We start from the raw sequence: 72,089 nt of genomic DNA, 5'->3' as shown, positions 1-72,089 counted from the left end.
TCTATGGTTGTTAAGGATATTATTACAAGGAACTGGAATATCCTTATGGTAGATGAAGATGTTTTATTAATTTCTGTGAGACTCCAAATTTTGTATATAATATGGGTAGGAATTTTAAAAACATTTTTGTGAGTCAAACTCATACCTTTACTGCTATATTTAATAAAGGTACTCATACGTGTGATGCTTGTAGTCAGTTTATATATGTCTTAGAGAAAGAACATACTACTTTGGCTAATTTCCTCTACAGTAATATCCCCCTTGCTGATTGCAATTGAGCCTCTAAGGGAGTTATTTATATTGCATTGTGTTCTGTTTGTAATTGTTTTTACATCTGTAAAACAGAAAGACAGTCCCGCAAAAGGATATATGAACACAATTATGTGATTGTTAAGGGCAATTTGAACAACTCTTTCTGAACATACACAAAGTTGTACCACTTCTTCCAAGTTCCTGTCCTGTTTGGTATATTAGAAGTGGTACCATATAATATTAGAGCTGGGGTCTTGGGAAATAAAGACTGAGTGCAGGGAACTAATATGGCAGTTGAAGTTAAATGCTTCTTTAATTCCTGGCTTGAATGAACAAATATTTCCTGTTTAAAAACTTAGATTTGCTAAATTATACTAATTTTCTCATATATTCTTTTATATATTTTTTTATATTTAGTTAAGTTAGTGAAATATATATATATATATATATATATATATATATATATAATTTTTAAATGCTGTTTGAAGTCTTATATATATATATATATATATATATATATATATATATATATATATATATTTATATATTGCATATATAGTATATCTTTAATTTTGTTCACATGATTAATTAATGATTCTATTTAAATTCACTTTGTTGTTTTTTTCACTGGTTCTGGAAGCTGCGGTGGTGCAGCGGTAGCATTGTTACATCTAAGCAAGAGGTTCTCCGTTCACTTCTAGTCTGGAGCGCCTTCTGTGTGGATTCTGCATTTCCTCCCCACAGTTGAGTGGTGTTCAAACGACATGCATAGAATGGGCGTGCCTTCGCTGAAGGTTGGGCATCGAGCTGGCACCTTTGCACCCGTAAAAAATCTACTGCCAATCATTAGCGGACCAGAGTTCTGCTGTGGCGACCCCTGACTGGGAAAAGCTGAAAGAAGAAGGAAGGGAATGAAATTGCTTAACCGTTAGTGATCATTCTGATCATTTTCCATTTTTTATTCACATTTATATTTTATATGTTTTGTTGATTAAATATTTCTTCATTGACCTCCTGGAACTTGAGCAGTTTTCTATATGGATACCACGTGAACCCGTTTTTTTATTTTTGCTTGTTTGTTTGATGTTTTTAGATGTCTCAACACAGTTTTAAACTGGGATGTGAGTATACAGCTATTTCAGACAAAAATATATTCTTCTTAGCATACACTGATGATGTCACACTCTATAAAGTGTACTCTAACTGTATTAAACTCAAGCTTCGGTGGAGGTGCTAGGGATAAATGCTTTGTTTGCTAGCTTGTGTAAATTGATTGGTAGGGGTTCTAATCTCACAGCTTTCAACTTATGTGCTTTTGTGCCGCTTCCTTCAACTATCAGTCTGGAGATAATTTTACACCAGGATGTGAGTCAACAGCTATGTCAGACACTCCTCCCAAACATCTACTACTCAGTAAGCACTGATGATGTCATACTCTATAAAGTGCCCTCTGTAGGTATTAAACTCAGACTTTTGTGGTGGCACTGACATTAAGTACTGTGTTCTTGAGCTTCTGTAACTAAGTAGGTTGTTATTCTAATTTCACAGCAGTGAACGTGTGGGTGTGTGTGCCTTCATTCAATGGATATGTGTCCACAGCTATGTCAGACAGTCCTCCGAACATTCAGTTCTCAGCATACAGTGATCATATCATCCCCTATAAAGTGATCTCTGACACTACTGAAGTCAGACATCTGCAGTGGTGCTAGTATTACATTGTATGGAATCCAGTTTGTATACCTACACAGGTATGGTGTTCAAATTTGACCTCAATCAACTGATGTGGATGTGGGCTGGTGGCATGTTGCTGACAATGTCTGATGTTTTGAATTTATTTTCCTTTGACACACTCAGGAGACACTTTTACATACCCTCCTGAATCCAGCATTCTCATTTTCCCTCTGTCCACATAACATCCTTTCTGTAAAACACTGAGTATGTCAACATCTCAAAGATGCATACCCACGCTGTGAAGAACAGCCCCTTAATGACCCTCTACAAGCCATCTCCAGACCACTGGATGTGTGGTTGCTAATTCAGACATGGGGTGATGGCCATGTCTCATATGCACAGAGGCAGTCTATAATAAATCACACACACACACACACACACACACACACACACACACACACACACACACACACACACACACACACACACACACACACATACCACTACAATCTTCCCACACCTAGATATAGTAACTTGGGTTTAATTGGTATAATAATAGCTGAGGTTGTATATGCTTTTGTCCATTAACCTAGTAATGTAGTATGACCCCATGATCATTGTGCATGTCAGTGTTGTCGCTATCCACATGTATTACATTGAGGTGTGTATGAACTTTACCCCTACAACAGTGTACTCCAATCTGTGATTTGAGGTACTGTATTGAAGGCCACTGTTGCTATTTGCTTGCATGTTCTTTCCATAACAGCTGTAGTAATATAACTCCTGAGGACTGGGGACATGGGATGATGCTATGTATATTGTTGCCTTACTAAGGCTTGTGTTCTATTGGTGGAGTGTGGTGGTGCTGCGGTAGCATTGTCGTCTCACAGTAAGATGCTGTCCGGTTTGATTCTCAGCTAGAGCATCTTCTGCGTGGAGACATGCGTGAATGGGCATACCTTCGTTGAAGGTTATGCGTCAGGCCTAGCAAGCCGGTACTCAAAAATCAACTGCCAATCGTTAGTGGACCGGAGTTCCGCTGTGGCAACCCCTAACCAGGAAAAGCCGAAAGACATAAACAAACACACAGTCCTCATTCAACCATCACAGTGACAGTTGCAGTATGGCACAGATGTGCATGTGTATACCTAGCATCTGGAAATGTTACCTGATATATACTGACTACATGGGCACATAGCCCTGGTTTCATCCACATGTTGCAATGTTGCTATATACACACATGTATGACATTTTAATATTCACTTGCAAGCTTGGAGAAGTCATTGTATTCACTATTGCATTGTTGTTCAAAAGGTTAGTATAAGTGTTTCCCAGCAACATTGTGTGACAGTCAGCATTTGTGTCATTAACTGTTCTGCATTAACTGCATCCACCTCAATTATAATGTGCCCATATATGGTGCCATGGCCCTCACCCTGCATGTATTGTTATCCGTATGACATATACCTACATTAGGCAGAGATGCTTTAGTCAAGTATGTCACATTTGTAACAGTGAGCTCCCACACATCTGGTAAGCCATAAAGAAGTATTCTCAGGGATGCATACCCATTATGATTTGACAGTGCAGACTTCTGTAAACTTCCCTTCAATGTGTTCTATTAGATGCTTGTGTGATACATATTTCTGTTTTGCAGCCAGTAAATGCACAGCTCAGGGAAAACTTTGATGGCATGTGTTTGATTCTTGCAGATGGCGATTGTGGCTTATGTGTCATGCAAACTTCTCAACTGGCCAGGATTGCCCTGATTTCAAATTCAGCTATATAGGGCATAAGAACATACATTAATGTAACTGATAGCTGAGAGCATTAGTCACTTACTGAAAGTTGCAATGGGGCTGTTGTGAAGCCTTTAGCTCAATGGTAATGGCTACAATAGCTATAAAAAATGTAAATCCCCTTGTAATTATGTTATGTGTTTAGATGATGTTTGCTTTCCTAGGGCAACAGTGAGCTCTGTGAGTTGTATTTAAGTTGGCTGAAAGGTAATCACTGTATCGAGGATATTGAAGGAACTCAAGGTAGTGGCAAAATTTTATGTTGGGGTAATTTTTAATGTTGCCCTATTAGTTATGCTTGAAGGCATCTGTAGCATCACAGACTAGGCATTGGAGTTATATGTTTATTTTTTTTTTCTAACATTGTTGCTGCATTTTAATTGTTGTAAGTGGGTGAATAGTTCAGGTTGCTTCAATAGCAGAATAGCTGACTGGGCAGGGGCCAAATGTGGTGAACACCAGGTAGGCAGAAACACTCTGTTATGCTGTGGGAGAACCCTTAACGTTTTGCAAATGAAGACACTCACTAGGGTTGTCAAGCTTACCTCTTTGTGGCTATGAGCAAGCATCAAAGTTCTCAACTATCCATCATTAAATGTGGAACACTGCCTTGCACCATAGGACTAACTGGTTAATTTGTAATATTTAACAATTTTTAATAACTCCATCAAGGAGGATAGCAAGATCATAAAACGTGTTACTTTACACTGTGACAGTATTTCAAATGCATTAATATTGATTTTAACATGTATGTGTGATCGATCTTTTCAGTGTGGAACTATGTTGAACACAGGATGTTTAAGATGAAAATGAGAAACATTCCTGTTAATTGGGTACTTTTGAAAGGTCTAGCAAGCATCAGTGGGATGCCAAGATATAGACTAATTGGGAAGTCAGTGGGTTACAGCAAGGACAGCTTTGACCAATCATGATATAATGACAAGTTCCATGAATACTGGGGGCATTAGCATGTCCTCTCAGGATGTAGGCTGTAACTCAGAAGTATCTCATTAATTACTTCAAGGGTTCCATGGAAAAAGAAAAGGAAACACACCAGGTTAGGAGGGACAGACCGCTAGGGATATTTGTTGTATTTCGTGAAGCTCTGCACAGGAGGTGAACATGGTGCTTAAGAGGAGTTGAAGCCAGGCAAGTTGTAAGGGTGGCAGTTTTAACGTATTTTATGCTTTAACTACAGACATGGTAAACAGGGTGAAAGTAGATGAGGACATACTTGGGTTAGTGGAGTGTAGCAGGAAGGCTAACAGTTAGTATTCAACAGAGTGGCAAGTGACGGTGAGGCTAGGTTGGCACTGATATATTAAAAAGGTCTGGGAAACAAAATGAGTCATCGAGTGAAAAGCAGTGGTGCCTCAACTCATTGCAGATAATGGGCCTGTTGTCACTGTTGGGGGTGAAATGAGTATAGTTCAGCAGGCAGATGTATAGTTGAGGGGCTTTAGTTATAGAAGGCAGGTGCAGCTGCAAGAATAGTCAAGAATAGTTGAGGGATGAAATGCTGTGAAAGCGAGCAGTGGCTGTAGTTCAAATAGAAGAGCCTTAGGTTAGCCTTAGTGAGACTGCATCTAGTGCTGCAGACAGTGTGTTATGGTTTCTGATAGGCCAAGCAGGCAGAGAGGTGACTGTTTGCTGAATGCTCAGCATACCTCTCAACTGTACAGTTTTTTCACAGAATGTCCAGATTTCTGCCTCTGATTTTTGGTCTGTTCCTCATAAAATCTGTGATCTTCTGGTAAATCACTGGGATGATTTGAGGACTAAAGTCATTAAATAATGATCTATAATTGTTTTCCAGACCTCATATCCTTCAGAAAAATGCATGCTAATACAAATCCTCTTATTCTAGCAACTTTCTAAGTTTATAAGAGTAATATTTAAAATCTGTCACTATTTTTAGGCCTTTGTCCCTCCATTCTGTTAGGCTTTGTCCAGATTGTTTTGCACTAAGAGGTTGAGAGGTATGATGCCCAGTGTGGCTATGGCAGAGTCTCCAGATTACTTGGCACAGTTGGCCAGAGGGCAAGATGTATTTGCTATACCTCATATTCCTGCATCAGTAAAAGAAAGCTATGGAGGAGGACTATGTAGATTTGTTGGAGCTGTTGGATTAGGATGGTTCCAAAGAATAGTAGTGCCTGAATGTACAGTTAACAGGGCTTGAAAGTGGCATTGACAACCTTAGGGAAGAGGTGTCCTGCTATGCTTAGAGTGGGACATGGGATAATTGGGATCTCATGTTTATATACTCCTTGGAGGTGATTGCCAAAAAGGAGTCAGAACATGCTTCTGCCATTGATATCACATGATTTAACTATTAAAGAGACTCAGATATTGATGGTGGCTGTGTTGGCTTTGCTATGATTGAAGACTTAGAAAACTGAAATTGGTGAAAATATCCTTGAGATAAGAGAGCAGACACACTGACACATAGCTAGGGACTATGACTGATAAGGTAGGAGTCTTGGAAAAAGTAGGTCAAGGATGGAGGGAAGGCCAGAAAGTGTGCAGGGAGTTTAAGGTGGAGAGATGAGTATGACTGGCATGTAGGTTTTCCCACTGCTGCTGCATATAGTAGAGTAAGATGTTGTCATAACAAAAGTGATCATTGTTGTCACAGTCCAATAGTTGTGCAAGAATTTCAGATGTGGTGTGATGATTGCGTTAGCCATGAGAGATAGCGGGAACACCAGGCCCCCAGTGGGAGCATTGCACTTTCTGGGAGGGGTCAGGAAACAGGCCACTTCAATCCTCAATTAATGTAGAAGCCTTAAGATCCTAGCTGCTAAGGTAACCACATCAGGCCATAGTTAAGAAGATGATAGGGGCTTTGGGGGCAGGGCTTTGAAACAACTGAAGGTGAGAGAACTGAACAAGTCATGTATTTATTTGCAGTTAGCGAAAGGTTGGGAAACAATAGTTTAGGTCTTGCTAGACAGGGCAGCTGATGAACCTATTCTCAGTACAACTATTTGAATCCTTTAAGATATCTCCAGTGGACCTGGTACCTAAGAAGAAACTGGGAGACTTCCCCGGGATTCACCATCTTTTATTTCCTAAAGGCAATAAGGTCAAAGACCATATTAACCAGAGGACAGTGGAAGTTCATTGTGCATCACTGGATAATGCTGCAGTGGTTATGAGGACGTTTCAGGATCCATGGCTGTAAAAACTGCTTATTGAGTTACCCTTTCCATTGCTGCTAATATTGGAGCATCATTGGTATAAGTCAGAAATTGCCATACTGGGTAATCTTTACTTTTACATGGCTACACCTATGAGATTTGCAGTAGGCAGTACTACTTTTGAGAAGTCCAGCTAGAGGCTGCAGTGAATTTGTGTGCAAAGCAACCCTAATGGAAGAGTGGTCTACAGTCTGGATTACTATCTCCTTGTAGGTGAGGAGGAACAAAGGGTGTCTACCATATAGCATATTTTTTTGGCAATATATGAGGAATTAGACGTACCTCTGGCTAAGGATAAGCAAGACAGTCTGGCTAGGGTCATTATCTTTTTGAGTTTTATGGTAGATGCTAAGATGGGCTTGTTTTGACTGCAAACCAAGCAATGCTGAAGTTCAGCAATGATATTTAATAAAACAAGCATAACTTTCAGGTTAAAAACTCTTCATCAGTGAATGTTTTTTAACCTGAAAGCTCCACTTGTTTTATTAAACATCATTCCTGAACTCAGCATTGCTTGGTTTGTTTTGTATTGGAATATTTGTCTTTCATGGACTAAAGCTTCACTCTGAATCTATTTTGGTTATCTTGTGACTTATTTTGACTGCCACAGGATAAGCTGGAGCAGATAAAAGGGAAGATCAAGATAAGGTTAACTATATTTAAGGTCGGGGTTAAGGAGGCAATGGAGATCCTGGGTTTGCTGAAGCTAACATGCAGTACTAATGGACCAAGAAGCTTTTTGGTAGATCAGTGACAAACCTACTGACAGGCAGTAGAAAAACGCATCACTGAATTAAAATCAGTATAATGGTCAAAGAGGATCTTAACATTTGGAAGATGATCTTTGAAAACTTTAATGGAGTGACGATGAGGCAAGCTAACTGGATGTCATCTGATGACTATAACTGTACATTGATGTAGCTTGGAATTCTGGGATGGGGTAATAGTTTCAAGGGTTGTAGTCTGCAACCATATGCCTAAAAAGTGGCTTGAGAAAGTGAAAAAGAATGTTTAGTTTCTAGAGTAATTACAAACTGGGTAGCAACAAGTTGGAAGGACTTCTGAAATAAAAAAAAGTTGTCTTTATTTTGACAATGGGACAGTCATTTAGGCTCTGTCTAGGAAGTTAGCAAGGTCAGTAGCTGTTCAGGGTTTGCAAAGGAAAATTGGTCTTGCAGCGTTTGAGTATTAATCTGTCATTTTCAGATAAACATATACTTCACTAGTTTAATATAATACTTGTGCACTGATGACAACTTAGGAAGGCAGTAATGACTATTAGACATCAATTAGCAGCACTGGGTACAACTGCAAAGTTTTCCAGTAAGATTGTCTGGACAAAACATTGGTTGGCTATAAGGATGGGAAAAAGTTGGGAAAGGTTTAGGGGGATAGCAACCAAAGTGCTTGCTAATAGCTAGGCAGTTTTTTTTTTAAAGTTCTTACTGAAAGGATTGAATGAGGTGTCTGCATCAGAAGATGAATATCTCCTATGGGCAATGTTAGTTTTGCTTTATGCTGAGGCATTTATTGTTAACAATTTGGTTGATCTCACGACTTTTGTCTTTTGTGGATATCCGTGGGTCTGTGGTTGGAGGCAGCAGTGGTCTTAGGTCATTCTGCAATGTACCAGTCAGACAAATATAAGAAATTATGTCTGGTTCTGTGTGGTGTAGACTGGCTGGGAGAGAAAGGAAGCTTTTGGTATTATCACCTTTTGAAGAGTGCCAGTGTCATTTTCAGGTGTTGTTGAAGAGAGCATTGAGTTGCCAAGGGATTGCTGATGACAGATATTTATCACATTCTTTTTGGATTGATAGAGCTTAAAATTTTGTATACAAAGTCAAGCTGTTGATAATATAAAGAGAGAAGGTAGTTGGATATCTAATGCCTTTGGAACTTAGATAAGATAATTAAGGGACAGTCAGATGAGTCCTGTATATATGTATATTCTTTGCTTATCAAAGTGAGAAGAACTACTTGCTGAGGGGAATTCAAACAAGAACTGGATGGAAAAGTTAGCTGTGATGAGGTCTGAGGATCATTTTCTAGGACTTGAGCCAAACCAGTGTGATGTTTACTTAAATATCATCAGGGGAATGAAAAGGTCTCAGCTTTTGAATGTGATGAACTGCAGTGGAAGTGTTCTGATTCAAATGTCATCATTTTGCACTTATAAGAGGACTGATATGAGAGTTATTCCTAAGTGCAAGTCTCTGCCATGGATAGTTAGGGATCTGTTATTATTGAGGCAAAGGTTTCTCGATGTACGGATTGTTTGTTTGCATTCATACACCAATGTTACATTCATGGGGGGGCAATGTAGGTGTCAGGTAATGAGGCAGCAAGACATTTTACTGAGCGTATGCAGCTAGAGCTGCAGCTTAAGTAGATATTATAGTACTTTAACATGGAAATTTCAGTGATGAGGATTCATGATGACAGAGAGCACTTGACTGATGTGGAACTTGATCTTTAATGTGCACACGTCTCTTTTGGTTAAGGAAGTTACTGACAGTTTTATTTGAATTAGTTCTCTGGCTTGGGTGAAGGCAGGAAAGGGAATGGTGAACTGGCTGCCATCGAAATACCCGGGTAGGCTTCTGAGGACTTAGTCCTCTGAGAGAAAGACTGCCATTTCCTCATTTCCTTTCCTAGGTCTGATGGAGAAAGTAGGATTGAGTAATATGGTAACAATGAGCAGTAATGCTAAAGGTTCAAGACTGAGCAGCTGAAGATTATGCTGCTACATTTCATAGGTTCATAGATTTATAGGTGTGTACTAGTCTAATGGCCCTGGAGCCTTTACAAGCCTAGCCCATAGGATTACCCTGGCATCGTGCCACCCGACCTTAGTTCTAGTGCCTCTGTCGAGTAGAGCCACAGGAGTAGAGATTGGGTTTTTTTTAGATGTAGCATTTCTAACAGAGCTGGATTAGACATGGCTTTGTAAGTTAAGCAGAGATCGCCTCTAAGTAGGTGGGTTAACTGTTGCATGTGGGTGGTGTAAACATGCATATGGTGTGGAAGGTTGTAGATGAGCAGTCTGTATTGCCTACTGTCTTTTGTTTCCTGGTGTTTTTCTCTGCATACAAGAAGTAAATTTGCTGGTTTAAATGTGAATGATTTGTTAAACACACTTTTAGCGCATTACAATTTTTGTGTGATTTTTTTTTGTGTATGGGGACAGAGGGAGGGGTTCACAGACAAATCATGGTTGCCTCCCAAGATAATGTTTTGATTACGAATGTCTGCCTGGGGTACATAAGAAATATAGGTAACAGTAGTGAGCAGGAAAAGTGGGAGGCTTCCTTCGATTGGTGTTTAGGGAAGGTTGCAGGGTGTAGGAAGGTGCCATGGGGACAGGATATTATATAAGTGGGTTAAGGGGAAGAGATATTTAAGGAAGGGGAGTGGGTGCATCTGGCATCTTCAGTCAAGTTTTGCTGAAGACCTCCAGTCTTTCCCAAATAGAATTTTATAAATATTAGCATGGGAGTATTGGTTATTTTTGTCCACTGAGAGGGAGGCTGCTATTTCCTCATGCCTTCTCCTGATTCTGAAGGAGAATTGTAGATGAGGGCAGTATGGTAACACTAATGGTTCAAGGGTGGGCAGTTATAGCTTACTGTGCTAAATGTGATGAGTTGAGTTTTGTAGGTGAGTAGTGTAAACATACCTACAGCAGATGAGTGGCTTGTATGTGTCTGGTGTGTTATGGTAATTTACTTTGTTCCCTAGTTTTTCTTCTCTGTATTTAAGATACCACTTTGCTGATTTTAATGTGCATGATTTGTTTAATAAATATTAATTGTTTTGGAATTTTGGTGTGTTTTTATGTGTTCTGGCAATGGAGGAGGGGTACATTGAGAAATATATTTTAATTTTTAGTAATGCGTGTATTTGAAGGAAAATACTCTATAATGGAACTATCAACAGAAATCATGGTTGTAAAATATTTCAGAAAAAATCTCTAAGGCAAACACAAACAGGAACCTTATATAACTTTTGGCTCTGCACTTTAAAATATCTCAATATTAATATCAGTAGAATATTCAATAAAAAGCTCAAGTCACTGTGGTTAACAGACTAATTTTACTTTTTTTGCATATCAGTTACTTTGGAATATTAGTAGTAGTGCTACTGACTGGAGAGCACTGAGAATGTTGTACTTTTTCCTGATGCTCATAGTAAAAAATAAAAAAAAAATTAAAAAAATTAGCCTCTCTTTGGTGAAAAAATGTCTTTTTAAACTACACTGTTTATTGCATTGTTGTTCTTTTTCTCTTTTATATATGCTGCTTTACCTGTTCTTTATGAAAAATATAGTTGGAATTTTGGCTGCCAGCAGTGGCATTATTTGACCTCAGCAGCTAAATCAGGTCATTCACAAAGTAATTTTAAAGAAATGTTAAAATCTTCATGTGCAAAGCTGGACTGTAGGTGATCTCTGTGATGATTTATTTCTGATACTTGAGAATGTCCATAATGCTTTATGCATTGAAATGCAAGTGTTTATCATATTTTAAATCATCATGACTCTTCATACAGTGATAATGGAAATTAATTGCAAATATTTAAATTTGCTAGGTGTGTGTGTTGCATGCATGCTAAAATTTCTTTCTCCATATCCGATTGCATCTCAGAGCTGTAACTGTTCAATGAAATTTAAAAGTGCTGTTGAGCACACGCCATGGCTTAAAATGGTTTCAGGACCTGATAATCTATCTGGTCAAAAAATTACATAAATAAATAAACAAGGATCTGCAATTGTTGCTAGAATTAGCAGAAATTAACTGTCATCCTGATACCCTCATTTTGCTTGTCAGTTCATGTAACACCTTCATAACTGCCTCCTATGGATAAAATCCTGACACATGACTTTTAAGAACAAAAGTATTCCCTTATTAAAGTGAAATCATGAATCCACAAACAGGAAATGAAGTAGTGAAGGAAAGGACAGGAAGTGAATAACACAAAGAAAATACCATATAAAATGAAAAGTCAGCCACTCTAACCAGGGAGTCAAGTCTCTCACACAAACACACACACACACACACACACACACACACACACACACACACACACACACACACACACACACACACACACACTCTCTCTAGAAAACTGCTGCAATGTATTGTTGAATCTAAGAGGTAAATTTAAAAATATAGTACACAAAAGTAAAACATTGAAAAATACAAATGAATGTAAAACTAGCAGTAAAATACCAATAAATTACCAAAGAACCCCAATTAAACAAAGGCAAGAAGCATACTATTAGCTAAACTAACAAAAAGAAAAATTACTGGTGTGAGCTTTACTGATTATACGATTTTCAGTTAATGGGAGTTAACACCAAAATGATCACGCTTGTGAATATGTTTTAGGCTGCAAAAGCCTACCATCAACAAAACCAGACTAAAAATGACGTAGAGGGAAGCATTACTCCTTATATATATATCTGTCATTCTGTTTAAGCAGTTGCCAGCAAATTGACTTCTCACAAATATTTTGGAGGCTGTGCTACCTGAAAAATACTGTATACAGTTGCTAAGAACTATGCTACAGTCATATAACTTTTTTCATCTAGACTCAAGTTACTTGTAAGAAGCAATTAATTTCAGACTGGACATCAACTGCCTGTTGTTCTAAGTCAATGTAAATTTAAAGATCAAAACGATGTTTTAAACTGAACAACTAAAGCATGTTTTTTGTTTTACCCATTCTGTAAAGTTAAAAAAGTTTCTTAAGTTAAAACTATCTTCTACTTTTCCAGACATAATCAGAAAGAGAAGAAAGTCAAATAATAACATTCCTGTCTTCTTTACCTTACAACAGGAGCATTCATAGGTTCATAGGTTGGTACTAGGCTATCGGCCCTAGGGCATTTAGAAGCCTAGCCATAACAATTCCCTGGCTATTTCTTCCCACACTATTTACTTCCCTGGACCCCTGTCTAGCAGGGCGACTGACATGATCCCCAGGGTGAATTTCCTTTCTCCCATCCAATCATCAAGGTTCCTTTTGAAGAGGGCCAAAGAGGTGCGCTTCTTGACATGTGTGGGCAGTCTATTCCAGAGTCTGGGAAGTCTCTGGTGCAGTCACTCTGACTTACATCTGGGCTATACCATGATCTTCAGAAGTGCAAAATTACAATAACAATGCCATGAATGATCAACTACTGACAGTATTTGGCAATAATTTTATGGTTCTGCTATTGCTTAGTTCCAAATCATATGAACAAATTCCTGTAGCACTGATAGTATTACTCATAGATCGACTGTTCACTGTTCTTTACACAACTTAATGTAATAACACGAATGCCATTATTATGATTTTAAGGTAAATCTAAAATAGTTACTGTCTCAAAAAGTTAACAGCACATTAAATATTGTTGCTGGGTTTAATACTGCTTTGTAAACTGTTTACAAAAGGAACTGTGCTGCTTTCCAAACAGTTTGTTAGATGGAGCTCTTAAATGACTGCCCTGAAAAATTCATACAAAAATTCCGCATGGTTCCAAAGTTATAGTCCTGTACAGAGATCTGTTAGTTAAAGTGAGTGACAAAATTATTTTATACTAAAGTACTTTAAATATACAATAAAACATGAAATGATGATATATAAATTACTAAACTTATAAAACATAAAAGATATGTAATCCCATTTTACAAGTGCAGTAATTCACTTGGAGTGCATAGCACAGATATTACCATGGAGGAATAGATATGTACCACCGAGAATACAATTTCTTTGAAATTCTCTGTCTCTCCACATAAAACAAAAAACTTGTCTTGCAGTATTCAAATGTAATAAGAATAGCTGGATGGATGGATGCAAATTCAGTCCTGGTTTAGCACTATTGTCTTTCATGGATAGGGACAGCATGTAAATGCTCTGGTTATCTCTGCATTGTTTGTATTTAAAAAATAAAAGCTAAAAACTTCATGGGAATGAATGGCTGGACTTCTAAACATCCTCATAAACCAGAAAAGTAAGTACTTATAATTTATTGCTACACATACAGGGATTATAAGACACTTGCCTTTCTGATTCATGTCTTACAACATCAGTTAACATATAGTTGGTTATGTACCAAGCACATCCACGATCTAACAATTTCCAAATTTTTGCCCACCCAGATGACAGCTTGGGAAGGCAGTAATGACTATCTATGAGCAATTAGTGTCACTGGGTGCAACTACAAAGTTTTCAGGTAAGTCTGACTGGGCAAAACATTGTCTGGCTGTAAGGATGGGCAAAAGTTGTAAAAGGGTGAGGGGGCTGGCAACACATAAATGCTTGCCAATTGTTACGCGGTTGTTAAAGATGTTATTGAAAGTTTTGTATGAGATGTGTGGCTTAGAGGGTGAATGTCAGCTATGGCAATGTTTGGGTATTTAACGTTAGCAAGTTGGTTAATCTCTTGACTTGTATGGATGCCATGCATCTGTGGATGCAGGGTTAATTCAGTTAAGTCATTATAAAAAATATCAGTCAGGCAAAGGACAGCAATTAGTCTTACTTTGTAAGAGTGAGAAATTGTTGTTTCTCATTCACTGGGTTTCTGATTAGTATAGGTTGGCTGGGGGGAGTGCAAATTTTGGTATGGCTACCTGGTGGGGGCACCAATGTCAGTCCATTTCAGGTGGTGTTGAAGAGAGCTCTGAGAAGCCAATGAATTGCTGATTTCAGATATCCATCACATTTTTTTTGGATGGCTAGAGCTTTGAATCTAGCACGTGAAGGAAAGCTATCGATATTATTAAGATAGAAGGTAGATGCAAATCTAATGCCTATGTGAGGTAATTAAGATAATTAAGGGACTGTCAGTTTAGTAATGTACATATGTTTTATTTTCTTTCCAAATTGACGACAATTACTTATTGTAGGGAGGTCATAAAATATTGGATGGCGAAGAGAGCTGTGATAAGGCCTGAAGGTCATTTTCTAGGACATGAGCCAAACCAGTGTGAGGTGTACTGGAAAGGCAAGAGGGGAATGGAATGGTCTCACCTTTTGTATGTGATAGATGAACTATGTCGGACTTGTTCTGGTCCAAATATCATCATTCTGCATTTGTGTGGGGAAAGATTTGTAAGGTATAGCTAAGTGTAAGTTACCACCATGGATAGTTAGGAACCTGCTTTTGTTGAGGCAAAAGTTTCCTGGAGTAGTAATTCTTTGGTCTATATTCATATCGAGGTTGGATTCATGGGGGTAATTTAGGCAGCAGGTACTAAGGTGGCCAGACATTTTATTAATCATAGGATGGCTAGAGTTGCAGCTTCAGCAGGTGTTATGGTATTTGAACTTGGGGATTTCAGTGATAAGGATTTGGTGTTTTATCATATAGACAGCGTGTTCATGACTGATATGGAACTTGATCGTTTTCATGTGCACTTGTCTCTTTTGGTTAAAGAAGTTACTGCCAGTTTTATTTGAATTAGCCTTGCAGGCTTCTAGGGATGTAGTCCTCTGAGAGAAAGGTTGTTGTTTCCACTGAAGACCTCCATGTTCTCCTAAATAGAATTTTATAAATATTGCTATGGGGCTTTTGGGGACTTTTTGGCTAAGAGGGAGACTGCTACTTCCTCATTCCTTTTCCTGGTCTGAAAGAGAAGGTAGGTGAGAGTGGTATGGTAACACTGCCCAGAAGTACTAAAGGTTCAAGAATTAATGGTTACTCTGTTACGTTTGATGGGGTGAGTGCTGCAGATGAGTGGTGTAAATGTCTCAGGAATCACTCCAGTATAAAACACAAGTTAGAACCTTATAGGATGTTTGGTTTTGCACTTTCTAATAGCTTAATTTGAGTATCAGTAGAATATTCAAACATTCAATGAAAAACTAACTTCACTGTGGTTAACAGACTAATTTCTTCTTTTATGCATATCAGTTCTTTTAGAGAGCACTGATGATGTTGCGGATTTTCCTGATGCTTATAGCAAAAGAAAAAAAAAACTGAACCTGTCTTTGGAACCAGACTCCTTATTGCTTTGTTGTTCTTTTTGCCTTTTATATATGTTGCTTTACCTGCTCTTTTATAAGAAATACTTGGAATTTTGCCTGCCAGCCAAGACAGTGGCATTATTTGACCTCAGCAGCTGTCAGGTCATTCACACAGTCATTTTAAAGTTATGGTTAAAATTTGTCATGTGTAAAGCTGGAATGATGGTTGGTTTATGCGATGCATTATTTCAGATAATTGTGAATGTTCATAACACATTTTGCATTGTACTGCAGGTATTTCTGGTATTTTATATCATCATGGCACTTCTTGCATTGTATAATAGCAATTAATTGTAAATACTTAAATTTGAGGGATGTGTGATGCATTCATGCTAAGCTTTCTTGACTCTGTACATCTGTATGTTCTTTCCCTATATTAGACTGCATCACACAGCTGTTAACTCTATGTTGAAATTTGTAAATGCTCTTGGGCACAGGTCACTGCTGAAAATGGTCTAGGGAGCAGCCCACCTACCTAGTTGAAAAACTAACTAAATAAATAAGGAAGTGAAATTGTTGCTAATATTAGCAGACATTAACTCTCATCCTGACTGCATTATATTCTTGGTCAGTGTCATGCAACACTTCCTATGAAAAGCATCCTGGTGAAAACAATAGACGTGACTTTTGGGAGCAGCAGTGCCTCCTCATGAAAGTGAAATCATAAACTCACAAATAGGAAATGAATTTATGAGGGAAGGGACGGGAGGTAAATTTCATAAAGAAAAGTGCATCAGTCCCAGTGACAACTCAAAATGAAATGTCAGTTACTCTAAGTCAATAGTCAAACCACACATAGACACACACACACACACACACACACACACACACACACACACACACACACACACACACACACACACACACACACACACACAAACACACACACACACACACATACTTTGTACAGATATTAACATGGAGGGATAGATAAGTATCACAGAGAATACCACTTCTTTGGAATTCTCTTTCACTCTGCATGAAGCAAAACACTTGTCTTGCAGCATTCAAGCATCATACATATAGCTGGATATATAACTGCAATGTCACCTTTATTTTAGCACACTTGACCCTCATGGATAGGGATAACATGTAAATGTTCATATGTTCATAGGTTCATCTGAGGTTATTAGGCTAATGGCCCTAGAGCCCTTACAAGCCTAGCCATATCTATCCCGAGTTGTCCCAATTGTCAGTGGTTAGGTAAGTGACGTTTACAGAGGTAAGTGTCTATGGTAGTTAATACTGACTTCCTCTGTCTAGAAGGGACATGGGCACCACCCCAGTAGTAAATTTGCAGTCAACTCATCCATAGATCTAGGTTGCATTTGTAAAAGGTCAGGGAGGGGCTCTGTTTTCATGTGAACTGGAAGCTTGTTCCAGAGAAGTGGCAGTCTCAGGCAGATGTGTCTATCTCTCCAGCATGACCTATTCAGGTCAGAGGCTATGTTAAGATCACTGGAGTGAGTTACCCTCCTGCAGTTTGATTTACTAATGTGTAGCATTTCCATCAGGGCCAAGTTAGAGATTCCCCTGTAAGCCAAGCACAGGTCACCCCTTGACATCTTGTCGGAGACAGAATACAGTGACAGGACTTTCAGTCTTTCTAAGACTTGTTTTGTGTACCTTGTAATTTCTTGGTGAGAAACCTTTGTGGTCTTTCCATTTGTTGCAGGTGTCTGGTGAAGTGCATGCAAACAGGAGCATTGCACTCATTTAATGGTCTGATGAGGGCCGAGTATAATGGAATTATAACATCCTTAGATCTAGACAGCATGCATTTACTTGTAAGATGTGGCACTTAGATGGATTTTCTTACTACTGTGGATATGTGGTTGTCAAATTCAGATTGCTATCAACCTGAGTATACAGATCACATACCACTGGGTCTCACTTAAGGGGGTGCTGTCTATAATGTAATTAGCAGGGATGTCAGCTTTCTCAAAGGGAATAATGATTTTCTTTTTTTGTATTTTGCTTTATTCTGTGGCTTTGGCACCAATCATTTGTCTGTGTTAACCCTCTCTGCTGTATATTACCATTATTGGGGGACTCAATGATTGATCCCAATTTGCAATCATCAGCAAACTTGTTCAGCCACAGACCATCCAAGTTTGCCTGAATTCTGAGAAATAAATTATAAATAGTAAGGAGCCCAGTATAGAAACCTGTCGTACACCACTGGTGACTGGTCTTTTGCTAGAGGTGAAGTCACCCATTTTGACAGTGTGTGTTTTGTCAGTGAGTCAATTGGCTTCCCCTCTAGTAATGTAGGGGTTAATTCTCAATTGGGAGAGTTTCTCTATAATTCCAGAGTGGGGTATTGTGTCAAATGCCTTGGCTAGGTCAGGATAAGCTGTATGCACTGTCTTTCCCTTGTCCAGGGCCTTGTTGACTTTCTCGGAGAATTCAGCAATGTTTAACAAGCATGATCAACCTTTAACAAATCCAAATTGGGTTGAGTCCAGAGTTTTTAGATTGCCTATATCCTTGTTAATAAAGTCCATAATGATTCTTTCCATGGCCTTGCAGATGAGGCTAATCAAGCGTATGGGCCTATAATGCCCAGGGTTGGTTGATGGTTCCCCTTTGTGCACATGGATTACTGTTGCTGTCCTCCCTTCTGCTGAAACATAGCCATTTCACAGGCTGTGGTTAAACAGGGAACCAAGTGAGTCTGATAGGTAATGTTTTGTGGTTACCTGCTGGGGGCACCAATGTCATTCTATTTCAGGTGGTGTTGAAGAGAGCTCTGAGAAACCAATGAATTGCTGATTTTAGATATTCATTACATTTTTTTTTGTATGGCTAGAGCTTTGAATCTAGCACATGATGGAAAGCTATTGATATTGTTAAGCTAGAAGGTAGATGTGAATCTAATGCCTATGGAAGGTAATTAAGATAATTAAGGGACTGTCAGTTTAGTAATGTACATATGTTTTCTTTTCTTTCCAAACTGACAACAATTACTTATTGTAGGGAGTTCATAAAATAGCTGTGATAAGGCCTGAAGGTCATTTTCTAGGACATGAGCCAAACCAGTGTGAGGTGTACTGGAAAGGCAAGAGGGGAATGGAATGGTCTCACCTTTTGTATGTGATAGGTGAACTATGTCGGACTTGTTCTGGTCCAAATATCATCATTCTGCATTTGTGTGGGGAAAGATTTGTAAGGTATAGCTAAGTGTAAGTTACCACCATGGATATTTAGGAATCTGCTTTTGTTGAGGCAAAAGTTTCCTGGAGTAGTAATTCTTTAGTCTATATTCATATTGAGGTTGAATTCATGAGGGTAATTTAGGCAGCAGGTACTAAGGTGGCCAGACATTTTATTAATCATAGGATGGCTAGAGTTGCAGCTTCAGCAGGTGTTATGGTATTTGAACTTGGGGATTTCAGTGATAAGGATTTGGTGTTTTATCATATAGACAGCGTGTTCATGACTGATATGGAACTTGATCTTTTTCATGTGCACTTGTCTCTTTTGGTTAAAGACGTTACTGCCAGTTTTGAATTTGAATTAGCCTTGCAGGCTTCTAGGGATGTAGTCCTCTGAGAGAAAGGTTGTTGTTTCCACTGAAGACCTCCATGTTCTCCCAAATAGAATTTTATAAATATTGGTATGGGGCTTTTGGGGACTTTTATGCTAAGAGGGAGACTGCTACTTCCTCATTCCTTTTCCTGGGTCTGAAGGAGAAGGTAGGTGAGAGCGGTATGGTAACACTGCCCAGAAGTACTAATTGTTCAAGAATTAATGGTTACTCTGTTACTTTTGATGGGGTGAGTGCTGCAGATGAGTGGTGTAAATGTCTCAGGAACTACTCCAGTATAAAACACAACCTTGAACTTTATAGGATGTTTGGTTTTGCACTTTCTAATGGCTTAATTTGAGTATAAGTAGAATATTCAAACATTCAATGAAAAACTAACTTCACTGTGGTTAACAGACTAATTTTTTTCTCTTGAGCATATCAGTTCTTTTGGAGAGCACTGATGATGGAAGAAACTGTAGCAAAAGAGAGTAAAATCCCACGAGTGGAGGAGCTCCCTGGTCAGCCTCAGTAAGACGCTGAGATCCCTTATAAGATTCTCCAAATCTAGCTATGAAAACAAAATCATCACCAATTCTAAGGACAACCACAAAGCATTCTATAGTTATGTCAAGAATCTTGATGGCAACACCCAGATCTGCTCTGAGTTACAGCACAATGGCACAAAAATTACAGAAACAGCTGATATTGCCAACATCCTGGCAGATAGGTTCAGTGCTAACTTTACTCCCCCACCCCACCCCCTAAAGTACCTATATCTATACAGGAAGAATGCAGAGTCCCTGTAATCACAACTATGCAGGTAAAAGGTGCACTCTCTAAAGCCAAAAACACAGCATCCATGGGACCGGACAACATCCCAGACTGCGATTTACATGAGCTTCAGTACGAACTTGCTCCCCACTTAAGCACCATGTTCAATAATAGCCTCGCATTAGGCTTTGTGCCCACTGAATGGTGCACAGCAACAGTTATTCCACTCCACAAAGAGGGAGCCACCACTGATCCTGGGAGCTATCGACCTATAAGCCTGACGAGCCTGGTCTGCAAGGCCATGGCACGTATCATCATGGAACTCATAAACAAAGACATTGGTAACCTCCAAACTTTGGATCCCACCCAGTTCAGGTTTGTGAAAGGCAGATCATGCCTCCCGAATCTGATCGACTTCTTTGAGGCAGTCATCAAAGCCGTAGATGTGGGTAAGGTGGTTCACACAGCCTATCTTGACCTCACCAAGGCTATCGACACCATCCCCCATTCTTGAATTATAGCTAAACTCACTAAACTAGGTATAAAACTCTATGTCACTGTAAAGGTGGCAGACTCCAAATCTGACCTCAAAGCAGTGACAAGTGGAGTACCACAGGGTTCCATCCTGGGACCTCTCCTGTTTGGTATCTACTTCTCTGAAGTACAGGCTAACACAGAAGGCCTCTGGCTAATGAAGTTTGCAGATGACTGCAAACTAGGAGCCATAGTCAAGTCCCCAAATGATCTGGACATCCTACAGAAGGGCCTCGCTGAGACAGGTGCCTGGTGCCAGAGCCATGGCCTCAAGCTCAATGCCAAAAAGTGTAGTGTCATCCACTTTGGTAAAAACTCTGTACCCATGAACTACCACATAGGCAGCAATCTACTTAACACCAAATGTGTGATAAGAGACCTTGGGACCCAGGTGAACAGTAGTCTCTCCTTTGATAGTCACATTGCCACAGTAGTCAGGAAGTCCTTCTATGTGACACACCTCATCATAAAAGGGTTCTCATCCAGGAAAAAAGAGGTCATTGTTCCCCTTTACTCGACAATCATTAGACCTATTATAGAGTACAACACCCCTTTTGGAATGTACCTCACAAGACATCTGGGCAGCTGGAAAGGCCGCAGAAGTACCTCACAAAGAGGATTACTGGCCTCAAACAAATGCTCTACACTGACCGCCTCAAAAAACTCCAGCTTTATTCTGTAGCATATTGCCTACTCTGAGGCAATCTCTGCCTAACATATAAAGCTATATCAAACCCAGAGCTGTTGGACATGCTACACCTAAAGAAATTCCAATCCCTCTGAGCTACACGCTCTAGGGACCGAAACCTTGTCACCAAAATAAACAGGCATGCTGGAGGGATAGATTCCTGTCCCAGAGACTTCCCATACTCTGGAACAGGCTACCCATTTATGTCAAGCAAAGTTCTTCATTAGCACTCTTCAAGAAAAATCTTGATGAGTGGATGGGAAATAGGAAATACACCCTGGGGATCACTTCTGTGTCTCTGCTTGACAGTGGCACAGGAAATTAACTTTCTTGGGTGGCGTAAGCCAGGAAGCCTTGTTGCTTAGGCTTACGTAGGCCCTTGGGCTGATAGCCTAGTACCTACCTATGAACCTATGAACCTATGTTGCGGTTTTTCCTGATGCTTATAGCAAAAGAAAAAAAAACTGAACCCATCTTTGGAACCAGACTACTTATTGCTTTGTTGTTCTTTTGCCTTTTATATATTCTGCTTTACCTGCTCTTTTAGAAGAAATACTTGGAATTTTGCCTGCCAGCCAAGACAGTGGCATTATTTGACCTCAACAGCTGTCAGGTCATTCACACAGTCATTTTAAAGTGATGGTTAAAATTCGTCATGAGTAAAGCTGGAATGATGTTTGGTTTATGCAATGCATTATTTCTGATAATTGTGAATGTTCATGACGCATTATGCATTGTACTGCAGGTATTTCTGGTATTTTATATCATCATGACACTTCTTGCATTGTATAATAGCAATTAATTGTAAATACTTAAATTTGTGGGATGTGTGATTCATACATGCTAAGCTTTCTTGCCTCTGTACTGCTGTATGTTCTTTCTCTATATTAGACTGCATCACACATGTGTTAACTCTATGTTGAAATTTGTAAATGCTCTGGGGCACAGGTCATTGCTGAAAATGATCTAGGGACCAGACCACCTACCTAGTTTAAAAACTAACTAAATAAATTAGGAAGTGAAATTGTTGCTAATATTAGCAGACATTAACTCTCATCCTGACTGCCTCATTATTTTCTTGGTCAGTGTCATGCAACACTTCCTATGAAAAGCATCCTGGTGAAAACAACAGACATGTGACATTTGGGAGCAGCAGTGCATCCTCATGAAAGTGAAATCATAAACTCACAAATAGGAAATTAATTCATGAGGGAAGGGACGGGAGGTAAATTTCATAAAGAAAAGTGCATAAGTCCCAGTGACAACTTAAAATGAAATGTCAGTCACTCTAAGCCCGGAGTCAAATTACACACACACACACACACACACACACACACACACACGCGAGCGTGCGCGCGCGCACACACTTTGTACAAATATTAACATGGAGGGATAGATAAGTATCACAGAGAATACCACTTCTTTGGAATTCTCTTTCACTCTGCATGAAGCAAAACACTTGTCTTGCAGTATTCAAGCATCATACATATAGCTGGATATATAACTGCAATGTCACCTTTATTTTAGCACACTTGACCCTCATGGATAGGGATAACATGTAAATGTTCATATGTTCATAGGTTCATCTGAGGTTATTAGGCTAACGGCCCTGGAGCCCTTACAAGCCTAGCCATATTTATCCTGAGTTGTCCCAATTGCCAGTGGTTGGGTGAGTGAAGTTTACAGAAGTAAGTGTCTATGGTAGTTAATACTGACTTACTCTGTCTAGAAGGGACATGGGCACCACCCCAGTAGTGAATTTGCAGTCAACTCATCCATTTATCTAGGTTGCATTTGTAAAGGGTCAGGGAGGGGCTTTGTTTCATGTGAACTGGAAGCTTCTTCCAGAGAAGTGGCAGTCTCTAGTAGATGTGCCTATCTCTCCAGTATGACCTATTCATGTCAGAAGCTATGTTAAGATCACTGGAGTGAGTGACACTCCTGCAGTTTGATTTACTAATGTGTAGCATTTCCATCAGGGCCAAGTCAGAGATTCCCCTGTAAGCCAAGCACAGGTCACCCCTTGACATCTTGTGGGAGACAGAATACAGTGGCAGGACTTTCAGTCTTTCTAAGACTTGTTTTGTGTACCTTGTAATTTCTTGGTGAGAAACCTCTGTGGTCTTTCCATTTGTTGCAGGTGTCTGGTGAAGTGCATGCAAACGGGAAATATTGCACTTAATTATTGGTCTGATGAGGGCCGAGTATAATGGAATTATAACATCCTTAGATCTAGACAGCATGCCTTTACTTGTAAGATGTGCCACTTAGATGGATTTCCTTACTACTGTGAATATGTGGTGGTCAAATTCAGATTGCTATCAACCTGAGCATCCAGATCACATATCACTGGGTCTCACTTAAGGGGGTGCTGTCTATAATGTAATTAGCAGGGATGTCAGCTTTCTCAAAGGGAATAATAATGATTTTTCATTTTTTGCGTTTTGCTTTTTCTGTGGCTGTGGCACTAACCATTTGTCTGTGTTAACCCTCTCTGCAGTATATTACCATCATTGGGGGGGGACTCGATTGATCCCAATATGCAATCATCAGCGAATTTGGTCAGCCATAGGCCATCCAAGTTTGCCTGAATTCAGAGAAATAAATTCTGAATAGTAAGGAGCCCAGTATAGAACCCTGTGGTACACCACTGGTGACTGGTCTTTTGCTATAGGTAAAGTCACCCATTTTGACAGTGTGTGTCTTGTCAGTAAGTCAATTGGCTTCCCCTCTAGTAATGTAGGGGTTAATTCTCAATTGGGAGAGTTTCTCTATAATTCCAGAGTGGGGCATTGTGTCAAATGCCTTAGCTAGGTCAGGATAAGCTGTATGCACTGTCTTTCCCTTGTCCAGGGCCTTGTTGACTTTCTCGGAGAATTCAGCAATGTTTAACAAGCATGATCAACCTTTAACAAATCCAAATTGGGTTGAGTCCAGAGTTTTGAGATTGCCTATGTCCTTGTTAATAAAGTCCATAATGATTCTTTCCATGGCCTTGCAGATGAGGCTAATCAAGCGTATGGGCCTATAATTCCCAGGGTTGGTTGATGGTTCCCCTTTGTGCACAGGGATTACTGTTGCTGTCCTCCCTTCTGCTGAAACATAGCCATTCCACAGGCTGTGGTTAAACAGGGAACCAAGTGAGTCTGATAGGTAATGTTTTAAGTTGTTTAGAAGGCAACCTGCAATGTTGTCTGATCCCAGTGCTGCCATGATTTTGGCCTTGGAGATCACTGAGAAGACTTGTTTTTTTTTTTGAGGTAATAAGCTGAGGAACAGTGGCAGGTATGTTTTGAGGGATTAATGGAGGGAACAAGAGGGTAACATTTTCTCCAAATCTGTCAGCTAACAGGTTAGCTATCACCTCAAGTTGAGTATGGGTGGTGCCATCCACAACCAGTTCAGCATATAGCTGGGTATTCCCTTTTCGATTCTGGACATAATTTTAGAATGCCTTGTGATTATCCTTAGCTAGGGAAACTACTTTTGCTTTGGAATTAGCTTTGGCAGACTTGACAAGATCTCTAATTTGTTTGTTTAAGCTAATGAGGGATTTTGAGTCTATATTAGTTCATCGACAGCTTAGCTTGTCGGATCTGTAATGATCGACAACTAAGTGTGGAACTTGCAAAATCGCGAATGGCCACTTAAGCGAATTCTTTCCTCAGGAAAGAATTCAGTAGGTCGTCCATGAACAAAATTAACTTTTCAACCTAAATAAAGTGGGGGGCTTCACTCCCCACCCCCCAATGTGGGGGGTGTGCCCCCCACACCCCCCTAACTAAATACACAAACTCCGAGATCACTCCACATTGCCAAAAGGGCAAATCCCTGATAACGGCCAAGTGACTTCTTTCCAGAGGAAAGAATTTGCTTAAATGACTGTTCGTGATTTTGCAAGTTGGAGGCTTAGGTGTCGATCATTACAGATTCAACAACCTAAGCTGTCGATGAACTAATATAGACCCAGGGATTTCTTCTTCTGCTGAGCCAGTTCTCTCTTGTTCCTGGATATTAGTTTTTTTCTCTTGTAGTATAGCCTGTTTATACTAGGGAATAACCAGGGTGGCTTTTTTTTCCCCAAGGCTTGTTTTTAATCCAGTCAGGTAGTGCCTATTCTACAGATCTGCTTAAGTGGTTATATAGGGCATTGGTGTACACCTCTGCACAGGAGTCCGTGTTTTCTGCATTTGAGAGGGCTTTGAAACTTTGGATACAATTGCTCGGTAGGAGGTAATTTGTCATTGAAAAATTGTAAGCATTTTTGAGCTTGATGGGGTATCTGGTGTTGTAATTACATCAAACTAGACTGATTTATGGTCTGAACTTAACAGTGAGGACATCACATTGGGGAAGTGCAATGCTCTCCAATGTTAGTGAATACTGTGTCCAGGATATTTGAGCCTCTTGTGGGTGTGCTAACTAGCTGTTCCAGAGCATCTGTATTGACAAAGTCAAAAGAACATCTGAGCCAGCATGTTTGTAATTGTGTATGTTTCCCAGTCAATGGTGGGATAATTAAAATCACCCATGAGTAAGGTGTTGGACTGTATGCAAGTGACTCCAGTAAGTCCAGGTATGCAGTATGCTTTTTCTGTTTCATGGTAGGGGACCTATAGCTAGCTATGATCTGACAGGAGTCTTTGCCTATACTTAATTGGACATGGAGTAGCTCAAGAGAGTCATATTGTTTGACTAATCATGAGGTGTACTTATCCTTAATGAAGATGGATACACCTTCTCCTTTTGTTCTTTCATCCTCAGTTTATGGTCTGAATGTATGGAAGGCATTGTAGCCCTGTAAGGCTGGGGTGCTCATTAAGCAGCAGTACCTTGAATTTATCTAGTGAAGATATTGTTATGTTGGGAGGTTGGTTATTTTGACACTGCCTAAAAAAGGCACAGTAGGGATGGCTAATGCCTATGCCAGTATCCAAAAGCCTAGAGTAGACAGGTGCAGACCATCTCTGGCAAAGCAGAATGGCCTGTCAACCATGTTTTCCCAAGCTGACAGATATTGGATCCCTTTGGAATGACACCAGAAGCTCAGCCAATTTTTAAAGTCAATAATATTTAGTTTGTATTGTGGCATCATCCTTGGAGAAAGTAGAATACTACTTAAGGCTAGGCTTATACCTGCATGTGACACATAATCTGTGAGTTCAGGCATGTCTCTCTTCATAGAATCCATTGAGGTATGTCTCAAGTCATTCACCTCCACATGGACTATGATTGAGTCATACCGGTACTTGTGGCTGAATGACTCGAGTGCTTGAGTGACTTGTTGGATCCTGGCAGCTGACAGGCATCTAACTGTAGCCCACTTCTTAACCAGCCTGGTGGGAGGCACTTCCTTGGGTCTCACAATGGAGTTATCTATCACCAATATATTACGTTTTGTGGTGTTATGCCTTATGGGCTTATATGTTGAGACACTGGCTTGTGTGTTATTGTTTGTTGTGGTTGCATTTTTGCATTGTTATATGTGTACATGGTTTCCATTTGGGAAGTCTCTGATATTTTGGAAAGTTACTAGTGAGTACCTCCGCATATGTGGATTTAGTCATGTCCTTATTTAGTGTGGGAAGTGTGTTTGTGCTGACAACCTATTTGGCATTTGATTTGTCCTCCAGTTTCATAGCATAACTACATCTCTCACATAAAGTATTTGCTTGTTTCAGGAGTAAGTGGCTGTCAGTGTACATGAAGCAATTGCTACATTGCCTCAGGATGTCCATTTCTATGAGGCTGGCCAGAGAAATGATGGGAAACTGCCCATTCATGATAACAGGCTTTTACTGTTTGTTTTATCATGGAAGGATATGGGTTAATTTCACAGGACTGTGCTGGTAGCACAGAGACTACAAGAGAGACCTATAGTTTGTGTAGGCTAAGGTTGTTCAAATCTCTGCTGCTGATAGACCTTGGGCAATGAGTAGAAAAGTATTTAGACCCTGTTTAACTTTTTATGGTCTGTATGAAGTGAAAATCATAGAGCACTACTGGGTGGCTAGAGACACATTTGAGGAACTCTGCAACCTCTGTCATCCTCACCTGTGACCAAAGGCAAACTGAGGGGATCCCATACTAGTAGGGACCAAGGTATGTGTATCACTTAGAATGTTAGCTACAGAAACCTTTCAGACACCCACAAGGGATATTCTGGGAATGTCACAGAAATCAGCATCCAGGACTGCATACCAATTCCTGAAAGCTATGCTACAGCATTCCAGTGACTACATATATTTTCCATGTGTCCCTGAGGACACAGCTAGAATTATGAAGGAGTTCCACCCTGTACACACCTCCCTAAAATCTTGGGTGTGATAGACTGCAGCCACATTGAGATCAAATCACCACCTGAGGAACACAGTAGACTCTATATCAATTAAAAGGGATTGCACTCCCTTAACTGCCAGGTTGTGTGTAGTGAAAGGGGAATCATCCCAAATGTGTGCACTGGCAACCTGACAGTTAACAAGAATACCATATATGGCATATCTCACAGCTTAACCAGAGGTTTTCCAAGTATGATGTCCAACAAAGCCATTTACTGAAGAATGCACAGTATGCATTGGAACCATGGTAGATGACTCCCATCAGAAATGCACATACAAACATGGAAAATGCTATAATGAAGCACATGCTCAAAAGGAGACATCATGGAGCATGTATTTGGGTTGCTAAAGTCATGGTTTTGGTGGTTAGATACATTGAGGGGCCCTGCTGTATGATCCCAGTACTTGTGCCAAAATTATTACAGTTTGTTCTACCCTACACAATATCATCCTGCCAAATCAACTGCAGAAGGAACACCAAGGGGTAGGAGTACACATTCCATCACCACTGGACCACCGCATTAACATGCAGGTGAGGAATCAGAGGGGGAACTCCAAGCCGCTCTGGGGACAGGTATACATAAGCATGCACAATATACCCTGGCCCATGCCAAGAGGCATCAGATAGTGCACATGTTGAGTGCTGCCACTTATTGTGGGTTTGGCATAATGGTTAAGGTCTTCTCCTAATAGACACATGGTGCAAGGTTTGATTCTGACCTTGGATAATCGCCTAGGCTTAAAATGGCCCTTCAGGGCAGTTAACCTAGCATTCACTTATGAACTTATGAATCTAAGGAGTACACCTTTAATTCTATGCACATAGAGTACAGTTGATACCAAGCAACGCTCACAACCTTTACTTCCCTATGTAATAGCTGTGTACTTCTAGCATCAAACAGAATCAGCCCTGAATGACAACAGTTGTAACTGACGGGCTGTCAATTTAAGTGTAGGACATGTGCTAGAAAAAATAAATGTGTAAGAACACGATTGAATGGTAGATACCTGCATAACTGGTATTTGTAAATGTAGCTAAGTAGAATATGTATGAGTTATTCAGCATTGTCATCAAAGTCTGACATGAATGATATCTGTAATATACATTTATGCTGTTGCCAAAAAACTGCCCCATGCATCTGAAATGACCACTATAGGAAAAACAGTCCAACAGTCTAATTATCCCTACATTTGCATGAGCAATAAGCATGATTGAAAGCAGTCTCCTCCCTATCAAGTTCCCTAGCTGCATAGTTACCTTTCAGTGTAGATTCAGCCCTCTGAGCACTCTAAACATGCAAATGAGATGTGAACTCATGAGAATTGCTAAACACCAAGCTTGTGACTTTGTGTAACAGATGTAAACATAGTGTAGCCTCTACACAATTTTAGGTGCTAATGGCTTGCAAATGTGAATGATTACTCTGACTGAAGCAAATCACAATAATGCATAGACACCCTTCCCTGAAATAGGTGTCAGTGAGGATACACTTTCAAAGTGCAGGTCTGACTGCAGTGGGCTTTTAAACAAAACCAAAGACCCGCACATGTATATTTGAGTCACACCTTGAAAGATAAATGAGAGAATATAGACTAGAGATTGCATGCATGATAGTGAAGCCGAGATATTTCCAGAATGTAAAGAGAAGGCACAGCTGCAGTTTTGCAATCATATTCATAAATATTGTGTGACCAGTCATTCCACTAAATATGTTATATATGCATTTTTAATCAACTGAAAATATCCAGCTGTATGAATGGTTTAATACTGGATATAAATTGTGAATTGCATGTATGCATATGGTTTGATTAGCATTGCAAAGCTGTGTCTGTGGCAAAGACAGATACCCCACTGTAACCGTGTTGTGCATAGTGCAATAGTCTGATGGTTCATATACAAAGCTATCTAATTGTTTAACCTTGGTTTTCCTTTTTATCTTGCTTTTTTTTGCCTTTACCGTGTGTGTGTCATGTGACACAGTACAAACTCAGTACACTGCTTAAGGAAAAAGTGAAAAATGTAATTTGTGTCATCTTACAATGTGCAAACATGTAGCATTGCACAGCAATAAGCACTATGTAATGATAGCAAAAAAGATTCATCTATTACCTGACTGTCTTTGTCACACAGGGTATAAATATGATGAGCTGTAAAAGAGAGAACACCAGTAAATCAGGGTTCAAGTTGCAGTAGATATTTTACTGAGGAAGAGCCATAATGAGTATTTGCACAAGTAATACATGCTAACTATTGCCTTTTATATTCATGCATTGCCTCCCTTTGTGGAAACAGAGTTCACTACTTAAGAAAAAAAGTGAAATATTTAATTTGGTTTACTTTCCTTCTCACAACCAGACCCAGTGGTGTGGCTGTCAGCACTCTGGATAGTACAGAATGTGGAAAATAAAACTGTTGCATTGCTTTCTCTGTACTACCATGTATAAGTGCATTGAGTTCCTGGTTTGAACTCAGGTAAGCCAGTGTTCAAATCCAGCCCCCTCTACTTCTCATTAAGTTAGTCACATTCTTGGTTTTCACAAAACTTTGACTATAAAAGAAATATCGCATGCCAATAGCTGTGTATAGCAGATTGATTGACAGAAAGCTATCATTATTGCTTGAATACACTTACTTTTGTAGGTATTATAGCTCATTAATGACTGACATATGAACACCAGTTAATTATGTGTGTGACTGGGTTAGCAGGACAGTGATAATTATGTAATAAACATACAGTTGCATATTTGTAATGGACACAGCAGTTTATTGAAAATCACTTACATCCCTCCCATAGTCCAAGTATAATTGTATAACAGAATGTATTGTGAGGTATTTATCATAACTCCAAACTATTACTAAAGTCATGCAAGTCTATCCATTCCCAGTATATTGCCAGACATTAGTCCTGCATCACACATAAGAATGCATAAGCCAGGACCTTTTAATGTCACACACCTACAGGCCTAATTGAAGTGTAGCACAAGTCACTCTTGAAGCTGTATATCTGTAATGACCACAGCTGCCAAATAGTTATTCTGTGACAATGAGGAATAATCACATGTATAGAAATAAATGCATTCCCTTTTACAGAGGTTTGGATCCCACCATGTACAAATTACTTTTAACAGTGTGCAAGTCCCCACAAAATATGTTCCAAGTCATCCCATTGATCACTCCAAAGTCATGGCTTAAAAGCCATGTAATTTAACATTTCGGTGTTGACCAGTGGACAAAGTGCAACTAGGTATAGCAGCACACATGCCATAAATCAAAGCCAAATGTGACATCATCATTGCTGTTTCATAAACTCTCTTCCTATTTGTTTGGCAGTATTTCTCTTTGCTTACCATCATGCAAATGTGGTCGGCATGTTGTGCATTTTTGCACACTGGTCGTAAAACATGGTATCCTACTGTTACTATTTTTGGAAGATCTTTGCAGACATGCCAGAAGGTGGGAAGGATGGTGCCAAATTTAGGGCTCAGAGGTGGATTGTGGAGGAGTCAAAAATCTTTGTTGCACTCCTTGTGAACTGTTACAGCTAGAGGCTGCTGCAGGGGGACTATACTGGGTCTCAGTATAAGGTTGAGACTTTGAACAGGCTTGCCAAGGCTGTTTCCAGTGTGGCTGGAATACCACACACTGGGGAGCAGTATAGATGCCACAACAGTGACCTTAAAAGGTGCAATCAGGCACAACTTGACCAGGGCTGGATGAGTTTTGAACTGCTAACAACCCCCCCAGTTGTGTAAGTACACAGTTCAAGCAACTTGAAATGGCATGTAATGATGTAGATGGCCAAGACTGGTATGCATAATAATTTCATGTCTCCTTTTCTCTCATTCTTTATTTTATAGCTGCAGAAAAAAATCACAGCGAACTGGGAAGCACATGCTGAGAGACTAGCTCAACTCAGAGAGGCAAGGGTTATGTCCATAAATGACCCTGACTGTAGTAAATATTGTGATTATCTAGATTTAGCATGCATAGCTTACCTCTAACCAAAAGCATATTTGCTTTCTTCTGCAGCTCTTGGTAATTGTATTAGGCAAGTGTAATAGTGTATTCAGATTATGTGGGTTCAATTCCCACAAATAAACTATACATTTACATTCAACAACTATTATTTTAAAATTTGAAATGCAGCAATATTGGCTTAAATGCCCTGTTGTTAATTTAATCTGTATTATCTTTGAAAGTATCTATGGAATATGTAGATATTCCAAGGACTTGTAACAATTTTCAATCATTTTTGTTATTGTGAAAGTTCCATATCTAGTATACTAATAAAATAATATTTATTGTAATAAAGCACAACTGTGACATATCAAGGTTCTAATCATCTATTTTCTTTTTTATCTCACTCCACCCCTTGTCTCTCTATTTCTTTTATTAATTCATTTGGGGGGAATTACCTGGAATCATACTGTTCTGATGTCATACCTTTCTGCCAACAAATGCAATGCATTTTAGCAGAGGGAGGTGGGCCAACTACTGCAGTTCAGCATGCCAACCCTCCACCTGCTGCTGTACCAACATGGAGCACCTCTGGGATGCAACCTAACAGTATTTCCTCAACAACACCTGCCGTACCCAGTCTATTCTCATGACATAGCAGTTCCCCAGCTGGTGGTGCAGTGGTACCCTTTAGGAGTACTGTTGGAGGCAGTGATTATGTTACCTGCCCAGAGCTGCCAAGGATCATTTGTTATCCAAAAGAGAGTGTCCTTGGTGCCTGCTACAGCCGAGTGGAGAAGTTTCTCCTAAAATTTGAAAAGAGACTCTCACATCAAATAGTCTCATGCAGGCAACTGAGGAAGTGGGCAGTGATGACATTTCTGAGGGTGAGGACAAGATTCTCACTGTTCCCATGCTTGATGAGCATGTGCCTGCTATATCCCCTACTTATCCCTAGTCATGGTGTCCTCCAACCTTTTTGTGTCAATCACCATACTGGTGTCTGTCTTGTATGCCCAATTTGCCTGCACCTTCTTCCTCACCTATCATATTTACCTGACCCTCACATTCCATGGTCCCTTCACACACATCCCTCTCTTTTTGAAACAAAAATGGGCACTGTCCCACAGAATAAATTTGTCCCATAGATAGCTCTTCACTTCATATATGTCTTTACTTGACACACTTGATTTGGTCCAGTTGGCTATACAACATCAGTACATTGTTTTCACCATTTTGTGGTATTAGTCCAAATTCATCAAATTTTTTCTACATGTGCACATTACTTTAGTGAAGTAGTGGATATCTGTGATCATCCCCCAATCTCTTCTTGTAAATGATTGTATTACTTCCACTTTTTTCCTTTCCTCTGCTTACCCCTCCATTTCACCATTTCCTATCAACCCCATTTTCACACAATTAATCTGGTAAAAAAATAGCATCATACACACAACATACATAACCAAAAATGGCCTATTAAAAAAAACAACCAACAGGCCACAGAAAACACTAAAATGCATTACCAACACTTTACGCGTTGGCTTAGAAATCGCCTTCCAAGAGTAACACACTAAAACATCCCTCCATTTAAATAATGCATCCGATAAAACAATTGACATCGACTTGTCTATTATCTAATCATAAACCTCCAATTACATTCCTTATTTAGGCCATGAGGCTCTATAGTATTGTATTTCAGAATGAACAATGTTTCTTTATACAATAATTTCTTTTTAACATCAGCTCATTCTCATAGATTAAGGTTAACTTGTTCCAAAATAGTTGCTTTTAAAAAGTTTGGATTAGCTGCATGAAAATCCTTAAAATGTGCACCCAAAGGATTATCCTTTCTCATATTCCTTATATCTTTAATATGTTCTTGTGCATGTTTTTTAAAAGATCTAGTAGTTTCTCCCAGATAATGTAACCTGCAATCACATCTTAACATATATATTATGCTTTCAGTATTGCAATTATAAATCCCATTTGGATAAAAATGCATTCCATTAACCACATTACATTTTTTTGCCATATATTTACAAATGCAGCATTTATTGCAAATATATGTTCCTTTCTCCACAGTTACCTCATTGTATATAGAAATAACAGGTGGAATAAATTCATTATGTACCAGCATATCTGACAAATTTCTCCCGCTTTTATACGATATTCCCCTTATATGATTTTCTCCCTCTTTTACGTGATATTTGGCCTATTAAAAAGCCTTTACTTTTTATCCTCTGCATTTGCACAGAAGTTGGCATCATGCACCAATGCTGAGTGGTGATAAATGACTGCTCATGTCCTATGGCAAAACCTGGTGCATTTTTGCCATCGGCTGTACTAGTCCTGTTATCTTTGTGCAATACTGTTAAACATACTGTGCTGTAGGAATGCAGAGTTAAGGCAGAGGAGAGGCACTGCTTTGAAACAGTTACCCTGTCAGTTCTTAGACTACTGGGTGGAAGGAAGTGCAGCTTTATATGTGGGGTGTTGACATAAATAACTGTAGATTTTTTTCCCCCATAGCATCAAGGGTTTGATTTCAGATGCAGCTCGCATCATTTCTTAATGTTATGTTATATGTCAATGATATGTTTAATTGCCCACATCTTAACATTTATCATAGTTATGAATTGTTATGGAGATATATTGAATACCATCCAAAAAAATGTATTTGAAGTGACATCCATCCCCACAACTATGACATATTTATCCAACCTTGTTGTACTTGTCATTAGTCTATTGTTCCTCTCCTAACCCTTCTTTACCCCTATATCAGTCATTTCATGCCACAGAGCATGGCTGGTTAATAATGAAAACACACCAAAATCATGTCCATGAATGTTCCAACTAAACATTGTTGTGGTTATAAAACTAAAAACAACACTTTCTGAAGGCATTGTTGTGTTTATGTCCATCTCTCCTTGTATTTACCCCTTCACTCCTATCCCTCTTTATGTGTGTGTATCTATTAGGCTGATGGATGTACAGGTCATCTGATGGATTCTACATACTGACACAACTCTGCTGATAGATAATACCAACATGTTTTCTTCATTCAATAGATTATCAGTGCTCATGTAGTGTGCAAGGCTTCAAAATCTGCGGTAGGATTCTCTTTGTGTCATGTTCATGTTATGATGAGTTGAAATGTTCTTCTAATATGATGCAGGAACTGTCCTTACTATGAAGAAGAATATTGCCCGCACTTTGCAGGATGCCTATCCTTGCATGAATAGTGAACATTTCTGCTGAGTCATGCTGCTTATTTGAAAAAGTATACTACCCCTTGGCCCTTGTAGCAAGCTGTACACACAATTAACAATTTAAAGTGAGGTCTGCAAAACAGGTACTTGTTGTACAAGTGTATTGAGGTGGGCATTGCTAAATCAATTTGGGAGAGACACATAATTTAATGCAGTCATTGATAGTCACATTTGGAGTCCTGATCATATTTACTTAGCTAACGACATCCTGACATCATTTGTAACAAAAAAAAAAAACAAACAAAAAAAAATTATCTAGATTTGAACCCTGGCTTATCAAACTCACTCCTCTTACACCCGGCAGCGCACAAAAAGCTAGGCAGCAGGTGTATTTCCCACATTCAGTATGTCCAGCGCTCTGATGGCTGTGAACTACCATTGAGCCTTTTTGCATGAAGGAAGGTGTAGCACACTAAATGTTTCACTGTTTCACTGCATTTGCTAGGTGCTTAACATTTTACAAATCAGGAAGGCAAGGCTAACAATTATTTATGTAATAAAACTCTGGCCCCAATATTTCAAAGATAGACTACAGCATGCACATCATACTAGCTGCCAGCAATTTCTCCCATTATATATCTTGCAAGCCTGACCCATGAAACATTAGCAACAAACAAATGTATTTTGCAGTTAACCCCAATCAGGTCCGTTATTGTATGTCCCTGTTTGTGCACAATTTGACAATGAGCACCAGTGGACACTGCTACTTCTCAAGTCCAAGTTGAATTTCTGAAATTCAAGTCATTTATTTATTTTTTATTTTACATTTGTTAACCGGGCTAGTCTAGCTGGATATATGTCCATTTTCAGTAGAGGCCCAGGGAGAAAAGCTCCACACATAAATCAATTACAAAGAGACATATTAATAAAAAGTTGAGTACAATAGGAATATGCATTTAATAACAAGAACAACAAAATACCTAAGGTACTCCAAACAAATATACTAGTTCAGTAGAAGCATCACAATTAAATAGCCAAAGATTAGCAAAATTGTTTTCGATAATCTGTTGGAGAGAGAGAAGTAAAACAGGGATTAATGAAGAAATACAAGGGAGGAGAAGAGAGAGAAGCAAAGGTCAGTAAGGAGAAGAAGTAAGAAGATGGAAAAGAGGACAGGGGAGAGAAAAGGAGGAGTGGGTCAGAGCATAAGAGGAGAGCAACAGGGCGAGAAGAAGAAAGTATATGTATAGTTAATAAGTACAGTGTATAGTTATAGTAGAGTAGGGGAAATGAAGAAGGTTAGTCAGGAGTCCTACAGGAACAAAGCCAGTGATTTTGGAAGTACAGTTTGATTTTTTGTTTGAAGAGTGGTAAGGAGGGGATTAGAGTGATATCAGTGGGTAGCTGATTCCATGTTCTACCTACAGTATTGGTGAACAGAGAGTCACCAGCTAAGTTATGGGATTTTACAGATTTGGTCATGAGTTTAGAAGAAGATCGTAGGGATGTAAGATTATTATAAGGGGTTAAAAGTTGAGAAAGTATAGGGGTGTTATCTGGTTGGTAAAGTATCTTGTGGGCAATGCTAAGTTGTGAGATCATGAGGCAGTTTTGTAGCTCAAGCCAGCCTAGGAGTTCTAGTTTATGACAGTGATGTGTTCTAAAAGGGTTACCGGTGGCAAAGCGGGCAATGCTATTGTAACAGGTTGCTAGTTTATTTAGGTTAGCCTTCTTAAGGTTAGTGAAAATAGGTGAGGCGTAAAAGAGAGTAGATATCAGATGGGAGTGGGCTATAGTAGCTCTGGTAGAAGGTGTAAGAAATGGTTTAATACGGTATAACGATCCTATTTTTTTGTTAACTGTTTTGATGATGTTATTGATATGTTGATCAAAAGTGAGATAGTTGTCGATGGTTATACCTAGCAGTTTAGTTGTCATGTCAGGAGAGATGACAGTGGTATCATTAGACATGATGTCGAAATTTAATGGGGAGGCTCGAGTGGTAGGAGTGAAAAGGAGAAGTTTTGTTTTTTTAGCATTGAGGAGGAGGTACCGTCTAGTAAACCAAGTTTCTACAGTGTTGAAGGTAGTTTGAGTTAGAGAGTAGCTCTGAAGAGGTAGATGCTGAACAAATAATAGTGGAGTCGTCAGCATATTGGATGCAGGTAGCTTGAGGGATTACAGTGTTGAGATCGTTTATGTAAAGGGAGAAGAGAAGTGGGCCGAGAATGGAGCCCTGTGGGACTCCAATAGAAACAGGCAATAAGGAAGAGATATGATTGTCCCAACGAACGGCTTGATGTCTGTTGCTAAGATAAGAAGTAAACCATTTTATAGCCAGGTTATCAAATGAGAGGGATTCAAGGATGTTAATAAGGGAAGGGTGGTTTACCATGTCAAAAGCTTTAGAAAGGTCAATGAATAGAGCAGAGGTGAAAAGATTGGAGTTACGATAGTTGTTGATAGTGTCAACAAAGGAAAGGAGGGCAGTGGAGGTGCTATGGTGGAGTCTAAAGCCATGTTGACAGTTGGCTATTATGTTGTGTAAAGAGAGATACTGTACAAGTTGCTGATGGATACATTTCTCCATAATCTTAGCTAGAGGTGAGAGAAGAGCAATAGGTCTAAAGTTAGTGTAGTCAATAGAGTTACCACCTTTGTGTAGTGGGATGATATGAGAGACTTTCCATATATCTGGTATGGTTCCCTCTTGGATAGTCCTATTAATGTGTATAGATATAGGGTATGCTATCTGTTTAGCAGCCTTTTGAAGAAAGAGAGAGGGGTGTTTATCAGCAGAGGGGGTGCGGGGTTTCAGTTTGAGAATAAGCTTGTAGATGAAAGAGGTAGAGATAGGATGAAGAGTGAAGTTGTGGGGGGAATCAACAGGATTATTTGGAGGGTAAAAGTTATCGGCGTTCAGTTGTCTAGCAAGAGATTGAATGGTTTCTATAAAAAAGGAGTTAAAAGCGTTTGCAGTATGGTTAGGTGTATTTGGGTCTGCGTTTATGGGGGAGGGAGTTTTAGCTGTTCCAGGTGAAAGGAGTTTGTTGATTGAAGACCAGAATTGTTTGGGTTTATTTAAATGGGTTTGTTGAAGTTCACAGTAGTAGTTTCTTTTGTCAAAGATTATAGCTTTTTTTGAAAGATTTCTGAGTTGGCGAAAATGAAGAAAGTCAGAGCTGATTCTATGGTATCTCCATTTGGCCCAAATTTTATTTTTAGTATGAATTAATTGCTTTGTTTCCTTTGAGAGCCATGGGGCTATATTAGACTTCATTCTAATAGAGCGTTCAGGGGCATGTTTGTCCAAAATAGAAAGGAAGGTTGAGTTAAAGAATGATACTGCTTCATTAAGAGGAAGTGATTTCAAGAGGTTCCAGTTGCATGTTTTGAGATCATTTTGAAATAAGACACTTTTGAAGTGTTTGGTTGAGCGTATTATTCTAGTGTTAGGGAGGTTTTGATAGTCAGTCTTTTCTCTAGAGATATAGGTTAGGCAGTGGTCACTAAGGTCATCAGGCATAGTTCCTACTTTGTATGAGACATTGACTTTGTTTATGAGTATCCAGTCTAAGATACTCTGTTTCTTACTTGGTTTATTAAGCCTAGTTGTAGTGGTAATGGATTGAGTGAAACCATGTAGGTTTATATGACAGGAGGGATTTTCACTATTAATAGTATTCCAGTCTATATTAAAGTCACCCAGAATTATAGTTTCTTGGGGGTAGTTGGTGGAAACCCAACTGAGGAAGTCTTCTAAGATTGGTATATTGTTGCCTGTGGTATGTACATACAGATGATGTAAAGAGCTTTTTGAGTATTTAATTGAAGTTTAGTGATGATGGCTTCAGCTTTAACATCCTGGGTTGGACAGGCTGGGAGGGTGGAGATGCTAAGATGGTTCTTAAATAGAATTGCCACTCCACCACCTTTATGTTTAGAACGATCAAGCCTATATAAATTGTAGCCTTGGGGTATGATCTCAGTGTCTTTGGTGGCTGGCTTTAGCCAAGTCTCAGAGAGGCACAGAATATCAAAGTGGTGAATGTCTAACAGGGCATGTAAGTAGGGTACTTTGTTGTTTACACTTCGTATATTTAGATGTCCTATGAGCAGGGTGTTATTGAAGTTAGGTTTAGATATTTGAGGGGAGGGATATGAAGGGCCAGGGTTGGGGTGAATATCACCATCTTCTAAGGTAGGAGTATTAAGTCTGGATGTGAAGTTGCTTTTTGGAAGGGCTAGTTGTTTCATTCTTTTATCAGAGGGTAAGGCATAGGTGAGGTGAGAGTGCCTATGGAATTTGGGAAGGTGATAGCTAGGGGCGGAGGTAGAATTTAAGAATGAGGTAAGAGAGATGTGGATGATAGATGTATGTTTATTTATATAGTCCGGCTGGTTTATAAGTGGGTGTTCGAAGAAGGTAAGAAGGTAAGAAGAATAAAGGGAGGAAGAGAATAATGCTAAGAATATCAACATGGTGGGTAAGTATGGAGTCATATGTAGAAGTGGTGAGATAAGGGAAGTTATAAAGTAGTAGTGGAAGAAAGGGTAGGAGAAAGGTGGAAGAAAGGGTAGGTGGTGTTATAGGTATAAGGCAAAAGGAAAGAAGGAATGAATTAGTAGGAGGATCTGTAGGGGTGAGAAAGGAGGATACAAAGTATAGGTATAGGTATAGAGAGTGGAAGTTTATGGGAAGAAAGTTAATTGAGGAAGAGGAGAGAAGCTAGTTATAGGAGAGGAGGTAGGTTTAGCAGTAGAGGAAGGAGGGAGAGTCTGTGCAGAGGGGAGGGGTCTAGTTTTTAGTGGGAAAGAGCAGGATAGGTTGTAAGAGTGAGGGGGTGTGACTAGGGAAGTATAAGTTTAGGACCCCTGGGGGTGGGTGGGAATTGGGGGTAGGGAGGGGAGCGGAATGAGCCCGCAGGGCGAACGGAGCGGGACACACAGAGTCCAGAGAGGAAGGAAAAAGTAACAGAAAAAGCTAGCAGATAGAAGGTTTGAGATAGGTAGCGTAAGGAGGAGTGGGTCACAGAGCCCTACAAAGATAGAAAGGGATAGGAGTGAGAGAGGTGAAAATAGGAATAATATGGAAGTGAATAAACTAAGACTGTAAGTATAGATGTGGACAGAGTCATGCATGCACTAATACTTTGTCATCATTTGCACCAATCAGCTACTCAGAGATGTGCTTTCTAAAGAGATGTATAGCATGTCTAACTGTGGTTACTGGGCTGTATTGTTTATCAATACTTTCCAATACAAGGAAAGCATTCATAAACACTCAAGAAGAACAATGGCATGTGTCGCTGACTGAACACACACTTTCTGATATTCATGTGTGCCCTGCAGCAATGTACTTGCAAATGATATACCAGTACTTTGGCCATTGTCAAACAAACCTGGAAATTAAATAGCTTAACTACATTGTTACATTTGCTATGGGTTTATACTGACAGTGAGCATGGATAATCCATGATAATATCCCAGCGGTATTGCTATTCACTATTATTAATGTGGAAATACCATCATCTGAATATGAAGACATATAATTCCATCATTGCACTACTGGTGTTACCAAAGTATGTGTGTGCATGTGTTTGTGTGTGTGTGTGTGTGTGTGTGTGTGTGTGTGTGTGTGTGTGTGTGTGTGTGTGTGTGTGTGTGTATGTGTGTGTGTGTGTATGTGTGTGTGATCTAAACAACATCTTGAAAAACACATACAAGTCTGTTGCACTTCTGCGTTATGCATTTATGACCTTAGGTTGCCAGGATGTATTGATAAGTACTTTTGCAAATTGCAATCACAGAATCATATGACAAATCCTGGATTTGCACCCAAGTCTCATAACAGTATATGTTACCAACAACACTAGGATAATGTCGTCCTCTATAAAGTGCACTGTAACACTATTAAAGTCAAACTTCTGCTGTGGTGCAGCCGTTACGTGCTGTGTCCTTTAGCTTGTGCAACAAGATAGGTCAGGGATGTAATCTCACAGGAGGCAGCTTGTGATGCTTGTCTGTATCTTATTGGGTTTGTGAGTACGCAGAACAGTGTGACTCCAGGTCTCACTACCCTCACTCAAGTAACATTCAGAAGCTACATTTACACTGCTACATGACTCTACAGTAATTTCATACATCCCTCCCAACATCCTCTTCTCAGTATACACTGATGATGTTGTTCTCCAAAAAGTGTACTCAGAAACTGTTAAAAGAAGACTTTTGTGGTGAAGTGAGAATTAGGTAGTATGTTCTCTAGCTTGTGTGACTAGATAGGTAGGGGGTCTAATGTCTGAGTGGGTGTGTGCATAGTTAGATGAACATGATTTCAGGTCTTGCAGTGCTCACTCAAGTAGCATTCAGAAGATACATTTACACTGCTACATAACTCTACAGCAATTTCATACAGCCCTCCCAAACATCTTCTTCACAGCATACACTGATGATGTCATACTCTATAACATGCAATCTGACAGTGTTAAACTCAAACTTCTGTGGTGCTGGTGATATGTATGTACTGTATTCTCAAGATTATGTAACCCAGATAAATATGGGTTCTACTCTCACAGTAGTCAACTTGCATGTTTGTGTGTCTCTCTTCATTTACCTATCAGTCTGAAGACAGTTTTACACTGGGATGAGAGTTCACAGTTGTGTCAGACACTCCTCCTACTGCAGTTAACGTGTGAGTAATAAAAGTATGAGGATTAGCCCAAGTTGCAGCCACACAGATATCATCCAAGGAAGACGTGGATAAAAATACTGATGAAATTGCCATTGACTTGGTTGAATGACACTTAAAGGTTTGAGCAAAGACAAACCTAGCTTGTTGTAGACAAAGGAAATGTAATCCATTAACCATTTGGTTAAAGTTACTTTGGTAACTGGTTTGCCCAATTTGTATTCTGCAAAAGATACACATAATTGATCTGTTTTCCTCAAATCTTTTGTTCTAGGCAAATAAAAATGAAACTGTCTTTGAACACCCAACACATGTAACATCTATTCTCCTTTGTGAAATTTGTAAAGGAAACTGGAAGAGTAATAGACTGTTGATGGATTCTGACACCATCTTAGGAAGGAAGGTTGTGATGGTTCGTAACGTTACCCTATCTTTATGGAAAATTAAATAAGGAGGCTTAGAGCATAGGCCTTGAATTCATTGACCCTTCAAGCAGAGGTTACAATTACCAAAAGGATAGTTTTACAGGTTAAAAAATTTACATCACATTTGTTGATGGTTCAAATAGAGATTGATTTAAAGCTTGTAATACAAAAATTCCATGGCAGAGGTGAATCTTTAAAAGGGTGTCCAAGAAGAAAAGATCCCCTTATAATTGCCTTACAAAGTTTGGAAGAAGCTGGGTCTATATTATAAAGTCGAAGTTTCAAAACTTCAAACATCATATGTTCAACAACATATGAGCGAAGTTTGAAACATTGAATATATAATAAAAATTAAAAAAAAAAACTAACCTCAACACTCTGAGCAGGGGAAAGCCCCCCTGTACCCCCCACACCCCCTTACTTAAATATATCAACTCCAAGATTATACTTCGGTGCAGAAAAGGGAATCGTTCCCAATCTGCACTAGACAGAGCCATTGCTTTTCACCTTCAAACATTTTAAAGTTCGATCATATGGTGTCGGCCATATGACATTTGAACTTTAAAAAGTTTGAATAACTAATAGGGACCTGAAGAAGCTAAGGAGGAATTTTTTACTCCTATGTAAAAATTAGAAATGGCAGCTAGTTGAACTTTAACAGTGGAGAAGCTTGCCTCTTCATTAAAAAAAATTGTAGTCAAAACTCCAGAACTTTATGTTCTGGTGCTGAAATAGGGTCAATGTCTCTTTGTTGTGCCCAAAAACATCTTTTCTGTTTGCTTCTGTAAATGTGACTCCAGACCTCGCTACCCTTACTCAAGTAGGATTCAGAAGATATGTTTACACTGCTACATGACTCTACAGTAATTTCATGCATCCCTCCCAACATCCTCTTCTCAGTATACACTGATGATGTTGTTCTCCAAAAAGTGTACTCAGAGACTGTTAAAAGAAGACTTTTGTGGTGAAGTAAGAATTAAGTAGTGTGTTCTCTAGCTTGTGTGACTAGATAGGTAGGGGATCTAATGTCTGAGTGGGTGTGTGCATAATCAGATGAGCATGATTTCAGGTCTTGCAGTACTCACTCAAGTAGCATTCAGAAGATACTTTTACACTGCTACATAACTCTACAGAAATTTCATACAGCCCTCCCAAACATCTTCTTCTCGGCATACACTGATGATGTCATACTCTATAACATGCGATCTGACAGTGTTAAACTCAAACTTCTGTGGTGCTGGTGATATGTACTGTATTCTCAAGATTGCGTAACCCATATAAGTAGGGGTTCTACTCTCACAGTAGTCAACTTGCATGTTTGTGTGTCTTTCTTCCTTCACCTATCAGTCTGAAGACAGTTTTGCACAGGGATGAGAGTTCACAGTTGTGTCAGACATTCCTCTCAAACATCTACTTCTCAGCATACACTGATGAAGTTATACTTTGTAATGTCCTCTCTGACAGTATTAAGCTCAGACTTTTTGTGGTGACATATACATTAAGTGCTTTGCTCCCAAGCTTGTGTAATTAGATTGATAGTGGTTGTAATTTTACAGCAGTGAACTTGTGTGAGTAATAAAAGAATGAGGATTAGCCCAAGTTGCAGCCACACAGAAATCATCCATGGAAGACCTGGATAAAAATACTGATGCAGTTGCCATTGACCTGGTTGAATGACTCTTAAAGGTTTCAGCAAAGACAAACCTAGCTTGTTGTAGACAAAGGAAATGTAATCCAGTAACCATTTGGTTAAAGTTACTTTGGTAACAGGTTTGCCCAATTTGTATTCTGCAAAAGATACAAATAATTGATCTGGTTTCTTTAAATCTTTTATTCCTCAAATCTTTTATTCTAGGCAAATAAAAATTAAACTGTCTTTGAACACCAAACACATGTAAGATCTATTCTCCTTTGTTTGTGAAATTTGTAAAGAAAACTGGAAGATTAATAGACTGATTGATGATGGATTCTGACACCATCTTAGAAAGGAAGTTTGTGATGGTTCGTAATGTTACCCTATTTTTATGGAAAATTAAATAAGGAGGCTTAGAGGATAGGGCTTGAATTCAGAGACCCTTCAAGCAGAGGTTACAATTACCAAAAAGATAGTTTTACAGGTTAAAAATTTTACTTCACATTTGTTGATGGTTCAAATGAAGATTGAGTTAAAGCTTGTAATACAAAAATTCCATGGCAGAGGTGAATCTTTAAAAGGGTGACTAAAAAGAAAAGATCCCCTTATAATGGCTTTACAAAGTTTGGAAGAAGCTGGGTCTATATTATATAGTCAAAGTTTCAAAACTTCGAACCTCATATGTTCGACAACATATGAGCGAAGTTTGAAACATTGAATATATATTAAAAATTAAAAAAAAAACTAACCTCAACACTCTGAGCATATACCATCTCCAAGAACATAGTTCAGTGCAGAAAAGGGAAATTTTCCCATTCTGCACTGGACGGAGCCGTTGCTTTTCACCTTCAAACTTTTTAAAGTTCGATCATGTGTTGTCGATCATATGACATTTAAACTTTAAAAAGTTTGAATAACTAATAGGGACCTGAAGAAGCTAAAGAGGAATTATTTACTCCTATGTAAAAATTAGAAATGGCAGCTAGTTGAACTTTAACAGTGGAGAAGCTTGCCTCTTCGTTAAACAAATTGTAGCCAAAACTCCAGACCTTTATGTTCTGGTGCTGAAATAGGGTCAATGTCTCTTTGTTGTGCCCAAAAACATCTTTTCTGTTTGCTTCTGTAAATTTTTGTAGTTGAAGATTTATGGGAACACAAAAGAATGTGACAATACAGGGGAGGAGACCCTTGACTGCGTGGCTATTAATGGAAGTGGAGAAACTTTGTGGTCAACTTTAGACCTGAAATGTCTGGGTGAATCATGTTTGTTGGGTGAGACAGGAGGTCTGAAATTTGATACAGAGTCTATGATGGGCAAATGAGATGAGGCCAAAGAAAGGGAAGTCAAATCTGTTTAGGCCAAAAAGGTGCAATGAGGATGACTGTGCTCTTCAATGTTTGCTGGAGAAACTTGAGGATTAGTGGGGTAGAGGGTAAGAGTAAAGGAGACCACATGGCCAGTTGTGGAGGAAAGCATCTCTTGGTGATTCCCCCTGTGGAGGGATCAGGGCAAAGAAACTGTTGCATTATTTGATGAAGGGGGTGCAAAGAGGTTGCAACAAAGTTGGATCCATTAGTGGAATATCTTTTCTGCCACTTTCATGTTGAGAGTCCACTCATGAAGTAATAAAATGGACCTGCTCAACTTGTGTGCTATCACTATGGATTTCCCCAGAATGTACATTATTATCAGAAATTCACTGGATGAGATTGCCTGTTGCCACACTCCAAAAGATTCTCCGCACAAGGGGTAAGATCTGGTCCCTCCTTCTTTGTTGAAGTACCATACCACTGGCATATTGTCCATCTGTATGGCAATATTCGCTGAAGGGAGAGAGTCTTGAAACGCCTGCAACACTAGGACTACTGCTCTCATTTTCTGGACATTGCTATGCATGTTGGCCTCTAAGAAAGACCAGGTGCCTTGGATTGTCTTTCCCAAGAAGGGCCCCCACCTTATTTGAGAAGCATCCATGGTCACTATGGCTTTGGACTGAGGAAGAATGAAGGGATGGCCTTGTAATATCTAATCTAAGTGAATCCACCACAAGAGATACTATTTGCATGCTTGACTTACTCTAATCTGGGTAGACATAGGTTGGTGCAAAATGCACCACTGAGTTGCTAGGGTCCATTGAATAATTCTCATATGGTATATTACTAATAGATCTAGAACTATCACAGAGGACATTGACCCCAAGGCTTGTAGAATCAGTTGAACTGATAGAGAAGAATTTTGAGTTATCTTTATGACTTGAAATCAAATAGTTTGTACAACTGGTAAAAGAGGGGAGGCTGCTACTGATACCATATTGAACAAGGCCCCTATAAACTCTAATGTCTGAGATGGTTCTAGCTGAGATTTGTTGTGAAGTACAGCAATTCCTAGATGAGAGCAAAGCTGGAGTACATACTCTTGTACTTTTATCAGAAGATGCCTGGTTGGAGTTGTTATGAGTCAGCCATCCAAGTACGGTAACACCCAAAATTGTTCAAGTCTCAAGTGAGCTTTCTACTACTGCCATGCATTTGGTGAGCACCCTGGGGTCTATGGTGACACCAAAAGGGCAGGGCTCTGAGCTGGTAATGACTGGCTCCCAGCCATAAGTGTAGGTATCTCCTGGATCAACTGTTCTTTTTTATGTGTGTGTTTACTGTTGAAAAGGGGGTAGGGAAAAGGTAAAAATCTTCTGCACCCATTATCATTTGTAAGGTCTAGCCAGGATCTCTGCTGCAGGAATAGACAATCCCCAATTGCCTCCATGGGTGGACAATTTGTCCTCTTTTCAGGAGTCCTGGAAGAGTCTGTTAGAGAAAGTATCTCTGGACCCCTGGTTTTGTGGGCCTCCTCTGCTGTGTGGATGACATCTTCCATTAGAGTTCCTCTCTCTGTCCCTGAGGGAACTATCACCACATGGATCATGGAAAGAACCCTGGGACTTTCTGAGCCACATTTTTCAACTACCTCATTGATTATTAGAGAAGGTTCTTTGAGGAGTAGGAAAAACATATGTCCACTGCAGACAGTGTCTTACCATCTTGCTCACACCCAGAGAGTGTGTCTTTAACTTTAGGACCAAATAAAGATCTTCTGTCAAAGAGAGCATTGATGAAGGAGGACTTGAAGGGCTCCACAAAATCACACAGGCATATCCAGGCATGCATCATAATGGAAATGCCTGAACCCACTGCACCTGAGTACCTTCAACTGCATGAGAAATGGGCCTCATGGACAAATTTGAGATGGATTGTAAGGTAGCCAACTGTGAGGAAATGGAGTTCTGTACCTCAGAAGTAATGGTCCCAGAAAAGAGATTTAGAAAGTTCTTTAATCAAGTCCCTCTAAGTCTGGTAAAGTGTGCCAAATAATTCAGTGACCTGAGTGCAAAGTTTGCTGAAGTACATACATCCTTCCAAAATCTGTCTAAAGCCCTGGATACCTTGTAAGGGGGATGGGCAGATGAACTCTGATCCATGAGTTCCTTTATCATGGCTGCTGGTATGACCATGGCATCTACCAGACTGGTAATCAATTGCTCCAGAATTGTCTTCCTTTTAGTGGTATCAGGATCCTGTCTGGTCTCTTAGGGATCAGCTCAATAGCATTGGGTTACTTCCATGCCCACCTAGAGATCAAATCAATGAGCTCATCTGAGGCTAGCGTCCCCCAGGAGGGAGATGGACCAGACCCAAAGGCTTCCTGAAATACCTGTTCCTCTTGGGAAGGGTTATCAGTGGACCAACCACCACTTTGCTTGAGGATCTACAAGAAATCAACAAAGTAGACATCAATAGATACTGATCTTAGGGACCCTTCCCCTTTATAAAAATGGGTATCTTCTGTGACCAATTCTTGAGGAAAGTCTAAGTGCCGTCTCTTGCACTTTCTCTTCCTAGGGACCTCTTTGGCTGGATGTTCTGGAGAAGTATTAGAAGATATAAGCATACCCTTCTCTGTAGACTAGAGAACTTGGGCTTGCTGCCCCTGTGGAGTAGAGTTTTGAGGTTCAAGGCATAAAGACATATGGGACTCAGAAGGAAGATTCAAGGGCTGGAATTGTCCATCCCCTAGAAGCAGAGAACACTCTTATTACCACCTCTAAGGCAAAGTGCTCTTGGAAAAGAAGGCTGACGGAGCTAAGAAGACATATATCCAGACCATCGGCTCCTTCTGACCTGAAGGCAGCCCACCTGAGGCAAAAGTCAGAGCCAAGCTGTCCAATGTCTTATAGCTGGACTTCAAATGCAGAATTGGAGCCAAAAATGGCAATTAATGTCTAGTTACTGAAATATCTGGAGAGAATTCTAAGTTTCAGTTGCTGTTTTGTTTAAAATGGCATGCACTATTTCCTGTAGCAATGCCCATATTACTTTTAAAACTTTTTTGATTTTTCATTTATTTTGACTACATTAATTCAACTTACCATAACACTGAAAATGAATAATTTTATTATGACTTTAACTATAAAATGCTTACTTTATCAGATATTTAGTAGTTTACTAAGGATTACTGCTGGGTTTTCTGCAATGTTGGTAACAATTTTCAAATGGAAATGTGCAACATAAACAACAGTTTGATAGAAGGACATCTTAAATGACCGCCCTGAAAAATTCATACCAAAATTCAATACAATTAAAATTATATAACACTGTACAGCAGTAGAGTAGTTAAAACCATTGATGGAACTATTTTGCAGTCAAATGCACTAAAATATAATATAAAACATGGCATTATCTTATATAAACTACTTATAAAAATGCAGACTTCCATATTATCAGTTTAATATACTTGGGGATCCATGCTATAAATATTACCGTACAGCAAGGGATTATAAGACACTTGCACTTTGGTCTGATGCCTCACAATACCATTCAGCAAACAGTAATTTTTGCACCAAACACATCCCCCATCTAACAGTTTCCATTTTTGATTATTTGCAGTTTAGCGTTTTATCCACCTAGCTTCTATTGTTGCTGACCCTTTGTCATCCACTTTGAACCTATGCCACGTTTCACCAAAACTCAGCAAACAAAATTTTAAGTCTATCTCAACTTTCACCCTAATTTTTCTTCCATTCTTTACTTACCTAATTCAAGATAAAACCACTGTTTGTACAGTTTTTCCTGCCCCCCCCCATTTCCATCTGCTGTCATATTCCTCCCCTTCTAGTTAGTATTGCTTGTGCATAGAACTTTTTCTGCAATGTCATCTGCAGATCCCAAACTGTGCTTATAAAAATGTAAGAAGTGAGATGGGACACAGCAAGTAACTGATGAAGTTTTGATAATTGTAAATATATAACCTAGGTCACATACTTACCTTTGATTAATTGCTCAACAGAGCCACAGTGAGTTAGTTACTGGTTTAAAATGTATTTGCTAGACAAATTGCACAATTAATCAGCCATATAAAATAAAATACAAATAACCAACAGTGGTGTGTCTCAAAGTATTTAAATCACCAAAACTTACTCATAATAGGGCGTAACTTTTTATTTAAAAAATATACACTAAATGGAGGTAAAACAAATAATGAATTTAGAATGTTGTTGCCTCAAAGAATTCCTTCATAATATGATTTAAAATATGATAAATAGCCAATTAGAGTCCCATAAGTTTCAGTAAGATTAATTGGCATCAGTGTGATTTGCAACTTAAATATCAAAGTCAAAGTCAAAGTAAACTTTGCTCTCAATCAGATATACATAGCAGTGCAAGCTGAAAGAAATTCCATTGCTTTGGTCCCCGAGCAAGTCATAACAATGAACACATAGTTTGAATGACAGTAAGACTAATGCACATACAGATAAATAATTAAATAAAATATATTTGATATAGTACATCACTGAAGTGCAGGCATAATTTTGAAGGTGAAAGAGTATTTTGAAGTGTTGACACATCAAACCCTAGTAAACATAATATACTGCTCTATATGGTTTAAACTCGTTATTTTATTTGGGATGGTTTGCAAATTGTTTTACATTGTTTATTTCTTCTGTCAAATATCTATCTATCTATCTATTTATATATATAGATATATATATATATATATATATATATATATATTTTTTTTTTTTTTTTTTTTTAGGAAGATGCATTATTCAAGGAAATTTCCTTATATTTGAAATATCAACAGAAATGATGGTTGTAAAATATTTCAAAAATTATCCCAAAACAAAACATGTTTGAATCTTATTGCTGCCAATATCTGAAAATAAGAATCATGAGAGTATCCAAGAACGAGTCAGCTTCACTCTGGTTAACGGGCATATTTTTTAAATTTTGTGCAGATCATTTTGTCAGGAATATTAGCTACAGGGCTGTTTCCTGGAGTGATAACTTTACTCCTTTTCCTCGTGCTTATAGCACATTTTTTGTACATTCTGTCAAACTTGCATGGAATTGTATTAAAAAAATTAATTGGAATTTTGTCTGGTACCCAAGGCAGTGACATTATCTGACCTCTGCAGTTGAATCAGGTCATTCATACAACAATTTTAAAGTAATATAAATCCTTATGTTAAAGTGGAATGTAGATAAATCTGAAAGATTAATTTTCTCAGACATTTGTAAATTTTCATGACACTTTATGCTTTCTATAGCAAGAATTTTCAGTGACTGGTTATAATCTTGACACTTTATCTATTGTATAACAGTAGTGATTACTAAATATTTCTATTTGCTATACATCTCTCACTTGTCTCTTTACTTCTGTATGTCTCATCTCTTTATTAGACTGTATTACAGAGCTGTATGCTTAAATTTGGAAATGCCCTTAAGTCAAAGTCATTGCTAAAAATGATTTGAGAACTACACCACCTACACAATTAGCAATATAAATAAATAAACAAACAAATACAAAGACTGAAATGGTTTCTAACACAAGCAGAAATTAACTCTTATTCAAACCACCCAGCTTATTTTGTTTTTAGTGTTACATAATAAATGCCTTAGCAACTAATGCTTGTAAATAACATCCAGAGGAAAATTAAGACTCATCTTTTTTGGAGCAACAATACCAGATGGCCAGTGATAGGTGCCATCTGTTGGATGGTGTACTAGAGATTTTAGATTTACCACTTCAGAGTGGCCATCTTTTTAGAATGTAATGTGGGCCAGAATTAGATGCTTCTTCAAGTATCCAAAATAACTAAACAAACAACAAACTTCATAACTAAAATAGACAAGCAGAGACCAACCAACATAAATTTTCATACTTTTTATGGAAAAACAAAATAAACGTTAAGGAGACTTAGCACTTTCATCCTAAATTTAACAAGACTTCATCACAGTAAAAAAAAATACTCATCCAAATAAATGCTAACAATCAACCAATCAAATTTCAGAAATTAGCATGCCATAAATAATTCAACACATCATCTAAAATAATGTGACAACAACATTAAAACATAAAGAATGTGTGTGTGTGTGTAAAACTCAGTCATTCAACAAAGTAAAATTCACCAATACATCACTTAATAAATTAATGAATCAATAAATAACATTTGATATGGATGTGGTATTTGTTAGAAAAAAAAAAAAAACATTACCATTCCTATTGAATACACTAATGACAGGGAATTGTTGATTCCTGGGCTAACCAAGGCATTTAGCCTCAGCTGTCATTTAACTTTCTTACACTCAAGAACAGTATCAAAGTGTCCTATTAACTCGGCAACCACCACCCCATCAATTACAAAAAACATGAACTTTTTAAAATTCGGACATCCACTACTAAGCCTAAAAAGGGCATTTGTCGACTTTCCTTTTCTTAATATCATACATATGTTCCCTTATTCTTTCTCTTAATTTTCTATTTGTCTTCCCCACATAAAATGCATCACAAGAGCTACAACTGGCAAGATAGACCAGATGGGTGGTGTTGCAAGTACACCTCCCATGGCAGGAGACAGTTCTATCAAACATTCTACCACTATATAGGTTCCTTCTTCTATTAATCTGCAAAATTTGCAAAACCCACATTTTCTCATAACCACCTATCCAAAAGTCAGTTTCCTATTAAAAGTGTTGGTCACCAGTGGGGTTTTGATGTTTCACCCCTTACTGAATACAATAACCAGAACTAAACCCAACACCACATTTGGGTATTGCACATCACCTGTAAAGTAAGCAGTATGAGCCTTCAGAACCTTTGAAGCAGGTCTGCAATGACAACAGCGAGGTTATGAAAATACGAAAATGAAATATATTTTAGACTAGAAGGGATTACATCAACAGCAGTTGATTTGTGATGTGTCAGAAAGTAAAGAATTGAGTCCTGCTGTACATTTTTTTTCTTTTAGTTTAGAGACCACAAGCAGGCCTCACACAGATCCTCACTAACTACCCAGCTCACTCATCACTGGATCCCAAAAATTTCATCTACCAAGTTCTCCTGGATTTTACCCTTCAGTGCATGGGACTCCTGACCTGTCAGGGGAGTCAACCTCAATGTTGAATCACTACTAAGCTTGAGGAGTAACAGATGCAATGGAGAGGAACAGTAAGCATGAAGCCTGAGTGTTGTCACACTTGTGACAGCTAGTCATTTCACCTGGGAGTAGTTAGTACAACAATGTCTGAGTGCCATTACCAACCCCCACATGAACCTGAGATGAATTTTGAAGCTCCTGGTCTTCAGCAGAATTCAAATAAGCATTGGATTTTTCCACACTCTCCACCTGAGAGTAGAATGTTACCCATCATCCATTTCATTGTATCTCTCTCTGCCAACCATACTAGCAGGTGAGTCTGTTCCCAAACTCAGTTACTAGCAGTGCAGATGAATGCCCTGCCTCTGTGTTATTGTGTTGGTGCCCTTAATTCAGATTTACATCAAAGTAAAGAAAAGACTTGGCAAAAGGAGTGTCAAACTGATCTTATAACTATCTTCTGGGTTATCATCAACGTTTTGTAAACCGGTACATTTTGTTTCAGTTTTGATACATAAGGTACTATGAAGACTCTTCTGCTATAACTCTTCATGATGCAGATCAGACATAACAAAGTACATCTCCAGTTGATAAGACTGTAGGTTAAAGGCAATAATTATAGGACTCTACTACTGAGTAACTTTCTGTGCACAATCCCACATACTGTGAAACAACATGTTGCCGCACATGCACAGTCAGCACCAAAGCAACACAAAATCCTTAAACACTCACAGAGGTCTTTACCTAGAAAGGTCAAGGAAAGATCAGGTATACATACAGCAGAATGAAACAAGTGCACAAATTGGATGACTGTCAACAACTTTGAGCACTAACAGTAGAGATCTACTAAGTAAATAAATTTATGAAGCATCTAATGCATTCATTAGATTTGTCATGCATAGAACTATTGCAAAATGTATAGTTGGAAGTTGCTTACTTTTGTATATATTTTATTTCTCCGGATGAAATTTCCAGACTACTCACTTCTTGCCTTGGTTTGCAAAGTCTGGCTTGACCACTGGAATGGAATGGCACCAGGAAAGAGCATATTGGATATGAAAACCCAAATGTGAAGCGGACAAAAACAGGCAAATTGGATCTCTCCTGGTACAGCTTATTCTCATTGCTTAAAGGCTTTTTCTTAGTATACCATGCTCCTTGTTCCCATCATTTTGTCAGCTGAGGTAGTAGGGATAAAGCAGTAGGGAGGTTGCTTGCTTCCTTATACCCATATCCCTTGCAAGAGTTTCTGAATAGTTCTTGACAGGGTAGCCCCTCCACCAGTCATTCTGGTTGAAGCCACAATACCTGATAATGTACAGGTTTCACTCCAGTATTAGAACTCTGGCCAGCTTCCATCCCCCCAAGATGGGTGATACTGAATATTTCATAACGTCACTTCAGATTAGCTCCCCAGCACCGTGGCTGCCAATCAAATATAGGTTACAGGGACTGCAGTCATGGTGGCATATCCTCCCTTCCTCAAAGCAAATATGCAAAATGCATAATTTATGTTATAGACTGCTGCGGAAATGATGGATATAATACAAGGGCTTGGTGCAAAGGCTGAAGTATGTATACATGATAGCATCCAGTGGAGAAGAATGGCACAACTTCTAATACAATGCTTGGAAACTGCAATATTTCTCAGAATAAGTTATCTGTCTTAAACGAAAGCCAGAGCACAATAGTGCCACCCCCCCCACATTGTAAATAACAATATTTACCCTGTACAATCAACTGGCAAAATTCTAATATGTCCAGTTAGTGTTTGCATTATTTTGTTTTGCTTGTTTACCATTGCTTGTTTTCTAACAAAACTGACATGCAATTGTGTGTTTGAAGCACAAGGATATATTTAGCAATGTTAATAATATTATACCGCTCTCATCTGCTGTTTTATTGTTTTGAAATGTTTTCTCCTAGAGTTGCTTACATACCGCCGATACAGAATATTACAATACTAGTACAATTTCTTCAGTTTGTAGAGCTGATAAACAAGTTTTTCTATTATTTGTAGTTTAACAGACACATTTGTTGGGCTGTCTTACATCTATATATAGAAGATCCTCGGACTTGCTAGCTAATTTCTTAGCACAGCTGGAATCTGCATCATGATTACTACCACAGAACATTGCTCTAAAACTGCCTTTTCCCAGTCACAGAGCAATATACGACTACAGCAGTATTTGCAGTTTGCATCCTTGATTTACAGTTTGTATATTTGATTTGCAGTCTGTATACCTGGTAAACTATTCTTTTTACTAATATTTGCATTTTCTTATATTCTTTTGTGGACTGCAACCTTCAAGGCATTTACAGGTTGGCATTTATGCTACTAAGCTTTCATACTAAAAAGAAATGTAAGGTTTCTGTTTCTAGATATTTATTTCATGTGATATTCTAGCTTGCAGTGAGTTATTGGCAAGGGGATGTAATGTAGCTAAAGGAATGATAAACATGTTTTCTTGTGTCTGATTCTTATTTGGATCATGAGATCGTGTGCTCATCTTTTTTCTTGCTTATGGAATGCGGCTTTCCCAGAGCATCCTGTATGGATGAAGGGGAAACTAACGTTGACTCAGAAGACTAACAGCTGACCCAGCAGTGTGGTGAAAAAAAGTAAGGGCATTTAACTGGCTTGTATTTAATATTCTCATCTATACAGCATGTGATTGTGCTATGCGTTTTTATACTGATGTTATTAAGGCTGTGCTGGTTATTGCCTCCATCCTTCCCATAGCACTAACACTATGCTTCTATATAGATACTGTCATTAAAGCTAGAGATAATGGTAAACTAGTCTCCTTACTTCTACCCTTGTCTAAAGCCTTCAACATGGTTTGTCACAACAAACTGCTACTTCGAATGCCCTCATTAGTTCTCTCTCAGCCTACCATTTTGTCATTCAAAAGCTACCTATGTAGTAAGTAGCAATCAGTAAAATGGCACCCCCCCCACCACTCTCCATACCTCCCAGTGACCATCGGTGTACCACAAGGCTCGATCCTTGATCCTCTCACCTTTAACATTTTCACCAACACCCTCCACATATCCATGCAACAAGCCTCCCTAATACAGTATGCAGATGACAATATACTCATTTGCACATCTGACAACATAGCACACCTCCAACAAATTGCTCAGGAAGCTTTAACAGCAACCGAAACCTGTCTTTGTAACTCACAACTCATGCTCATCCCTGAAAAAACAAGGTACTACTTTTTCCCAGAATCCCTCTCCCATGAAAAAACAAAATTTAAAGTCCTGCCTCTTGATAGGACAACCATTGAAGTCACTTCTCATAGCAAATTATTAGGGATGATGGTGACTGATAAACTTAAATTTGACCTGCATATACAAAATTGCATAAGAAAAACTCATAAAAAACTAGGAATGCTTTATAGAACGAAAATATTTTTCACCAACACACCTAAACTTATACTTGCCACTACTTATCTCGTCCCCACATTTCTTTATGGTGATCCCATCCTTGCTAACTAGCCTTCAGTCATCACAAAAATCAAAACTTGAACAATGCTAAAACAAAGTTGCTATATTTGCTGCAAATATCCCTTTCAGAACCCAAAAATATAGCACTAAAAAGCCTAAACTGGTTAGAATGACCCCATCCATTAACATATACACAGCTTCTTACCACCTATAAAATTATCCACGATACATCTCCTTGCCCAGCACTAAATAACATTCTATAAAACTATGTTTCCAGTTGGTCATTATGAAACAATGACCAAAACCTCCTGTCTGTCCACAAATCTAGGAAATCTGCTTGGCATTGTCTGCACTTGTACCATGTTGCTAAGGCCTAGAATCCCTTACGTCTAGCCATAAGGTCAATGCCCTCCCTCCCATCCTTCAAAACCATTCTGAAAGACTTCCTAGCTAAACGCTGGCTCTTTTCTTACTCAAAACCAGGATAAACTATATCCCTAAATATGGACAAATACCTTTCATGCCTTACATCTCCTTACTCTCCCTTCTTCACATTGCCAGTCTGACTTTATCTTGTATTTTTTTCAAGGATGTGGGACTACTCTTACTGGGAATTGTAAATATGCTAAAATTTCAAGGGAATATAAGTATGGCCTTTGTATGCCTCCTATTTATATGCATTGTGCAGAATATACTTTAGTTTTTCACGTTATTTATGTCATGAGTTGGTGGTCTCAGAGATATTTTTTTCTTTTAGTTGTTTTGTGAGGAGCATAATTCATGTTGCTTTTGCAGAGTCCCCACATAGGCACATCCTGAAGTTCACAGGAACTTTATATGCACTATGTAAAATGGAACTTATTTCATGCCAGATAATATAGACTCAGACTGGGAGCTTCTGTGGAGCTGAGTCTGCTTTTTTCCCCTAGCCATTTCCACCATTGTCTGTCAGTCATCAGCTCTCTTATGGACAGTCAGCCCATTTATTTCTTATCATAAGAGCAAAGGTCAAAAAGAGAGGCCATCATTCAGACAGACATTAGGGCAGCTCAAGTGTATTTACCTTATGTTGCCCTGTCCCCTGTGCACATGTAGCTAAGCATCAGAAGGGAGACATTAAATGGGAAGACCTCACTGTCTGTCACTCATTTCCACAAGGGATATTGCTGTGAGCAGCCCCACTTCCTTATGTGCTCCTCAAGTGTCTACTACCCTCACACCTTCCCCATGAGAAAGGCATGCAGACCATCCCCAAAATCCGGCCTCCTTGGTCACAGTCGGTGTTCTTCCCTCTGTGCCATAGTACCAGGCTGGTGCTGAGTTCTTTTGGAGCTTTTTAACTGCAATTCTCTGAACATAACCATCCATTATATCCTGATTCAAAAGGTTTGAAAACTATGATCCAGTGCAAGAAATCACCTGTCATCCTGAGGGTAGCCTGCTTCTGATGGGGTGAGTTTTCAAAGAATTTAAAGAAAGTTTTGATTAAATCTATTTGGATTTCAAAAGCACAATACAACCAAATAAACTTTAGACAACACCATAAAGGACATTAAAAATTCACATCTGGTTTAGCAGAAACCTGCACAATTAGTGACACTGAGAGGAAAACTAATGTCTCATTAAGGTAAAGCAAGCTCAAAAGAAAATTAGACAAATTTAATTTAAAAAATGTGCAAGGAAAGATAGATAATATTGTGCACTTAATTGACACTATGTTACAAAAAAAAATCAAATTTCAAATAATCTGATGCTAACAGAAATAGTAGGAGTTATTTAAGATAATGGTGATTATAACTGGACACAGGGGAAAATAATACTAGACATTTTGTACGGGCGATACTAAAAAGAATTACACTATACCAATGCATTGTGTTACATCTACAAGTGATGCCATTTTCCCCTGGATTCAGCAAGCAGGCAATATGTCTGCAGTGCGATCCAGGAATAAGCTGCAGGGATGTGCACGAGCACTCCTGCACTAGTCCTGCACAGACTCAGCTCATGTATGCAAATTACTCCATTTGCAAGTGAAATACATGCAAATGAGGTGAATTTGCAATCCAGGAAGCTGGAAACCGGCTGTGCGGGACTAGTGTAATCTGCAGAAATGTACTTGGTTGGTAACCGAGTACATTTCTGCAAACTACAAAATGGAGTCATGACAGCTCCAAATAAAGGGTGGATATTATGTAGAAAGCATGCCACTGGCCAAATATATGGCCATTGGCATGGAAAACAGTTACAAAAATAAAAAAATTTACTTTTATTTTTTTTTAGCTGATCTCGGCTGTTTAATTGTAGGGCAGCAGTGAACAAGCAGGATCAGGCAAAAAATAAAAAAAAAACACTAAAATAAGCATTCTAAACAAAATCACTATTTTGCCATTATACTCAATGGCAGGCAGAAACAAACATGTCCAGTGAATAGTGATTGCTAAGGGGGAGGCTCAGTGTGGGACCTGTAACTATGCATCAGCAGGCAATCCTATGCAAATGAGGGGAATGGTACTAAATCCCTGATTTCCCCTGCATACTAGTCAGCACCCAACAGTGTAAGAGCAGGAATAGCTTGGTGCAAGCCTAGGAGTTAGCTGACATCATGGGGGAGTGTCAGGCATATACTAAGCAGATTGGAGCCCTGTGGCTCGGGATTGCCCTTAGCTTAGCAGAGCTAAACAAGGATGTGTGTCTGAGGCTGCCTAGCACTCTTTACATTGCCTAAGCAGGTGTGCACACAGCGCTCCGGGTTTTAAAGGGAAAAAAAAGTAAGCCAGGAAATAGCAGCTCTGTGCACATTTGAGTACTATGTTTGCATGGCATGCCCCTGGGCTTAAACAGGAAGGCAATGGAAGGGAAAACAGCAGTAGGAAGGTAATCAAGGAGAACTAGCATAGCTGGCAGGTGAAATGTATCAGAATCAGCCAATTACACAGAAATCAGACCAGCCCAGCCCAGAACACTACAATAAACTATGCAAACACCTTTCCCTCTAGATTTTCCCACATACTCTACACCACCGGTGTATACAAGCAGGGGAATTTTAACAAATAAAAACAACAAAATAATAAGGGCTGCAATAGCTATCATACATCAACATGTGGAAAAGGCTGAGGGTAGTGAGGATGAGAATGCTGTCAACCAACCACAGTGAGGAGACGGAGAAGACTGTACAGACCCAGGGTAACTTACCAGGGGCTACATGAGCTGGAGATAGTGGAGCACTATAGGGTGTGCAGGGACCTCCTACAGCACATTGTTGAGCTGTGCCAGCCATGCCTCGCACACAGAACTAACAGAGGGGAACCTATCCCAGTGGATACTAAGGTATGTGTAGGCCTAAGAATACTAGCTACAGGTAAGTTCCAAAGGCCAAATGGGGATATTATGGGGCTCTCACAGGCATCAGTATCCATGGTACTCCACCAGTTCCTGGATGCCATGTCAGCACATGCCGGTGAGCACGTATATTTCCCCCAACACCCATGAGGCATTGACCAGCAATATGCAACTCTTCCACCAAATAGCAGAATACCCCGAAGTAGTGGCTGCTACAGACTGCATGCACATACACATCAAAGCACCACCTGGTGAGCGGGGTAGTGTTTACATCAACCGCAAGGGCCGTCCATCAACTGCCAGGTCGTGTGCGATGCCCAGGGTATTATAATGAATGTGTGTGCTGGCCTCCCTGGAAGCTATCACAATTCCAACATCTGGCATCTGATACAGCTGTACCAGAGATTTGCCAGTGGGAACATCCCTTACTCTCACCTAGTGGGGGATGATGGTTATGCACCAGAGCCGTGGCTGATGACACCCATCAGAAATGCACACACACCTGAAGAAGAACTCCATAATGAGGCACAGACACAGACCAGAGTTATAATAGAGCATGTGTTTGGGATGCTCAAGTCATGGTTCCGGTGCCTGGACACATCCGGTGGAGCCTTGCAGTACTCCCCAGCTACATGTACTCAAATTGTCATCATATGTGCCATGCTACACAATATGATCCTGTGGAAACAGATGCAGCAGGAACAGCATGGGGCAGGGCCACACAGCCACTCACCATTGCCAAGGCCTGCACAGGCACAGAGTGACTCAGAGGAGGAACAATCTGAAACTGCCCCAGTAGGCAGAAGGAGGCATGCCCAGTATGCCCTGGCCTTGACCAAGAGGCAATGCATAGCACATACATTGACATAGGATGGACCCAGGAAATGACACCACTCTCTGACTCACACATACAGAAAAAGGGATGCCAAACATAACACTACCTGTGCTCAATCATGTGTAGGGAATGTACTATGTGCATCCAACATAGGCAGCCCTCCAGCGCCATGCTCAATACTGGCACACCCTAAAAGTAAGTCACTCTCCTAACCAATTGCCGAATGGAGTAGTATGTGTTGTTACCTGTGTCTATGGTATGGATGTGAGCATGCAAGGGAATTTGGTTGCTGAATGGGATGCCAGCAGATAGTAGGCACCTATAGTGGCAGCATGAGATTTGTAACAAATACTGGTGTCGCCATAGTAGCCAGTACTACACATGGTGACAAAACCCACTGCAGGAAATGTGCTGGGCCACAAGTGTGTCCATATGACACACACATGACAGTCAGGGAGGATCACATACCCAACAACAGTCTCAGCCAGCAGGACAGGTGTGGACAAACACAAACAAAGGCTGTGCTAAGGCCTCTGAATGATTCCTATGGGTAACCCCCCCAGGTCTACACAGACAGACTACATCAGGTCAGGCAGTGAGATGTTAGTTCTGAAGGGTAGGAAGTCAGAAACTGATATGTAGGTCAGTCAAACCTAAGACCTGTACTACACTGATATGCCTCTAGTCAGCATGATAGGTTAGAATACACAAAGAAATGGAGTACCTGATGTACCAGTAGAGTCATAGCAAATGTGTACAAGTGTCAGGTGTGCCCCCTCAATCCTATGTAGAAATGTAGAAACAGTCAGGTGTGCCCCCTTAATCATTTCTAGAAATGTAGAAACAGTCAGGTGTGGCCCCCACTCCTGTGTAGAAATGTAGAAACAGTCATGTGTGGCCCCCCACTCCTGTGTAGAAATGTAGAAACAGTCAGATGTGCCCCCAATCCCATGTAGAAATGTAGAAACAGACAGGTGTGCCTCCCAATCCTATGTAGAAATGTAGAAACATTTAGGTGTGCCCTCCCCAATCCTATGTAAAAATTTAGAAACAGTGAGGTGTGCCCCCCCCAATCCTATGTAGAAATGTAGTAATAGTCAGGTGTGCCCCCTCCTCCAATCCGATGTAGACATGTAGTAACATGCATGTGTAGGTATAATACCAGTAGAGCACAGATGTCCTGAGGTGGCCAAGGTAGCAGGATAGATTGTAGCATTTGTACAATATGCAGGTATGCATGTGTTAGGTTGGTGTGAGTTTCATATTGTGTGAGAGTGGTCAGTATGTATGCATGTTGAGGTGTGACCTGGTAGCCATTGCCCACTACTGCCGATGACAGGGCCAAGTCCACACAATTGCAGTGCCAAAGACAATTCTCACCAGTATAACACATGCTAGCAGTAAGCCATTGTAAATGTATGGTGGTAATATGTGTTACCATCTGAAAGATGGACATGGCATGACTGTCAGGCTAGGTATACAAGCAGTACACAGGGAAAAGTACCCCAGACATGCAGTATATAATGTGTAACCATGAAATGGACAAACCCTTGGAATTGTACATACAGGTATGCATCACATTATCTGGGCTTGTAGTAGGGAATACTGATGTCATCTGGCTGAACACTTGCATATCACAAAGATGATAGGACTGATGTATTGGGAAATGGCTGATGTCCCTGCACAAGCCAGCATAACTGGAATGCCCCATGCATATCTGTGAGTCAGATGCAAGTAGCGTCTATAGCACACATGCACCCTGCTCACCCAAACACCACCCACAGGTACCTCTCTGGACGTATCCCTGCTGTTGGAAATGGGTAAAATATGACCCCCACCTGTGTATGGCAATAGCGAAAGAATGCAGCATGCAGTGCAGTTGTCCCATGCAGGTGTGTCCCTAGCTGTAAGTAGCACCCTGCTAGCATCCACACCACCTGATCAATACTGATAGAAAGTATTGGCATAAACACCTAGCACACCTACACTCTCACCCCAGGAGAATAGACTGTATGGTAGTCTGAGACTGTAAGACTGACAGAATACAATGGCCTGCTACAGCTGGCCTGCATCATCACCAAATGGCCTACAGGCCTCTGCCAAAGGTCTGCATCTCACCTGTACTGCCAATGTATGTTATGTCATGGACACCCAAATAACAACATAACAAACTCCACATAAGCCATATGCAAGGCCATGTGGACATACCACTGTAACATGTCCGCCATGTCCCACTGCATGAACTGTGGACCAACACCAACACACAGCTGTGATGAGATGATAACCTTAGGGAAAGTATCAGAGAATGTGTGCATAATGTATGGAAGAGGATAGAATAATAGAGGGGGGTGGGAGCGTGGGCAGTATGGAATGTGCAAGGTCCAACACACAGCCATGTGCACATACCATCCCTGGCTGCAAACACATAAATGGGTGGCTACAAACCTGCCCGTACACCACAATAGGGGTAATGTCCTGACTTATGACCCCTGCCTCTGGGTAACCTCTGTGAATCTGTACAGCTGTGAGGTATTGCCACAGCAAGATAAGGCCATACTGTCATGCTAATGGATGTACAAATATGGGATCCCCTGGCAGCACTGTACCAATGTGCTGAACTGGATACACAGACCCAGCAGTAAATGGCTGCAGCTCCCCCTCCAGAATAGCGTAACTTTCCATGAATATGTAGGCATTTGACCACAACACTGGGCACAGCTGCATTCACCCTGTATTCCCCAGGACATCACTGTGAGCAAAAATATCCACCTCATAGTACTTGAGGACACAAAACATCACAGTGTATAACAGTACACATGTCTGAATATCTCTGCTAACACCAGTACCATGTACAGGAAGCAGCACAGACACAATCACCTACAGTACACACTATTCCTCGCACAGTTTGACCCAATATTGCCAACTGATCTACAGATATCCTGCAGAAACAGTTTGATACCTGTAGGTATAGAACACAAAGGTCTGCACTGGAGTACAAACTATCTGAAATGGATCCACACATTCAATACAGAAGGGCATACTGGGGATGCTCACATACTTAAACAAATGAAGTGCATGTCTGCCAACGACAGTGGACCATACATATCTGACAGGTGCAGATGTTAGTGCATACACTCCTCAGTATGCACCAGTCATGCTTTGCACACATTGGATAGGAATACACACATATATCCAAGGCCAACACACTATAATATGCCAAAAGTACAAATACATAGATGTGTGGAAGAGAGTGACAGTGACAAAGAACTTTCCATCATGAGACCCGTCCCACCCAGCACACAGCCATATGGCTGCAACCACATGATGTGTAAATGTCACTCACTGTAGAAATTAGCCATTGGTATCCCTCAGCATTAAAGAATCTGTAGTGCAAGTGCTAGCTGTGCAACCCTGACTATACAAGGCAGTAGTCATCTAGCAGTTGTATACACGTACCTACAAAATAATAACCTGTGTGTGCCTTAGTGTGGTGTGTCTATCTCTAGATGAATGGGTTATGGCCCAAGCACACACACTGTCCTCCCCATAGCCCTACTATGACAAGCCTGCTCATGTCATTCACTTTGAAATACACCTTTGGGAAAAGAGCAGCCCAGTAATCTCTGTGGGGTGTCCAATAACTGCGTAATGCTGTAGTGTGATAAACTAGTTAGGTAGGAGTTCTAATCCCAGACTTGACAACTGTGTGTGTGTCTGTCTGTGTAGGGAGCAGTGCTTTTTAGGCTAGTCACACTCACTACAATTCAAATGTCCTACTTTAGCAAGGCTGCTGATGTCATTCACTTTGAAATACATCTTTGGGAAAGGAGTAGCCCAGTAATCTCTGTGGTGTGTCCTATAACAGCGTAATGCTGTAGTATGATATAGTATTTTGGTAGGGGTTCTATTCCAAGACATAGCAAGTGTGGATGGTAGTGCATGTGTGTTCCTTTGTCTGTGTAGGGTGCAATGCTTTTGAGGCCATTTACAGTCACTACAACCTCCATTGCCCTACTTTGCCAAGCCTGCTGATGCCATTCCCAGTGAAATACACCTTTGGGGAAGGAGTAGCTCAGTAATCTATGTGGTGTGTCCTACAACAGTGTAATGCTGTAGTGTGGTATAGTACTTTGGTAGGGATTATATTCCCACACATGGCAAGTGTGGATTTTGTGTGTTACTTTGTCTGTGTGGGGAGCAGTGCTTTTTAGGCTAGTCACACTCACTACAATTCAAATTCCCTACTTTGGCAAGGCTACTGATGTCATTCACTTTGAAATACACTTTTGGGAAAGGAGTAGCCCAGTAATCTCTGTGGTGCATCCTACAACAGCGTAATGCTGTAGTGTGATATAATACTTTGGTAGGAGTTCTATCACCACACATGGCAAATGTGGATGTTTATGTGTGTTTCTTTGTCTGTGTAGGTTGCGATGCTTTTGAGGCCATTCACAGTCACTACAGCCTCCATTGACCTTCTTTGGCTAGCCTGCTGATGTCAGTCCCAGTCAAATACACCTTTGGGGAAAGAGTACTCCAGTAATCTCCATGGCGCATCCTATAACTGCATAATGCTTTAGTGTAATAAACTAATTAGATAGGAGTTCTAATCCCAAACATGGCAAGTGTCTGTGTTAGTCATTCATATTCTGTGTGGAGGTGGCTGTGAGTGTGTAACAACTGGACTAATTGTAGAGTGAGTTTTGCAAATTTCTTATATGGTGGCCCTATTATATGTCACAATGTCCACCTTACAAAGATAACAGATGTGAAATAGCCAAGAGGCTGGGGTGCAAAGCCATATCCCTACATGTGACATCAAGATCTGGCGAACAATGTTGGCAACCCTTGTATTACCCAGAGAACACTCTCAACCCATGTCTCATACACAAACACACTTGCCTAGGCAACAACATCTATGTTCGTAGTACCCTGTATATTGCCCACAGATAGTAACCATGGTGTGATTGCAGTGGACCATAGAGGGCATGGCACCCTGTCCATCAATACAATAGGCACGTACATCCAGTCAGTGTGCTTTCATTATGTTCCCCACTGGACACCTGCAACACCTGTGGTACCATCAAATGTGACCCACAAAGGACATACCATGCCTTAAACACATGGCCTGTATGGACAGATGCCACTGACACCAGGGAATACCTGTATCATGCTAGCAATGTAGGTGCATGGTCAACCTGCTGTCCATTACCAGTTCCTGTCACATGAGGCCAGGACGAGCACGTCTGATGATAATCTGTGTACGCAACATGGGCCATACTCCCCAGGTACAGTTCCACATGTCACTGTACATGCATGTGGGATGTGTGCACATCCCAGACAGCTTCCATGTCATGGACTAAAGAACACATACGTGGCAAGCATTGCACAGCGATGGCCACACACAATAGTTACCCAGGTGCTTGGATGGTGAATACAATACCCACCTGTGTGGGCCAATCCAGACACTACACCCCTGAGCCACACTGCAGACCATTGTCATGTGGTCTACTACCAAGGTATACACTTCATCTAGCCTTGTATAGCCTTCTGTCACAGTCGACCACTAAACACCCGTGAAGCGATGCGTGCATGCATGTCAGTACTGGCACCGTGTGTCTGTGTGTGTGGTGTATGATGCTTTCGACCACATTCACACTCACTACAACTCCCATTGGCATACAGAAATATGCTGTCTAATGCCAGACACCTTCCCATACCCATTGCCCATATAACCTCCGAATAACCCCTGTGGTGCATGTGATACCTGAACATTACTGTACTGTAGCAAACTAACTCGTTAGGAACTGTATTCTTGACCCTGCAAAGTGTGTCAATGTGTGTGAGTCTCAGAGAGTGTGGCTGGGTTTATGCTGACACCTGTTCATGTGGACAGGCACGTGTGCGCTACACCTACCATATCACTACCATATCACTGTTGCAGATGTCACTCAAAAATCACATATACATTTGGACAGCTCCTCAACATGTAAGCTATGTGGCACATGCAATAACTGCATAGACATGTGATAGCAATACATAGTCAGGGGCTTGAAGCACTGTACCTGGTAGGTGTGTGACACAAACATGCTTAGGTTTTACTCTCCCACCCCCACCCTGACTTACTTTGTCTCTGTCTGTCTCTTTCACTCCCTCTCTGGTGGATGTGGAGAACTACACCTGCTTTGCTTAGGCAGCAGCTTGTGTTTTGTAAGCGAAGCTCATGATCAGCTGATGGCCTCTGCATGAATTGCATCCATCCTCTAGCTGATTGCATATAGAACAGCTGTGGTAATATTCCCATAGCCAATTGCATGGAAACACACTCCAATATCTAGGAATATCATATTGGTGTTGGGCCTTTTCATTTACTGTGAGCAGGACCTAGATCTGGTGTTTGGCAAACAGCATCACAGATGGATTTGGGATTTACCTCTAACAACATACACTGTGGAAACCAGGCGAACACACAGGAGGATGTGCCTGACATGACTACAGAATGTAAGTGTTGCTATTCTGCATTTGGAGTAATGTTGGTTTAACAGGCTGTGTGTGGATATGGCTGGTCTACATGCTTTAATACATTGACAGTGCTATATTTGTGAGGAAACCCCCATTGGTAGGGTCATCAGCAGACTGGCACAGAACACCTATCTGAGAACTGCAGAAGCATAGTGTGAGGATTGCAGGCAGTACATGGTGACAGCCATGAGAGTTACTGACTTCATATCCCTCATAGAACATATGTCACAACAAACCCTGGTATGACAGCAAATGTATGAGTTTTACACAGCAACATGCCAATATTGGGGCAGAGTTCGTATCTCCAGCTGCAAGTCTGTCAACCTTTGTACAGATGTCCTGCAGTAAGAGGTGCATATGTCCTGTACACCATTATTTATTGACATCATACCTGATAACAAGCCAGTCAGATATCAGATTGCTAGACATGTTATGTATAGTACGGGTTGTTTCTGAGGTCATAACTTGGCTTTTCTGTGGTCGTTTGTACAGTACTGGGGTCTGTGTACCTAGGGTGATTGTCAACAGTATGTGTACTGCACATATGTACCTTGGGCTGTGCACAGACTGTGGTAGATGCCAATGTTGTGAGTCCTGTTCTATCTGATGTGACATGCTGCTCCAGAGAATGGTATTCTATTGGCTCACATGTCTGTAGAGCCATACACACAAGTGCCCCATACCACATACAGCCATCGGACCACATAGTGCCATGACCCAGTGTTTGTAGGGTCAGTGTGTGAGTGGCACATAGGAGGATGGTGTTTATCAGACAGTCCATATAGTGTCATATTAAGTGTGTGTACCATATGTGGCTGTGGCTGTGTTTACATTGGTTGTGGGTATGCACTTTCACACAGGTGTCTGTTACTCTGCACTGTGACATGCATGTAGAGCCCACTATAATTGTAGGTACAAGTGTAGCCCCCCATACAAAATGTAGTCCAGTGTTGTGGCAGTCTGCCTGTAGTTTGCACAGTGCTTTGTGATATGCCTAGCAGCCTAATGTAATTACCCAGTGTGTTGATATGTCCAGTTATTTGCAATACATACTGCTGCTGGACCACCATACCTGTTGTGTATTTCTGACAAAGCAGTGGGATTCTGTACAGATGTATGTCACTAAATACTGGGTAGTATGTGACCATGTGACCCCTGCACCACCAGGTATTATGTGTCAGGACAGATTGGTGTGTGTGCATGCATAAACTGTTTGGGCATATGTAGTCCAGTATTGACGTGATATACCTATCTACATGACTATTAACATCCACATTGGTAGGCATGGTCCACATGTCTCGCATGAAGGGGATATGTGTACACCACTGGGCTGACCACAGAGTGTCAGACTCAGTGGCAGCTCGTGATATCAGCCCACAGGACTGCAGCCCCACAGCTGTGAACCACAATGGTACAGTCCTACAATCCTCCAAATCCTTCATACAAAGTGAATCTAGATTGCTGCCTTACCAGTCTGGATTCAGGAGGCAGACTGCTGATTCCCCGGAAGTGTATGCAATGCTAACCGCATAGACTGGAATGGGATCAGACTGCAGAGTCAGCAGTCTTGGACCATTCCAGGAAAGAGATGTGAAACTGGACGTATGCATTCTGGTGCAAATGCAAGCTTAGAAGGTTCGTTTGCAAACACAGGATGGAAAGCTGTGCAGTGGATTACTAGTTTAGAAAGCTATTGGAGTCTTGCTGTGGATTACTTTGCAGGTTGTATCAGAAGCAAGCTTGTTACAGGTTCATTCTTAAAACTATTGGAGTCTTGCTGTGGATTAATTTGCAGGTTGTATCGGAAGCAAACTTGTTACAGGTTTGTTCATAAATGGCAGGTACGAGATTCAAGGATAGAAATCTGCTGTGTGTGTTCGCAAACACAGTATGGAAAGTGCATTGGCAGGTGTGTGTGTGAAATGCCCCACTTGGTGGGTGCTGGTGGCTAGAGAGAAGTCAGGATACCTGCTGGTGGTGCTTGAACCCTGTACCTTAGCTAAAAGAGCGTGAATTCCCTACCCACCACCATGTGTGAAACTTTTGGAGATTTTTGCCTCATATTTTGTTCTGTAAAATCTGTGGTTTCTAAGTGTTTAATCCCTTAAATGGTTGATGGTGAAATAGTAGCATTGTTGTCTCACAGCTAGAGGTTTTTGGTTTGATTCTTGGCTGGGGTGCCTTCTGTGTGGAGTCTGCATGTCCCCATGTGTTTGTGCGGGTTTGCTCTGGTGTCCTCCTATGTTACAAAGGCATGTGCCTGCAGTATTTCTCCTTGGGCCTCTGCTGAAAATTGGCTTTTGTTCCAAGTCAGATTTTTCTGGTTAACAAATGTTAAATAAATAAAATTGACAGGCATTTGAATTTCAGACTTCATAGTCTTCAGAAAGTACATAATAACACAAAATGTTTTATTCTAGCAAATTTCTAAGTTTATAAGATGAATATTTTAAATTGGTCCCTATTTTTGGGACTGTATTCCCCCATTATTGGCTTCATCCAGTTTTTTTTGTGCTAAGGTTAAAAACTATGGTGAGAACTGAATTCACTGAATATGTTTGAGGGCTGTATTCCCCCATTTCTGGCTTTGTCAAGGTGTTTTGTGCTAAGAGGTTGAAGGCTATGGTGAGAACTAAATTCATTAAATGGTAGCCATTTAAGTTTCAGTATTCCTGTCTTTCACAAAACAGCTGCTTTGGCATAGTAGTATGTTTCTCTGACTGTTTTGCACAGGGTCCTGGGTTCAAGACTTAGCAGTGAATTGCATGGTGATAACACAGCATTCTATTCTAGAAACTTTCCAAGATTATACAAGCAATGTTTAAAATGTGTCCCTGATTTTTGTGCTTTTGTCTGTCCCCAATACATTTTGGCATTTTCCAGATTTCTTGTGCTGCAAAGCTGAGAGATACAGCCGAGTGTCAAGTAGATTTTACAAGGAGCTGAGAGCTGCAGGGGAAGAGAAGTTTAGTGCTGCTTATGCTGAGACTGCTTGCATTGTTAATAGCACAACAGGTAGTGTACTTGCTTTTGATGCAGAAGGCTGTGGGTTCTACTCCAACAGTATGTAAATGCATTGCTGATATTGTACTGTGTTGTAAATGGGGTGGATGCTGCCATTTTGAAAATGTCTTCTTTGGCGAAGATACCTAGGAACTATGAACCAGTCCATTATTTGCCATCAATTCCCTATTGCAATATTACTAGCTTATCATTTTTTTAATGTAATATAGGCAATTTATTCCTCAAGGGCAACAGGCACTTTATTTGTAGATGAAACAATGAAATATAACATTGTTAGCTTGCAGCAACCTCTTCATTTGTTACAGATCTTTTTAATGTGGAATTATTTAGATGACTTTTACTTCTGTAGAGATTGTGCATATTTACTGATACTGGTGGATTGCAGAAGTTTGAGTAGACTTTTATGATAGAAATGTTCTCAGTTGGGCAGTTTTGTCATTATTGGTGCATGCATTTTGTTTCATTGTTTACTGGAAAAATGTTCAAAACAATAAATTTAAAACACCCTCTAACAACTATACTGTATTGTACAAGGAATATAGTTTAATGCAATCATGAAGGTGCATCACAGAACACATGTATGTTTTGTGTCCAAGGGGCCTATCATTTGAAAATAGCCCAAAGTTAATCTTTATCTGCCACTAGCCAAATGTATTTTCTTTGGATGTGGGTTTCAATGCTGTATCAATGAATGTGAATTTCAAGGGCAGAGAAGTTTTAATGTTAAATCTGTTTTCATTGTGAGACTGCATTGCTTTGTTTAGCAGATGTTTTGGTGTTTGTGCTGTAAAATGCAAAATAAAACTTTCAAATGAAGTCCAAATTATTGTAGAAGTAAATCAGTATGCACATTAGTGTTTATGGTAAATGGTCAAGTAATGGTTCATTGGAATGGCTGTAGAGGGAGGCTCCATTCGACCATAATTTTGTGAGGGGAAAGGGCGGCAAACTTAAAGACAGCCCCGGCTGAACTATACCTCTCAACTGTCCAGATTTTTGCAGAATTAATAGATTTTTGCTTCTTATTTTTGATTTGTTCCTCATAAAATTTGTGGTTTTCTGGCAAATCATGTAGGAATTTTGTCACTAATTAATGACAGACACTGAGTTTCTGACTTCATAACTTTCAGAAAAATGCATGCTAATGCAAGACTTTGTGTTCTATCAACTGTCTCAGTTTATACAAGAGCAATTTTTAGTACTGTTTATATGTTCCCCCAATATATTTGGCCTTGTCCATATTTCCTGCATTAACAGGTTGAGAGGTACGTGCAAATAAATTGCTTTATAGATTTATGCATATCCAAACCTCTCAACTGTCCTCGATTTTGGCTCAAAATGTTGCTCTTCCCCCTAATAATCCCTCCGCAAAATGGCAATTTTGGAAGAAAACATGGAGGGTTTATAATTAATAAATAACTGTAATAATTATAGATTACTTTTATTTTAGAAATGCATGTAGATTATTTTATTTTGTCAGCTGCTCAAGTTAGCAGTACTAATATTAAAAAGTGTCCCTTCTTTGACAGGTTCCCAGCTGTATTGTGTGGCTATTTATCCCATTTTTGGTCCATGTTTCATAAAATTGTGGGTTTTTTTTGGCAAATTAGTGGCAAATCATTAAAGACTGAAGTTAGAAAATAATGACAGACATTTGAGTTTCAGATTTCATACCCTTAAAAAAATTCATACTAATGCAAAACCTACTATTCTATTATATTTCTAAGTTTATAAGAGCAATATTTAAACATTGCCCTTATTTTTGGGCCTTTGTCCTACTTCTGTGTATGGCTTTGTCCAGATTTCTTGCTCTGAGGTTGAGAGGTATGGCAAATGTAGTGACTCTGGATGTATCTAAGTAAGGCAAGGAGCAGATATGCAGTGTAAATGTGCAGAGTATCCCCCCATCCAAGGTAGACGCAAGTACTACAGTGGCTTCTCATCTGTCCTTGATGTTGCAGAATGTTCTGGTTTCTGTCATATTTTTATACTGCTGATTTATGCTTATTATTCAGAAAGTGCCTGTGTTTAAGTAGCAATGCTTTAATGACCATCAGGTAAGCTGGTCTGAGATTGTAAGATGCAAGTAAGCTTTAATAATCATACTGTTAAAAAACTGCCAACAGTGAAAGCCTTTTTGCTGTTGCCATGCAGAGAATACTTACATAACTAGATAACATATAAGCCTTGGGTATTGAAAATGCATATGACAATATTTGTAATAAAGGACAGGATTACATTATTTTAAGAAGCTCATTACATTTGTTGGAGACGTGCAGTCATCTTTGCAGGCTTTACCTGTAAACTAAACAGAATGACAATCTATCATGTGTGGTCCATAACCTGTGCAGTAATCCTTTAAGCAATGTATCTTGAGCTTGTTTCTTGTTTGCTTTTCATTTTTTACTTTGATCATGTTTTCCCCATGAAACAAGTAGATAGTTGTTGTCAGGCAGCAGGTCTTTTTTGGATAAGAAACATTTTTACAAGTGGGGGTATCACAGAGAGCGCTACTTTCAACATGTTACTTGGTACTTTAATAAAGATGAATATAAATTATAATTAGAACTGCAGTGCAAGGAGAAGTGGTTTAAGTTGACTGCTGTTTGTTTTTCTTATACTTGATTTTGACTGGCATTCCAGTAATGTATTTAAAAAGTAATTTCTTTTTTCATGCCTCAAAACCTTTTTGTTTCCATTTAGATATTAAGTAAGCTGTCATGCAGCCAATGCATTGAACTTTTTTTTCTTCTACACTTCATTTTGTG

This window comes from Protopterus annectens, chromosome 1.part2 (assembly GCF_019279795.1).
Source record: "Protopterus annectens isolate FY-2018-M chromosome 1.part2, PAN1.0, whole genome shotgun sequence".
Lineage (NCBI taxonomy): Eukaryota > Metazoa > Chordata > Ceratodontiformes > Protopteridae > Protopterus > Protopterus annectens.
Note: the sequence above shows the minus strand (reverse complement) of the source record.